Source organism: Gossypium hirsutum, chromosome D10 (assembly GCF_007990345.1).
Source record: "Gossypium hirsutum isolate 1008001.06 chromosome D10, Gossypium_hirsutum_v2.1, whole genome shotgun sequence".
NCBI lineage: Eukaryota > Viridiplantae > Streptophyta > Magnoliopsida > Malvales > Malvaceae > Gossypium > Gossypium hirsutum.
In genome coordinates this window covers 66,059,835-66,130,926 of record NC_053446.1, presented here as the reverse complement: position 1 = coordinate 66,130,926, position 71,092 = coordinate 66,059,835, and the positions used below count along the sequence as shown (strand labels likewise).

General features: G+C 32.9%; 7 protein-coding genes across 14 annotated transcripts; 3 read left to right on the top strand and 4 right to left on the bottom strand.

The window, feature by feature from the left end:
• The first annotated feature begins 2,444 nt into the window (after window positions 1-2,444).
• On the top strand, window positions 2,445-5,363 carry LOC107944280 (guanylyl cyclase 1). 5 transcript variants are annotated; one of them, XM_016878104.2, is made up of 11 exons: window positions 2,445-2,601; window positions 2,997-3,033; window positions 3,140-3,250; window positions 3,333-3,457; window positions 3,566-3,677; window positions 3,764-3,838; window positions 4,021-4,109; window positions 4,314-4,375; window positions 4,687-4,759; window positions 4,866-4,941; window positions 5,045-5,363. In XM_016878104.2, exons 2-11 carry the CDS (start codon window positions 3,025-3,027, stop codon window positions 5,087-5,089), a joined length of 777 nt encoding a protein of 258 aa, XP_016733593.1. In that variant the 5' UTR covers window positions 2,445-2,601; window positions 2,997-3,024; the 3' UTR covers window positions 5,090-5,363. The 5 variants fall into 5 exon arrangements, with proteins under 5 accessions (XP_016733593.1, XP_040959655.1, XP_040959654.1 ...); XM_041103721.1 differs by lacking the exon at window positions 4,314-4,375 and having other exon boundaries at window positions 3,153-3,250; XM_041103720.1 differs by lacking the exon at window positions 4,314-4,375.
• Window positions 5,364-23,540: 18,177 nt separating this feature from the next.
• On the top strand, window positions 23,541-26,206 carry LOC107951677 (uncharacterized). Of its 3 annotated transcripts, XR_005919957.1 has the most exons (6): window positions 23,603-24,206; window positions 24,291-24,614; window positions 24,700-25,012; window positions 25,099-25,212; window positions 25,292-25,483; window positions 25,828-26,206. XR_005919957.1 is itself a non-coding variant. In XM_016886804.2 (5 exons), exons 1-5 carry the CDS (start codon window positions 23,874-23,876, stop codon window positions 25,387-25,389), a joined length of 1,182 nt encoding a protein of 393 aa, XP_016742293.2. In that variant the 5' UTR covers window positions 23,541-23,873; the 3' UTR covers window positions 25,390-26,206. The 3 variants fall into 3 exon arrangements, 2 of the variants coding, with proteins under 2 accessions (XP_016742293.2, XP_040959652.1); XM_016886804.2 differs by having other exon boundaries at window positions 23,541-24,206; window positions 25,292-26,206; XM_041103718.1 differs by having other exon boundaries at window positions 23,671-24,206; window positions 24,742-25,012; window positions 25,292-26,206.
• A 4,469-nt stretch (window positions 26,207-30,675) lies between these two features.
• Window positions 30,676-32,478, top strand: LOC107942666 (UDP-glycosyltransferase 76F1). The gene is made up of 2 exons (XM_016876371.2): window positions 30,676-31,415; window positions 31,498-32,478. Exons 1-2 carry the CDS (start codon window positions 30,917-30,919, stop codon window positions 32,409-32,411), a joined length of 1,413 nt encoding a protein of 470 aa, XP_016731860.2. The 5' UTR covers window positions 30,676-30,916; the 3' UTR covers window positions 32,412-32,478.
• A 641-nt stretch (window positions 32,479-33,119) lies between these two features.
• Window positions 33,120-35,479, bottom strand: LOC107942667 (7-deoxyloganetic acid glucosyl transferase). Its single transcript, XM_016876372.2, has 2 exons — window positions 34,760-35,479; window positions 33,120-34,225 (listed from the first exon to the last, which is right to left on the bottom strand). Exons 1-2 carry the CDS (start codon window positions 35,265-35,267, stop codon window positions 33,273-33,275), a joined length of 1,461 nt encoding a protein of 486 aa, XP_016731861.1. The 5' UTR covers window positions 35,268-35,479; the 3' UTR covers window positions 33,120-33,272.
• Window positions 35,480-36,969: 1,490 nt separating this feature from the next.
• On the bottom strand, window positions 36,970-39,138 carry LOC107942665 (7-deoxyloganetic acid glucosyl transferase). The gene is made up of 2 exons (XM_016876370.2): window positions 38,348-39,138; window positions 36,970-38,066 (listed from the first exon to the last, which is right to left on the bottom strand). Exons 1-2 carry the CDS (start codon window positions 38,853-38,855, stop codon window positions 37,084-37,086), a joined length of 1,491 nt encoding a protein of 496 aa, XP_016731859.1. The 5' UTR covers window positions 38,856-39,138; the 3' UTR covers window positions 36,970-37,083.
• Window positions 39,139-53,615: 14,477 nt separating this feature from the next.
• Window positions 53,616-56,452, bottom strand: LOC121222610 (7-deoxyloganetic acid glucosyl transferase). Of its 2 annotated transcripts, XM_041103716.1 has the most exons (3): window positions 55,807-56,424; window positions 54,269-55,116; window positions 53,616-53,919 (listed from the first exon to the last, which is right to left on the bottom strand). In XM_041103716.1, exons 1-3 carry the CDS (start codon window positions 56,312-56,314, stop codon window positions 53,845-53,847), a joined length of 1,431 nt encoding a protein of 476 aa, XP_040959650.1. In that variant the 5' UTR covers window positions 56,315-56,424; the 3' UTR covers window positions 53,616-53,844. The 2 variants fall into 2 exon arrangements, with proteins under 2 accessions (XP_040959650.1, XP_040959649.1); XM_041103715.1 differs by having other exon boundaries at window positions 53,616-55,116; window positions 55,807-56,452.
• A 10,841-nt stretch (window positions 56,453-67,293) lies between these two features.
• LOC107942662 (7-deoxyloganetic acid glucosyl transferase) lies at window positions 67,294-69,506 on the bottom strand. The gene is made up of 2 exons (XM_016876367.2): window positions 68,914-69,506; window positions 67,294-68,352 (listed from the first exon to the last, which is right to left on the bottom strand). Exons 1-2 carry the CDS (start codon window positions 69,422-69,424, stop codon window positions 67,400-67,402), a joined length of 1,464 nt encoding a protein of 487 aa, XP_016731856.2. The 5' UTR covers window positions 69,425-69,506; the 3' UTR covers window positions 67,294-67,399.
• Between the last annotated feature and the right edge of the window lie 1,586 nt (window positions 69,507-71,092).

The window sequence follows — 71,092 nt, the reverse complement described above, 5'->3', positions numbered from 1 at the left end:
TTGTAATGAAATTAAATTTAGCAAAAAATATATATATTGTTAATAACAATTGGATTTGAACTTTTAAATCCGGAAAAAAAAAATTAAATTTCAAATTTTCTAAAAAATACAAGAATATGACATATTTTAAACTAAATTATCTATTATTGATTGAATTGTTTGAACTGACCAATCCAATCCACCTTAAATAAATTGACCCTTTGTCTGATGGGCATTGTAAAGTGGGCTAGTGCTAATTTTGGGACTCAAGTGTTTAGGTCATACACCTTTGACTTTGAGGTTTAGATATTTCATTTTGTTACATCCCAAAAATCGGGTTAGTAGAAATTGAGTTAATGAATCAAGAGGATTCACGCCCTATTTTTAATTAAAGGTTGTAGGAGTTGTGTTAAGAAAGTTAACTTAATTACATGGATAAGTGTTTTGGATGAGTGATTCAAGCCCTGTGTTCGATTTCTTTCCCTTAAATTTTGGTTATTTTTTATCCCTATATCTGGCTAGTAGCAGCTAGCTTATCTAAAAATTTTGTTTGATTGTAATAAGAATGAACTTATTGATTCAATGGTAAGGCCTTAGCTTACTCATAGATTTCAAGTTCAAATCTTGTATGTGCAAAGTAGAATTATTAACATCACCTAAAATTCTCCCACTTTTATCGTCCCATTTTTCCACTTCCTCACGTTCTGTTTGTCTTTTCTTTTCTTTTTTTAAATTTCCTTTGATTCTTTTCTCAGTCTTCAATTTCTGTTACTAAATTTTCTTTTTCATGTGGATTTCTTTTGTTTAGCTTTCTCCTTCTGTCAAATTTATTTAGCTTTCTACTTCTTCTATCTTTTCTTTTTCTTTCTTCTCGCTAGTTTCCATTAAATTGCAAAATAGCGCTCTGTTGTTCACTCTGTGCCGCCTATTTTCTGTTTCGCCACTATTCAAATGGTGATTCTTCCTATTATAATCTTCAAGTGAGATTTGTGCGGCGCTTACTCTCCTGGCGAATTGAGGATTTTGTCAATCTCCTCTTCTAGGATTTTGGTGTGCTGGTGTTATGCGGACATCCCGAAAGTAATTAGGTGTGTAATGCTAACTCAAAACTTCGTAAAACAGTGAAAAATTGAAACTATCAACGCCACATGATCGTGTGCTAGACAGTGTGAGCCACACAGCCATGTGTCAGACCATGTGAGCCACACGGTCTTGCGCCAGGCCATGTGGGCCACATAGGCTGTGCTAGATAAGGTGTGTGGGCCACATGGGGGTATAAATCTATTTTGGGTACGTTTAGTTAGGACCGAGTTTTGGATTGCATATTCAAGGTCAGTGATTTTGTAAACTCCGATGAATGATATGTATGATTATCCGATCAATGAAATCTGTTGTTTCTGTTGTGTATATGTTATCTTGTGTGATAAGTTATGTTTTGTTTCGATTCTCATGGCCTGTGATATTATGGCTATTCTAATTAAATTGATCTGTTATCGTTAAAATCTAGATGCATTGAATTTAGTGTCTGATTAGCTCATAGCATATCCTCAAAATCTAACAAGTAAAAATAATTGAAATTATAAAATAACCTTAATTTAAAATGGGTTGTGCTCAAAATAACTCAAATTAAAATAACAGAATTCGAAAATAACTTGAACATGTCAGAAAATCAATATTTTAAAAATCGAACTAATAATCAAACTTATTAGACTATCACTTTTTTATTCAATCAATTTAACTATTAGTACATCAATAACTAAATAAACAATAGAAAAAATTCATAAAAATTCATATTTTTTCATAATTTTTTAAAACAATAGCAGAAAAAAATTATAAGTTGATACAACAGTCAATTTTTTTTTTGTCTACATTTTTTGTTTTTTATCAATTCTAAACAATTCACTCATAGGTCAATTCGGTCTCTTTATCCAGATAGTATATATCCCGATCCAACAACATCGTCTAAAAGCAACCAAAACAACATAAAATAAAGATAATCAAACTCAAAAACCCCAATTAATAAATTTGAATATCTTAAACCCAAAACTATCCGAATTTAAAATAACACAAACCCATTTCGATAACATTCAATATCTTTATATATATATACACACACATAATTTTTATAATGAGAATGAATTATATGAAATAAGGATATTATTCATTTTCAATAATTTATTCTAAATTTCAAAATTTTCATTTGAATTTTATATTTTTTAAGGATGAAAATGCTAAAATTTAAAATGAAATTACTAATATGACATTCAACCAGATTCTTTCATATAATTATTTTCCTTTTTATAACGTCAAGGGTGTTCATTGTCTCGTCTCAGGTGTAATCTAAGTTTGAATTGCGCTAATTATTCGAGTTTTATTCTATTATTGTAATTCGCCAAAAAAAATAAAATTAATAATACATATTTTTAATATGTTTCTTTTTAACTTTAGAAAGGCCAATGCAATTCCTCCACATGTTACTTTTTTCCTTCAAAGTCGTCTTCAATACAGAGAAAAGGGATATTCCAAAAAAAGAAAATGGAAAATCACCAACCAGATTCATGCAATTGAAAGAAAAAAAGCTTCTGCATTTTCAATCGAAACCCAAAAAAATCAAATATAAAGGTATTTCGTTTTCCTCATTTTCTTTCAAAAGTTCGGGTTGTTATTTACATTTATTCTACAAGTTCTTCGATTTTCCCCTTTTTTATTGATTGAGTTTCAATCCCCTGTCTATAATTCTTCGTAATATTACGTGCTTTAGATCAGAAACCAAGAATTTAATTTTGTTTCTTTTTGAAAGCTATTGATTCTCCCTCCCCCCCCCCGAATTTCGTTGCTTTTTATTAGGTTGTTTTCTGTTAATTAATTAGATTGTAAATAGGTAATTTTAATGCAAAGAAAGCTAATTTTGACTTTAATCTATTCAACATTCTTAAAATTAACCATATTTTGGGAAATTTATGAGCTTTATATTAGCTATTAGAAATCAGTTTCAATTATTTTAATGTTTTCTGCAGGAAAAATTTGCAAGAGGAGGAGGATTTGATGGTTAAGGTTGTTATTAACTAATTAAAATAATTGCTCTCAGTGGCATAATTTTTATAATTTAATCCAAAACAGGTCTCTCCTGATGTGGCCTTTATATTTTCTTTTAAACAAGATTCTTAAAACAGATGAAGATGAAGATCAAATGAACACCACAACACGATGCTACGGTTTTGAGCATCGAATCAGCCACAAATCGATGTTGCCACGATCCCATTTCGTTCAAGTGAGTGAAATTATGGGATTTTTTTGAAGTTACCTTGTGTTACAAGCTGTAATTATGAATTTGTTTTAATGGTGTTTTATAGGTTCCACATGTAAACCAATTGTTCTCTTGGGATTGTGGACTTGCTTGTGTGTTAATGGCTTTAACTACTATTGGTGTTAATGATTGTAGTATTGAGTATTTAGCTGAACTTTGCTGTACAACTAGGTATGTTGTCCTTACGATGTATCAAAAACCCAGAAATTTCGGATATGATGTACATTCATTTCATTTCATTTCATCTTTTGATGATAAGCTGCATTTGTGTATATGCAGCATTTGGACAGTTGATCTAGCTTACTTACTGCAAAAGTTTTCGGTTAGATTTTCCTATTATACCGTAACATTCGGAGCTAACCCGAACTACTCCGGTGAGACATATTATAAGGTAATTTATCTTTGTACCATGACACGCATGATTAAATGCTTAAATAGACGGTGTGTGGTTTTCACATTTCTTTGACTATTCTGCAGGAGCAACTGCCTAACGATCTGGTTCGAGTAGATACGCTATTTAAAAAGGCGGTGGAAGCAGGAATCAATATAGGGGTATTCACTGGAACATTAAATCATGACTGCATTTTGATTGAATGTAGTGATACGGTCGTTTGTTTGTGATGAAAGTTTTAGCTCCCTTTTACTCTGTCTTTTCTCTGTGTGGCATAATTCCGATGATCTTTGTCGCGATTAAACCTTTTGCTTGGGGTTTTGAACTTTTCCCCATTCAACAGTGCAGGTCCATCAGTGGTGAAGAAATCTCTTGTTGGATCTTGTCGGGAAAGTATATTGCAATCGCTTTGGTTGACCAGTACAAATTGAGGTATACATTCTCCTTTTAAGACTTTTTCCCTGGTCGGTTGTAAATTGTTATTGTACAACTTTCCGCTGTGTTTTGTATTTCCAGTGTTCCGTATTTCCCCCTTTGTTTGCCTAGGGCATTTTAGCGGGTTTAAGTTCTTGCATGATAATGATGACTTCTTAACTAGTTTGTGCTGAATAGTTCTGCTGAAATCTTGCATTGCAGTCAGTCTTGGATGGAGGATGTCATCATCCCTGGATTTCAGGGAAACGATGTAGGATATACCGGTTAGTGTTGCACACTTTCGTATACAATTTGAAAATACTAAACAGAATGCTGATATGACGATACATATCATTGTAATAACTTATATATATCATGCTGTTGCTTTATATAAATACAAGACTGCTAGTGTTAGTCGGATAGTTCAACCATAGGAATAGTCATCCTGGCTCGTTATACTATTTCAAACTAGATTAATAACCTGACTGATAACATTTTCGTCATTATTGCTTCGAAGCTCAAATTCGATTCGGTCAATAACAGAACAATCACTCTACATTTGATCTAGTTTTTAAGGAGTTTGTTCTCTTTGTAGGTCACTATGTTGTGATATGCGGCTACGATTCCGGAACAGACGAGTTCGAGATCAGAGATCCCGCGAGTTCTCGGTACAATCTAAGCTTCCTTTTATAACTCTTTAACAGCTACCAATATATTGAATCCAAAAATCCGTTTATAAACTGGTGGATTATCCAACAAGTTCCTGATGTGCAGGGAACACGACAGGGTCTCATCAAAGTGTCTCGAAGAAGCACGCAAATCCTTCGGTACCGACGAAGATCTTCTTCTGGTAATTTATCTTTTACCTTATTGCATCATATTCAAATTGAACAACGAAATGGACTATAACATCATTTATCATGAATTCAAGCATCGGTATTTTCCCTATGCAGATATCACTCGAGGAGAGCCGGAAACCAAATTACTCCGTCTTATAATTTTCTACACTTCATGTATATGCCACGATCCATGCCATGTAACTGTTTGTCGAGCTCTCCTCACCATTTCTGCACTTGCTCGTATTTGAAGATTGTGTATAGTAAGCTCTTGGAAGAAATAACTAGTCTTTGTATGGTGTAGTTGGTCTAATGATTTGATTTTTAATCTGCAAATTACTGGCAATTTGTACAACAATGCACTCATTTTGTACATGAAATTGTATATTGCAATATATAATTGTTGTATAATAAATCATGTTTTTTTTTTCTTTTATACTCATATTTCTTTAACAATGTTGGGAACTTGTCCCTTTGATGAAACTCAAGTCTTGTCAAATCTCACATGAATGAAGATCAAGTGTTTTTCTTTTGATGGATGGTTACTGTCCTTTATGCATTGTTAGAAAAATCCGAATGAATCGATCAACTGATGGCAGTTAAATTGAAAATTGATGGTCTATAGTTGGCTAAAATCGGTTTTTGCCAGCCGATAATGAGATAAAATTATATGGTGTAGGATTATATTTAGAGGCATTCACGGGTTGAGTCGAGTCCAAGGGGATCTTAAATATGATATTATCACATTTTATGTTTATTTAAACCTATCTAATTTAAAATATAAACTTAAAATTGTCTTAGCCTGTTTATATTTGTAATTAGTTAACCTTAGCTCATTTAAGGCTCACTTATATTATTTTTTTAAATATTTATATTGTTTTTAATTTTTAATTTAATTTTATATATAGATAACTAAACATTTTTTTAATATTTATGTTTTAGTATTATATATTACCATAGATTTAATTTTTGTCTGTGTTTATAAATAACATAATGTAATATTTAACAAAATTAGAAAATGGGTCGGATCGAGGCAAATTCAAGCCTCGAATGTTCAAACCAGAACTTCGCTCATATTTTAAATGAATTTAATTTTTTATCCAAACCCTTTCAAATTTTGAATGAGCTTTCAAATTTTAACAAATAACCCGACTATTAAACATATCTAACTATATTCAAATTAAATAAACAATCTTGGTCTCATTTTTGTGCCTTTACAATTTTCACATCTGTCTCGACAACCAACTTGAACAACCCAATAAAATAAACATAATATATATATAGATGAATGTTTGGTAAATTAAAATCTTAAAACAAACCAATAAAATCTACAAAAAGAAAAAGAAATATTTCTTATCTCTCAACTACAAGCAAATAAAATAAACATAATATATATAAATATATATGTTAAATTAGCCGTGTATTTTTTTTTTCCACAAACAAGTTAAGAAATTAACATATAATTTTTTTAAATATACATATTTTTAATAATTTATTATATTTATGTAGAACACTCGTCAACTCCCACTTTTATTTGTAAAAATTAAAAACTCCGCTAACCTTGTATAATTAAATTCTAAAACAAGTTACAAAAAGCATTTGAATGAGAGGACTTAAAAAGCCATGAACCATGGGTGCATTTGTACCTAAAAAAAGTTTTAAAAAATTACAAATCATGTGACAAAAGCATCTGTGACTAAGCAAATGGTATTGTAATTTAAAATTATTAATTAATTAAACCAAAGCCCTCAATTTTTGGGGAGAAAGAAAAACAAAACCATGTTTCAAGGGCTCCTAATCCACACTTTTGAGACCAAACCCTAATACACTTAATTTATCAAATTAAAACAAGGAACTTAGACATGTTTTTAGATTCTAATTATATCTATATATATGGGTGAGTGTATGGTATATTGATAGTGTATTTCTTTATTCTACATGTAATTTTAAAATGTTGATGTCCCTTTTTTTTAATATTTATGTTTTATATTTTATTATACCTCTATAGAACACTTGTCAACCCTATATCTAAAAATTTTATTGACAATTTCTCATATATGTCAAAGTGGAAGGGGATGTTTGGTGATGGCGGTGGTGCTTGCGGACATAGGGATAAAATAAAAATTTATTGTAATATAATTGTATTTTTTATGGGCTAGTATCTGGTGCATTGTTAGTGTACGTTTTTTATTCCATAAGTAATTTTTTTTTAAAATTATCAAATATTTTTAAAATATTTTACTATATCTCTATAGAACATCTGTAAACCCTTTATTTAAAAATTTCATCGATAATTTACCAAAAAATTTCTCATACATATTCAAGTGGAAGAAAAGGATGTTTGATGATGGCGGTGGTGCTTGTGGACATATGGATAAAAGAAAACTATCTGGTACGTTGTTAGTATATTTTTTTTTTATTCTGCAAGCAGTTCTAAAAATTTGTCATTTATTTTTTTTCTAAATATTTTATTGTTTATTTATAGGACACTTGTCAATTTTATTTACGAAGTCTAAAAACTCTACTAACAGTATACCAAATATTTTTTTATTATATGAATAATTTTTTAATGCAATCCTAGTCAAAAAGGTTGAGATGCAAAGTTAAATAACCAATAAAATGAAACATGTATTTTCCAAGAATCTCCAAAAACAAGGAATTATTGGCATGGCTTCCGACACACCTTTCTTAATTTTTTCCCGCATAACAATGAGAACATGTCCTTTGTTTCCCTTACACTAACCCCATAACTTTCACTTATTTATTTCGGGTTTTGTCCGATAAGATTGTAAATGAATAGAATTGAATTTATAATTTTTTTGTTTGTTGATTTATGAGCTTGTTCGTATTTAATTTGTATTTATTTATTTAAAATTAAGATAAATTATATTTAAGGTCATTAAATTATTAGTATATTTATGTTTTTGTTATTTAATTTTAAAAAGTTACAAAATAGTCGTTAAATTATTCAAAAGTTTTCATTTAAATCGTTGGGCTATTAAAATCGATGTTGTGTGACCTCCGTACATCAGTTGAACCAATCGAAAACTCTCATTCACCTTCTCTTTTACAGTTAAATTTTTTTAATGAAATAGTTTTGAACATCACGAATCTACAGACCAAAATCAAAATAGTTACTAATCTCCGACATGATCGTAAAATCGACTTGGAGCTAAGATATGTTCTTCTACTCATCGATGGGTACTAATCCACCTTAGTGATTGTTGCATCATCAATTGGAGCTTGCTAGCCCGATTTAAAAAAAAAAACCTTAATTGCCCAATAACTTAAATGAAAGCTTTCAAATAGTTCAGTGACTATTTTGTAACTTTTTAAAGTTGAGTGACCAAAATATAAATTTACTTTTAATTTAATGACCTTAAGTGTAGTTTATCCAAATTATGTGAATTCATGTTTGTTCATTTAATTTAAATAAACATGTTCAAGAACAATGTTCATGAATTATTACAAACAAACAATAAATTAACATATATTTTAATTTTTTAAACAAAATAATCAAATATAAATATTAATGATTATATTATAAATAAAATAAACACACAAACAATAATAATTTTATTAATCTATAATTATCGAACAATAAATTAGCAATTTTTTTTCAAAACAAAGGACAATAAACAAACTTTAAATAAATATAAATGAGCCTAAAAATTTTTGTTCACGGTCATTCTAACTTGATAAATGAATAAAAACGAATCGAAACCGAATTGTGAATCGGACGGTCTATTAATCTAACGTTCTATGTTCAAGGTTTGAATTTGGGATTAAATGTTAATTAATGATTTGAATCAATACAATCTTTTTACCATTACACTAATAGCTTAATTGATGTAAAAAATTATTTATTTTGATTTTTAAATAAAATAATAATTTTGATTTTGTTAAGTTACAAGTAATTAATTGTATAAACCGTTTTTATTTTAATCAATCATTATAAACATTAAATTCAACCGAATAGTTCAATTAACTAATACTTTTCAAATTCTCAAAATTTCAATTAAGACTTTATATGAACAAATTGATTTAATTTTTTATTCATCAACAATTCAAAATTCGGTTTTAATTAAGCCCAATTAATATATGATTAATATCCCAATACTTAGAATATTTTATCTCAAATTACATAATTTGTGAACTATTACAAAATTAAAAAATTAATCCCTTTAATTTAATATTATCCAAAATTTAAACTCCCAATAACTCGAAGCAAGTGTAAAGTCGATTGAAAATGAAAAACGTTGATTTTCTTCTTTCCCCATGCCGACATCGACTTAATTACTAGCAAACATATTGCCACAAATACTTCATAGAGAATATGTTAATCCAATTGATTTATATTTATAATTTTAATATTTAATTAAAATAGTTAAATTTTACTATTAACTCATGTATTATATATAAATTTTAAATTTTAAAATTTCAATCTCCACCCAAAAAATAGTTAAATCAATTAGGTTATATTTTGTTATTAATCTCGTATCAATCTGTAAATAGACATTATTTTTTTTGTAAGCGTTATATCAGAATAATAAACTAACATTAAATTACACATATAATAATGTATTTACCCCTTACAATATAAAGGATTATAAGAAGTTCCAAATTTAACATTGAGATTATCAAAGAACTGTTAGAACAGCTGTTACTAATCAGATGTTTGATTTACAGACAGGAAATGAAAGATCTAAATGATTAATTATTGATACCAAAAAACAAAAGTTTTATTATCAAGAATGTTCTGAGATTTTTCATCTCAAGAACTTACAAGGAAACATTACATATAAAATAAAATTGACTTAGGTTACTCCAAATAGACACATGGATATCAGTTGTTCATGTTTTTTTCTTTCATCTTCCATTACCCATTTTTATTACCAAGATGTTTCCTAAAACCATGTGGATCCACTGCAAAAAGACATTTCACAAACATTATAAAAAACAATTTTCAGACCATTTTTCGCAAAATCGTTCTCTAGTTTTATTTATTGAAGGTCATGAAGTCCAAATTCAGTGTAAACAATCCCCAAAAAGAAGAAAAAAAATCTAAATCAGATCCAAAAATTTATTATTATTTTAAATGTTGATTGAGTAGATAATAGTACAAATCAACAAAATAGTAGTAAATGATTTTTATTTTATTTTATTTGTGATCTAAATTTTTCATATTGGTAAGCTGATGTGGTGACAAGTTTGGATGTATGCTTATCATGATGGAGTGAGATATATAAATACAATGGATCGGTTGTTTTCATTCGATTTTTATGTTTTTTCGTGGAAGTTGTGATGTCTTAAAAGTGATGTTTACCTATGTAGCATGTGAACGTGTTTTCATACATTTATTTTGTTTTTTAAAAGTATGTTGTGTGTTAGATAAGGATGAATGAAAATTGTGCAGATTGGATTGGTTTTTAAAATTTTAAATTTCCAGTTAAGGTTAGTTTTAGGTTCGAGTAATTTCAATTATAAGTCAATTAAGTTTGGATCATCTTGAGCTTAAGTTGTTTTGAATTTGTGTTGAAGCTCGAGTCATTTTAGTAAGTCGTTGTCTTTGAGTTTAAATTAATTTTAGACTCTATAGTCAGACAAGTTTAGGTTATTAACTTTTTCTTATCAAATTTAGCTCGGGTTGATTAGGCTAGGTGTTCATGTTTGAGTCAAAATTGATAGATCTAATATGAGTACTAACAATATCTGATAACTTTAGGTATGAGCCGCACATGCAAGGGCAAACCAAAGGGGGAAGCAATCGCCTTAGCCTTCCAAAAATTGGTAAAACTACTTTTAAGTTCATTGAATAATTATAAATTGTAAAAGTAAAGGATAAAATTGTCCAAATTTCATATTTTGTGCCGAATGTGGTACGTGGAGTTACTTGGAAAATGTGATATTGAGATTATCTCTTATATTCCAGAACCTTGACTTTGTTGGAAATGTTTGAAATCTAAACAGATAATTGTGTTCCAAAATCTTACATCACTGCCGAGAATGTAAGATTCCATGAACCAAACTACCCATTATAATTTTTGGCATTATTAATTAAGCATGAAGATAGTAACCAACATATTCACATTGCCTTTTTTTTTTTTGTTACCTTTCATTTTATCTGAGACTCTTCAGTATTCAATAATCATATTAAGCTTTAACTAAATTCAACGTTGGATTGAACCGAACTCCTAAATTTTAGGCATAGCTCTTGTAGCACTATTTGTTCTATCCACATATTCATATTCAAGAGTGACACTATGGGGCAAACAAGATCTTAGCCTTCTCAAAATAAAAAATCTTCCTTGAGTCCCTTTAAAAATTATAGAGTTTTAAGTTAACCTAATAGAACAAATACATTTTGCCCTGAAAATTTTAAATTCAAGTTTGATTCTTAAAAAAAGAAAAATATAATTTAATTCCTAGATAAATTGTAAACTTTTATATTAATCCACATCAAAAATATATATACATAATCATAAAACTATAAAAATATGATCTTAGTCAAAAGGTAAAACAAAGATGCATGCATTGATCCCATGTAAAAAGAAAGCCTTTGAATATAAGAGATTCTAAAATTTAGCACAACAAATTTTCACATTTTTTTAAATTATAATTGGAACACAAACACAAATAGTAAAATTATTATAAAAAACTAAACAAGGAATTATTCTATTATTTAAATAATTTTAAAATTTTTGTTGTATCCAGATAAACTTTGTTATATAACGATAATAAAAGCAACTCGACCCGGGGTTCGACCTAGAATCCGACCTGAAAAATCCCCCTAAAATACAATTTCAAAAACCCTATTGAGGGAGGACGACCCAGACCCCCTTTTTGGATCCTTTTCTTCTTTTCTTTTTGACTCTTTTCATCTCCACATCCGTTGATCAAGTATATCAACAAACTCATATCATTTAATTTGTACTCCCATAAATTTTATTTCAAATAAATAATAATTTATGTTAAAAGGTTTGGGTTTTTTAATGCAAATTAAATGTTAAAAGACTTTATTTAATTGTGATAAAGATATTGAAATTTATCTAAATAAAATGACAAAAATTACATTTTTTTTTGGTTATTTTACTCAAAAAATAAATAAATTAGTTCTTTAGATGTGCAATTTTCCTTAATGCATAGATTACCTCAATTTTAGGGTTGAATTATATTTTTATCAATATACATGTCCACCAATATTTATCATTTTTATTTTTTTATTCATTCAACATTTATTATTTAGGATGAAGACATATTGTCATGGAAACAAAGGTGTAGACATATTGGATAAGCATAAAGTTGAGTTATTGCTTCTTTGTAATTGTATATTGTTGGTATCGTTATTATTATAATAATGAGAATATAAATATTAATGTGTTTAAGCGTGTTTTTCTTTTAATATATAGGTTAGAGTGAGATTTCTAAACTTATAAAATTATATTATTAGTAAAAAATTAAATTTTGTTAATTGGGTTTAAAGGATAACAAACATTCTATTAGAATGTAACAAAACATTAAAATAAAATATTAAAAATATCGCATTAATATTTAAATCTCACTCGCAGAATATCAAATAAATCCATTCATATATTCTAGCGTTAACTGTATCAGACATTTTCAAGCCATGACTCTCATTCTAAATTGGTCCTCAAACTTTAAAACATTCTATTTACATCTTCAACCTATTTGTGTTATATCAATCAAACCCTTTTATTATTAAAACCATTAAATAATATGTCAAATCTTATGTAACTAAATTTAAAATGAAAATTTTGAAGAAAAATATAGCGTTGTTGCACAACTTTTAAAAGTAAAAATAAAAATAAAGTGAACGGTAAAGTTTCTGTAAAATCTTCGAACACCTCAAAATTAAGCTTTTTAAAACATCTATTGTCACAGTATTTATTTTTCTTAAAACTTTTATTTTAGATTATGTTGCATAAGATTTGACGTGTTATTTAACAGTTAAATTAATAGCAAAAGGACCTACTTGATATAATCTCGATAATTTAAGGATATAATTAGAATGATTTGGAATTTAAGGACTAATGTAAAATAAAAGTCATAGTTTGAGATGTTTATTGCAGTTAACTTTATTTTCTATAAATCTCCTGCATGAAAAAGCTTTTCTTTCTTAAAAAAAGAAAAAAGAAAAAAAAAAGAATACAAACACAACTTTCAAGAATTTGACCATTGACCACAGCATGCATTTTCCTTGAAGTTTCAGCATGTGACTCCCTATGTAACAAGCTAGTGTAGTGGCATTTTAAACTATATTATAAAATAAATATTTACGAATCTAATCCAATGGTATCCTATGCATGTGACAATGAGGGTCCACTAGGGTTTTTATTTTTTTCTTTTTCAAATTTTGAAATCAGCAAAAGTTTCGAAGGCAAAATCATGGCTTAGGTATAGATATTTCTTGCCATAAGCTTTCAATTTCATAACAAACGGATTCTATTTGATTAATTAATTTTTTTAATAATTTTATTGTAAGTTTTGGTTATATCTATTTTTTTTACATAATATTTAAAATTATTCATAATTCATCTTCAACTCATACATAAGATAATAATGCACTTCAGCACATTTAAACCCACACCCTCTTATATCGACAATCAATTTACACTAATCAAATTAAAATTTAATGAGCTAAACTCGATGTAATAATAAATATATATTTTAACCCTAAAATAAAAATCTAGGATACATTTAAAAGAATCTTTCTTCTCCTACCCCCCATCAAGTTAGTTATTTGCATGACATGTGGGAGCAAGTCAAAATTATTGATGATTATAATGGAAGAAAAGGCTTAAAACTCACTCAATGTATAGCATGGGTAGGTGCCCTTAATGATATGGTACACATTTCCTTTTATAATTAAACACAAAAATTTCTTTTAACACTAAGTACTGCTCTCACCTAATTATATTTAATTACGAAATTTTAATAAAATCCGACACTTTAGTATTTACATGATTAGCAACCGCAACAAATTTAATATCTACATTTTTTATCTGAATAGGTAATACAGATTCAAATAACGAACATTCAAATATCTATCTGCATCTACTTCAAATTCGTAATGAATAATACTTCTAAAACCCAAACTTAAATATTATTTAGATCCGTAAAAAATAAATTGAATATCTATAATTATCTGAATCCGCAATCTTCCCTCTCACCCTCTTTCAAAATAATGTGCCCCCACTCAACTAATGCAAAGGCCCCATTACTTTTGTTAAGGTTTGTAACTGTTGCACTGTGTTACAATGGTATACTGGTGGGGAATTAAACAAATCACAACATTAAAATGAAGGGTTTTATATGATTTAAATATCCAATTAAATTAATTTTGTAAAAGTTTGGAGGGACAAATAGCATCATCTATGGGTTATAGAATTATGTATCCCACACTAATATTTTAATGTAAATGTAAGATGAAGGGATATACTAGAAAATTTCTTTAGTAGGCAACAAAGCATGGAGCACTAGGGATGCACAATTCTTTTTTAAAGTAATGGAAAATTCTAAATAATATTCTACAAACTATCTAAGTTTAAGTTTATTATTTATTATTGTAGCTATATAGTTTTAATCTAATTACTTTATGTTTTGATTATATTCTGTTATTAGTCCACGTACCATGCGTAAGTTGTCATTTTCTTTTAAACGATAATTGTTAAATTTATTAAGTTCAATTATATCATTTTCAGAATTTTATGTGACAAGCATATCATCACATGGTAATATCATGTTAGCTTGCTACTTTCACAAAATACTCATAAAAAATCGGTTAACGAATTTAATAGTTACAATTTGGGTTGGGATTGAAATTTTAAAATTTAAAAAATATCATGATTGAAATTAATCAAATAAGAGAATGTGGACTAAACCTACAACTTATGAATATTACATGACTAATAATAGAATTTAATTGTTATCATTTTGGGTCAAAACTGAATAATTCGAAAAAAAAATATAAAAATTAAAAGAATAAACTTCGTTTATAGTCACTCAACTATTAACAAATTTCTTCTTTTAGTAACTCAATTATGACTATGAAAAGTTACGATCCAATTATTCAAAAATTTTTTTATCACAAACGGTTAAATGACTAATAATTAAGTAACTAACTATATAATTTACCCGAAATTTTTATTGTAATTTTCTCCTTTATTTTCTTTATTTGTAGTGGGCAATAGATGCAAAATAAATCTAACCGTTGAGTTCAAATTTCGAAATTGCAAACCCTCAAAAGAATCACATATCACCTCACCAAAAAGGACAAAGACAATATTTAAGAGAAAATCAAGTTATTCACAATTAATATTTTATTTATTTTTCCATTATTAAAATTATTTATCAATGAAACTTTTTAAAAATTAAAAATTTTATATTTAAATTTCACGTGTGTTTTCCAAATATATTTCAATTACTAGATTTTATATTTAAATTTTATTGAGAGATTTTTAAAATATAAATTTATTGATTTTAGATTTTTTGGAATTTGATAGAGACCGTTGAAACGATATATACCAAACCAATTTTTCGGCGGAAAATTCGAAATATGTTGCTGGAAGTTGAAGTAAAGTAAGCATGAGTGGAAAACCTAAATTAAAATAAAAGTAGTATTTTTTTAATTAAAAAAAAAGAGACCATTTATATAAAAATCATTGGACATATTTAAAATGATAAAAATGTTTATGACTATTTTTAGATTCCATAATAATAATATTCGGTCTATTACTTACTATGTCGTGTAAGAACGAGTTCGATGACATCTGTTGCCTCTTAACACTAGAAGAGTTTTGCCTTTTATCTAAAGATTTCATTCAACTCAACTTTGAAATCAATTAGGATTCAATGTGATTATTGAATTTAATTAGAAATTTCATTAGCAAAAACTGAGTTCATTTAAGCTCGAGACCAAGGTTTGGTCCGTAAGTTTGCTTGTGGCACTGTGTGTGGGTGTGTGACTATATCCAAAAACAAAACACTCTTGGGTTTTAATTCAACTCGACTTTAAATTTAGTCAAGACCAAATAAAATTATTAGATATCGAAAGATTTTTTTACTAAAAAAATTGACAACTTTTATCAACTTGATTCTTGAAATTTTTTTGTCTATATTAGTATTGGTACTTGACAACTTTACCGTGGTAACGCGACACTTTAAAATTATACCAAATCATTGCCATGGACCAAAAGTAAGAACAGACATGATACCAAAACTCAAATAAACAAAAAATGGCTTGACACTAAATATTGCTTTATCCTAAAAAATAACATAGCTTAGAAAGCTTTATCTCTCGTTTAAAGATTCAATCCAATTTAACTCTAAACTTAATTATCGGATATAGAAAAATCTAAACTCAAAAATAAAATCAAAATAAAGTGATGAATTTTAATAATTTCCAATTTTCCCGCCTTTTGACTAACGACGCTGTCATTTTCAGGCTTATTGGCTCCCACCACACTTTTTTTTTAGATTTTCTTTAAATAATTTATTTATTTATTTTTTAAAATTTTTACACTTTCTTTGGCGGGAAATTTGCTTAACCAAATTTAATATTCAACTTCAAGTCCGGAACATTAACGGCGCCGTCACAACTTGTCTTGAAAATTACGTAGGCGGTTCGGCCATAAACGACGGTGACGGTGGAAGAAAAGACAGCCGTTAAAAAAAAGGGCGGGGAAGATAAGGTAAAGGAAGTAAAGACATAATGACAGTTAAGCTGCCGGATCTTTACTGGTGCCACGTATCAAAGATTCAGATTCTATGATATTTGCACGATGAGAGATTTTGATTGTCTCACTAGCGAGTTCACGGGGATTTCGTGGTACCTAGGTTAGCTGGCAAAGTCTAGGGGCTCATTATTGCTTTATTTTAGGCAGGGGAAGATTAAAGAGTACCTCAAAATTATGTGATTTTAATTGTATAATAATTATATATTTTTTTCATATATTAATTATGTATAATTTTACACACAGTTGATAAATTGACAGTGTACTTTTTTATTCTACAAATATTTTAAAAAATTATTATGTCTGTAAGTAAATTTTTTTGACTTCACAAGTAGAATTAAGATATTAACAAGTATCCTATAAGGTATAATAAAATATTAAAAAATAAATAGACATATGTCAATTTTGTAAGACTACTTGTTAAATTAAAAAAATATCACCTTTTTTAAATATTTTTCTATAACTCTATAAGCAGTGACGAATCTAAGGGGCTGGCAGGGGTAGAGGTGTGCATGGGTTAGGTCGGGCCGGGCTCAACTAAAAATTTAGACCAGTTTGCTAGGCCTAGGCTCGACCCGAAAAATGGGCTTAAAAATTTTCCCAAGCTCGACCTGAATAAAAATGTTAAAACTCGGGCCAACCCATATTAAATTTTATAGTGTTTTTTATATAATTTTAAAATATATATAATATATCAAAAATACTAAAAACATCAAAATAAATATTTCCCAACAAATTAAAAATAAATTTTAAAAAATATGTATACTTAAATAACACTAAGATAGATGGAACTTAACAAGCAAATGCCTCTAAAATAATAACAAAATTAACAAATATCTTTAAAATAATAACAAAATTAACAACAAAATAAGTTTTATACAATATCCAAACAATAACAACATAATAGTAAAATGGTAGCAAAATAGGGAGAAAATAATAAGAAAATAATATTAAAAAAATATACTTTTTTTGTCCTTTAGTGAATTCGGGCCCGGGGCAAAAAATGCATTACCCAAGGCCCGGCCCGTTCTTTAAACATGCCTTATTTTTTTGTCCAAGTCCATTTTTCGAGCCTATGTTTTTTCCCAAACCCCCCCACATTTCAAGTGGCCCGACCCATGAACAGGTCTAAGCAGGAGCCCCGGTACTCCTAAAACAGAAAATTTTTTGACTTCACCCTTATCTATAAGACCCAAATAATGCATCAAATATTATTTTATAAAAAAGTAATGCATTTAAAAATTTATTTTTAAAATAATCTTGCAATTATTATTATTATTCCGAATTTCTTGACTTTTTTTTTCTTATAGTTAAATTGATTATGAATGAGTGGAGTGGGTCACTTGGCTACTATATATGACTTCTATTAATGAGTTATGTGTGTGATGGGATCTGTGGCACCAACAATATGATTATAAGATATATTTCCTCAGCATCTCATTGTTTCTTTATTATTATTATTATTATTATTAAATTTTGATAATTTTTGGCTATAAATTACTAATATAGTAATAAATAAATAACACACTTGAAAAAGAAGGAAAAAACCTAATGATAACAAATAATGCATCGAGGGATGGCCTAATGATTATGTTTTGTGCTTTAATTAGGGCCATAAAATGCGGCTGATTAATGCGCACCATTTGCCTATGTAATTGAAGACTCTCACAATGTCCTACTACATGCAAATCATGCAAAACCCTACAAAAGGTGGGACACTAATTATCCTTAGACATAAGAAAGTATAGTAGGGGTTCTATGCTGTGAATTAGATAAATTAATTCAAATACGTTTAAATTTTTTTGTTAAATTTTTTATCAATTTTTATTATTAAAAATTAGTCTCAGTGTATTAATATGTTGTAAATATGACATGCCATGTGTTGTTGTCTAATTATTTCGTTTGTCATGCCAGTTTTTAACAGTACAAATGGATGAAAGTTTTAATAGAAAAGACCAATATGCTTTTTGAACTAACATAGAGGAAGTAAAATGCAATCTGACTCCTAATATAGGGGACTCCCTAGAACTTTTACCTTCTTAGACCTGTTCTCCATACGAGCAGTTCGTCCGGCACAGTAAGCTTAGTTTGTTTTGATCGAGTTTTAGTAGAGACTTATTGACTTTTCACCTACTCGATTTGGTTTAAATTCAAAATTTTAAATAATAAAACAAACTATTTATACATGTCAAATTAAATCAGACTTAAACCTAAAATTTTTTTAATATTGAGGTTGCAGTCCGACTCAACCTCATAAACACCTCTAATTATCATATTTTCTTCATTTTTTAAGCATCATTGATCTATCTACATATTTCCCAATAAAAAACAATCTATATTGCAAAAGGGATCCAAGTTCATTTTGCAACTCTTCTAGATAACATTCCTAATCAAAAAAAGAGTTTGAATATTATAGATGTTGTCCAATTAATAGTAGTTCCGGAAAATATTGTTACAAATATTTTTTGAATATCTATATCTATATGTATATATAAAAGTGTGTGTAGAGGATTTACTTGACATGGAGGATATATCTAACATGCCCCACTTGGTGACCAATATGACTCAACTTTCTCAATGATTGCAAGTTTGTTTTTTCAAATGCTTTTTTTTTTTAATTATAGTGAATGAAAGTCAAAACCCTTAAATTTTACCAAATCAAAATTCTATTATTAACATATTAAGTCACTTATGCTAATTTTGTTAAGTATTTATAATAGAAAAATTGGCTATATATATATATATGCACACATTATAATAAGTTTAATGACGACTTCAATGTTACGAGTCAATTCAGCATCAACTCGAACAAGAAAAATCATTTAAAATTCATTTTTCTTTATATATATTATTATAACAATGTTTTTATTTTTTAATATTTTTATGATTAATAAAAATTTATATATACATATATGCATGTAATTTAAAATTCATTGCTTGAAGAGTTATTTTGGTGTTTTGCATTATTGCCCACTTCTCCACTAATTTCACCATTGATAGGGCTAGAAGGATGTTAAAAATGATGGTGAAAATACCCAAATTTAAGCAATTAACAATTGATAATAATAAGTGATTTACACGTTATTATAATGAGGTTCCAAATTTTGCAATTATACCAAAATTAAACTATAGATCACTTTTGACTTTTAATTATAGCCGTTTATTAGAACCCTTTTAAGGGGTAGAAGAAGACTTTGCAATTTTTGAGTGCAAGTGTGCCATCACTGTTTTTGTCAGCCAATTGTATGGTTTAAAACTTGAAATTGAAAACCCAATTAGTCACGAGGATTCTCACTTTCGTAATTTTGAGCTTTCAAGAGCTGCTTAGAATTATCATTTTGAATTTAAGTAATATTTGTAATGATAGATTTTGATATATATAGATAAAGATTGTAATTTCTAGTATAATTATAACTTGTAATCTAAAAAATTGAAACCCTTAAAACCCATATAATTTATACTATAGAAATCTTAATGTTCGACTTTCGTTTTGTATAAATCATGTTTGGGTTGTCTTTATATTTGTTTATCTTTAAAACTGGTTTAATTTGGCTGCGGATATTAGTTTAGTTGTGTTTTGTAGTACTTGATTTTGATTATAATTGATTCGAATATGTATGGTTTGTAATTTCAATTGTACTCGTAAATTTAAGAAGAACGAACAAAGGAGTGAGAAATATTAATTTTTTTTATAATAGAAACACTAAAACTCTCTCTATATAAGGAAGGAATCCATTTACACCGTAAAACTTAACTACTTAAGTAATTTTCACTATTTTGTAACTTTATATATGATTAATATTTTAATAATTCAAACGTTAAATTTATCAATATACATGTATTTGTCATGCATGTAAATTTTTTAATAAATATAATCTCTCTATCATATCGATTTGTATTAATATATATTTAACAGTTAAATTTTTTTAACATAAAAAGAATCGTTAAAAATATTTTATTTATATCAAATTTAACATGCATGATCTATAAAATATTAATCATATATAAAAGTATAAAATACCCGTATAAATGGATCTCTTCCCGTTATATATACAAACTATTTCCAACCTTTTTCTAGTTTTGTTTGTTGAGAAATATTGCAATTGATATGAATTGATTATCAGCAAAGAAGGAGAAGAAAGTGGGGTGGAAACTGAAATTCCTTTTGGATGGGATGGGTATATAGCTTAGATAAAGCTTTTTTTGCCTATTGATTTCATTTCATGTTCTCTCAACCTTACTTCATTTGCGAGTTACCTGATCTGTTCATGATTTTGACCCTGTACCCTTTGCTGCTATAAGCTGTCTACCATTGTACATAACATTGGTGACAGAAAAAACAAATTCAACTATGTATTTATCAAAAATTATTAAAATGTAATCATAGAGGTATAAAATTTATTGTCTTTGGAGGATCTCGATGAGTCAATCACTTCACTAACGGAGGTTCAACGACTAAAAATATTTTGCTTAGAATGAATGTTTCGTCTAGCATAATCAATAACACTTATCTCTTACAGGCTTTACATGTGAACCTCATCAGATCAGATCAAATAAAGACATGAAAAAAAGAATAACAAATGTCCGATGATTCAATAGCTTCTAAAAGCATCTGTCTTCGAGGAATAGATGGAAAACCTATAAATACTTCTCATCAAACATGAAACAAGGGATGACACTTACAATTACTCTTGTTAAACTTCCCTAAACTCTTTCTTCCTTCTCTAACACACCACAAAGTTACTTTCTATATCTCTTAGCATAACTATGTGAACCGTCATCTTTAATCATTCTATCACATTTTTATATAAATAGACTAAAAGTTATTTATTACAATCACAGATTGAATTAAAATTTATATTTATAATATACCAAAATATTTTTTTTCTTCAACATACTATATAAGTCAAATAACTTTAAAATATATAGTTGTCAAGTTTCATTTAGATGTTATTCCTTAACAAGGTTGATTTCCATTAATTTCATTTTCTTGCACTATGCTTATAGCATAATAAGAATGAGTGGATAATATAAAATACTTGTCCAAAGAGTAATATTGTCATTGATCCATTCCTATAATGGAAATGAATTCCCCCTAATGTTTTCTTTGTTTTTTACTCATAATTTTGGCTTACTTAATTCAAAATCATGAACGCTTTAGCCGTCCAAATAACCACATTATTATCTTCATAAAGAAGGTATAGATATAAGATTACTAATTTTGTGGAAAAACTTGAATTTCACACACATATTTATAAATATGATATAATAAAAATAATTACTTTTATTATTTATTATCATAAAAATTTTAATATATTATTTAATACAGTTAAAGGTAATTAGAGTTTATGGTATTACCGAAACCTATTCCTTTGGTGTGCGGATGATGTCCCAATCACTCATGCTGTGGCGTTTGCTACTCTTTTTATCCGAGACTGGGTTGCTTCTAAAGTTGCTCACTCCCAAGCGCAATTGCATGCGTTTGGCCTCCATCGGGCTTTTTAAAGTGCAACGTTGATACACCCCTACTTATGGATCATCAACGCCAGGGTTTTGTCTCCCATACTGCGAGGATAGCCCAGAGGGGTTTACGAAGTTTAGGGAACATTTTGGTTGGTGGAGACACGACCTAGAAGCTCATGGGAGAAGTGTCGGTATTGTGCGAAATATTAATTATGCATATTACACCTACAAGGGTTTAAACCACCAACTAAGGATTATATATTTTAACTTTGCATCCATAGTATAAATAAGTACGAGAGGCAAAACTCTGACAAAAAGACAATACCTTCTGCTGACAGTCTGAGACCAAGCTCCCCTTAACAAGTAAAAGTAAGTTTCCATTGATAGTTTGACATGGGACCTTGAGCAACCAAGGTTATAGAACCAACAAACTGACCACCAAGTAGATTAATGTGTTGACATGACCAGATGACTACTTAAAAAATAAGCTTATTTTCTCACTCCAACTTTGCTTATGTGAGCTTCGAGAGTGTATCACATAACACAAGTTGTAACACCTCAAAACTCATATTTATCTTGTATAAATGCTCAGCTTTTGATTTCAGTCTATCTTCTTTAAAGAATTGTCTCCAGGCCCGATCCATCACCAAGAAAACATCAACAAACACAAATTATTTAAGGCAAAATGCTCAAATTGGGTCAAACTTTTTACGAGTTATTCACATAATGACCAAACTTTTCAAAATGTTCAATAAGGATTAAATCTTTTCAAAAGTACTCAAATAAGTATCAAACATTTTCGAAGGTGTTTAAATAAAAGCTTTTCGGACTTCAATTTAAGTTTTTAATTTCAAATGATATCTCACTCCGCTGTCATATATTCCATTTTTAATGCTTCAACATTCACTTGATTTGGTACTAATGATTCTAAATTGACATTGGTAATAATGTTTCGGTTACAGTTGATTCAAAATTTATTGATTGAAGTTAGATTAGGATATATTTTGAAATCTTCCATACCAAAATCTCCCAATCTGTTAATCAATTTAATCATTCAAATTTTGAAATTTTTTTAAAAAAACCCATCAAATCATGTGATTTTTTAGGGTTAATACAAAGAGAATCTGATGTAAGCAAGTAAAAATTAACCACTAAATAACATCAAATCATCCCCAAACCAAAAAAAAAAAAACCAAATTATTGGTCACCAAAATTTAAAATTTAAAAAAAATTCAAAAAACAATTAAGAACTTTACTCTCTTAATTGTTAATTAAGTTAGTAAATTAAACCAAAAGAAGACAGATGTCAGGTGTGTTGGAAAACAGGACAAATGTCTCCAACCACTGGGCCATTCCCTTTCCAGTTATTTTTCACATCTTCCATTGGCAATTTGCCCACTAAAAGCTTCAATTTTTATTTCCAAGTTTGGGTTTTTTGTTTTTATTTTGTTGATTTTTTCCTTTAAAATTTTAAATCTTTTTTTAAATTTTATTTATTTTTTCTCTGTCTCAAAGTGACCCTGAAACCTTAATAAAAGCACAGCTTGTCTTCAACATTCTCTACTCATCTCCTCTCACTTTCCTTCCATTTCCTTTCTTCTCTTTTCAGTTGGGTCCCTCTCTCTTTCAAAACCCAAACTTGGGTCCTCGTTATTAAATCTTCTCTCCAAGCAAATCCTTTCCTCCTCAACTCCTTTCATTTCCCCAGTTTTCCTCTGTTTTTCTTGGTCATGGCTGAGTTGATGGACGATGCTGAGTTTTGGTTGCCGGCGAAGTTTTTAACCGACGATGATGTTCTTATGAAGAAAGGGAACCTCGAGAACGAAATCGGTGGAAAAATGGGTACTGAGTTGTTGGTATCTAGTCATGGTTTCCCTACTGAGTTCCCTTACGAGTTTGACTCCTTTTCTCCCCTGAGTTCACCCGTTGAATCTGTTGTTGGGTCTACGGAGACTGAAAGTAGTGATGAAGATGAGTTTCTTGCTGGATTGACTCGACGGCTCGCTTACTCAACGAGTCAGAAGCTTACAGTTCCTGCTACCTTTTCCATGGACAAAAACGAGGTATGATAAAGTTCTTTTCTTCTTTTTTTCGTTTATGTTGATTGTTGAACAGATTTTAAACTTGGGTTTCTTGTTTTGAATTAGAAAAACGGAGCTTTAGCGAGTTCACCAAGGTCGACACTGAGTGGACTCGGTGGATGTTGGTCATCTTCAAGCAACGGTAGTCCTAATGGTCCTTCTCAAGTACCATCTCCACCAACAACACCTTTTGGTCCTCAAAATGACACTTGGGATCTCATTTATGCTGCTGCTGGTCAAGTTGCTAGGCTAAAAATGAGCAATGAAGTGCCTAAATATACCAACTTTAACCATGGTAGAACCTTATCCAAACCCCAAAATCATTCCTTTATGAAGAACAACACAACCACCAACAGCTTGTATTCAGACCAAACCCTTCCTTTCAATCAGGTAAACCCTTCAGTAAAATTTTAAAATTTGTGTTTTGGGGCTTGTTGGGTTCAAGTTCTTATGGTCTTTTTTTTTGTGTTTTTAGTTTAATGGAAGGCAAGTTAAGGCAAGTAACTGGCATGCACAGGTTCAACAACAGCACCAGCACCAGCACCAGATTCAGACTAGATTAAGGAACAATGTTGTTGGTGGGAGACCATTGGGGCTTCCACAATCTTCATGGCCTCCACTTCAAGTTCAGCCCCAACAGCAGAAACAGGCACAAAATGGGATGAGAGCTATGTTCCTTGGTGGATCTAGTGGTGTCAAAAGGGAATCAACTGGCACTGGTGTGTTTATACCTCGCAGATATGGCAACACCACCAACACCACCACTCATGAACCTAGAAAGAAATCAGGTACCAAAAACATAAATTAGACCATTTCCATGTTCCATTTTGTAGGGATCTTTTTCCTAAGTTCTGTTCTTGGCTTTGTTCTTTAGGTTGTTCAACGGTGTTACTACCAGCAAAGGTTGTTCAAGCTTTAAATCTCAACTTCGATGATACCAATAACCATGTTCAACCTCAATTCAATCCCACTTTTGCATCAAACTATGGTATAAAACTATAACCCCAAAGATTCAAATTCTTTCTTTATGTTAAAACCAATGTTCTTATTGTTCAAACTTTGTGTAGATGCCTTGGTAGCAAGAAGAAATGCACTCTTGACACAAGCAAGAAGAAATTATAGACCAGATGGAAGCTTAAACTTGCCTCAAGAATGGACTTACTGAAAATTTAGTCCAAGTTTTCTCTCAAAATAGTGTTTGTTTTGATGGAAAAAGATGTAGGGTTAGTAGCTTTTATGATAGGGTATATGGTATTTTGGTTTATATATATATAAAGAAGAATTCAAGAATGCGTGTAGTTTAGAAATAAATAAAATAAAATAGTATTTTTAAGTTAACAAATTATGGGTTTTTTTTTTCTCTACCATTCAAGGAGATTTGAAGATTTGCAGCTTTTGGGGGGTGATTAACTCTATAGGAACAAGAATTAGGGGAAGGAATGGTTTTTTTTGGTTGTAATAAATGGTTTTTTTTAAATATTTTATATAATTTTATGAGGGTAATTTGGATTTCTTGCCTTTGAAATTTGGGAGAAAATTGTAGAAGGAAGAAAAAATCCAGACCCTTCTTTGTAATATCCCCTTTGGAAGTTAATATATTTTGGTTTATATATATATAAAGAAGAATTCAAGAATGCGTGTAGTTTAGAAATAAATAAAATAAAATAGTATTTTTAAGTTAACAAATTATGGGTTTTTTTTTTCTCTACCATTCAAGGAGATTTGAAGATTTGCAGCTTTTGGGGGGTGATTAACTCTATAGGAACAAGAATTAGGGGAAGGAATGGTTTTTTTTGGTTGTAATAAATGGTTTTTTTTTAAATATTTTATATAATTTTATGAGGGTAATTTGGATTTCTTGCCTTTGAAATTTGGGAGAAAATTGTAGAAGGAAGAAAAAATCCAGACCCTTCTTTGTAATATCCCCTTTGGAAGTTAATATATTTTTACTAATAATAAGAAATTCTTATTATTATTTATTATATTGCTTGGAATGCTTGTTCTAATTTGTATGTACTTTCCTTACCTTAACAATTAATTGCATACTTGTCCTTCATTGAAGGATATGATAATAAATGGAACATGACAATGAGATTTTTGCCTTCACAATTTTGTCTATCTACTCACAAGGTTCAATTATTCTTAAAAATACATATTTCTTGTAAATTTTTTTAGATAAGATAATTTTATTCAATTTGGTCTCTAAAATCTTTTTTATAATTTTTGTTATCATATTATTTAAAAGAATTAAAAGAATTAGGTGATATCGTGGTAAAATCCGAATAAAAAAAAAGGTTAGAGACTAAATATTATTTTATCTCATTTTAAGATACAATATATAATTAGATATATTATTCCCAAATCTTATCATAGCAAGCAATGAATTGACTTAATCTAATAAATCCAAAATTAAAAAAAGAAAATCCTTTTGCCAAAAACAATAAATAAAATAGGACTACTTTAAATAGATATAAAAAGTAAAAGCAAAAAAGAGAAAAGAAAAAATTGCATGCTTTGCTTCAACGTGAAGTAGCGGTGGTGGGGACAATGACATTACTGAAAGTGATAATTAAAAAATAAAATAAAATAAATTGGAAAAAAATAATTATGGGATAAAATTTGCCGTACGTTTTTAGCCTGAAATTTTAAATTTGGACCCATTTTTTTTCAAATTTTTTTGAAAAGAATAAACAATGGATAAATCTTTGTTTCTACAGCTGCTTCTTCTTCTTCTTGGTGTTGCTGCAGTATTGACCTAGTCAAACATCTCTACAGTCTTCATTTTAGGTATTTGCATTCAATGCTTCCACTACTATTTTTTACTTTTCTTTTAATAGAGTTAAAATGCTAAAACGTAATTTCGGTAGAATCAATTTTAGTTGGTGGAATGATTAGTAAGATTTGTTCACGTTTTGAGATTTTAAAATAAGGTTACCGATCATATGACTAAAATAATTTTAAGTGGATTGAATATTGTACAATTGTTTGAAGAGCTGAGCGTAATATTATTTCTTTGCGTTGTTAGTATTTTAAGAGCATAATCACTTTATGCATAAATAATTTTTTTTCGGTTTCATTATCCCAATTGTGATTTTTTGAAAAAAGGGTAGTGTAAGGATGATCTAGAATTAGTGTCAACCGAAGATTTAAACATAAATATTTTTTGGATTGAGTAATTCAAGAGTAATTTGTGTTATATGATGATAATCTTAATCTAATTTGTCGTGTTGAAAAGAAAACGTATAATGACTTTTGTGGCCTTTCAACTTTAAAAAAATTTATTTTAATTATTATTAATTTATTTTACTTTTTTTAGCTCTTGAATTTGCATTTTTTAACAAATCACCTTAAAATTGATGAAAAAAATTAACATTTGTTAACTTTGTTAACGTGGGATATACGTGGATGGCCACGTTAGCCTTTAATTAATTTTTTAAAATATAAATTTTTTTTTATATTTTAATGAATTTAATTATTTTTAATTTTAAAAATAGTTTCTATAAATTTTTTTAAATTTTTAAAAATTAAAAATTATTTAAATCTTGATATGTTATTCACATAACAATTCACTTGCATGTAACGTAAACAAAATTAGAAAACGTTAATTTTCTTCGTTCATTTTGGGGTGATTTGACCAAAACTTTTAAAAACTAAAAAGAAAAATTTAAATAAAGAGTTAAAATAATTTTTTTATAAAATTGAAAAGCCAAAAAAGTTATTACACTAAAAAGGAAAAAGGACTCCTAACATTTACAGGCAAATTTGGTGAAAAAGGCAAGAAAGTCATAAGAGTGTAGAATCCTATGTCACATTGTCTTGTAAGGTTAAACACTTGCAGTAAAAAAGAAGAAGTTGTTTTTGGTATCACTCACTAAATTGCTTTACAAGTAAATAGAAAATTTAAACATAAATCTTTTAATCAAAGGGTAAATTGTGTTTTATGATGATAATTTTAACCTAATTTGTAGTGTTAGAAAGTTAGAAAAAATTTCTCAATATTTGGTCCAAAAGAATAGATTTGCACAAAAAATAAGTTCATTTAAAATATGGATCAGACCCAAATTTGACTGTTTAAACTTTAGTCCAATTTGACCCACCCCATTTTCTAAATTTTAAATACATTATATTATGTTATTTTTATATGTTACATAATTTATAACACATGAAAATTAAATCTATAATACTATAATGTAAATATTAAAAAAACATTAAGATGTTTATGTAAATATTTTAATAAATGAATTTCAATTTATTATATTTAGCCCTAACTCGGTTTAGTCCATGAATATTTTTAGTATAGAATCTTAAGTCAAAGGTTAAACAGTTGTTGTGAATAACATAATGATTTATTTGATCCTTTAATTTCACAAAGAAACATTACTTTAGCTATTTGTTTAATTTCTCCTTTTTTAGTCTGTGAGTTTTTTTTGTCAAATTACTCCAAAATAATAGAAAATTTAAATTTTTTTAATGACGTGTTATTTACGTGATAATCCACATGTATGCCACATCAACAAAGTTAACAAACCTTAATTTTTTTCATTCATTTTGAGGTGATTTGATAAAAAATATAAGATGAAAAGTTAAAAGAGATGAAAAATTAAATAGAGAGCTAAATAAGAAATTTTCGTTTTCGGTACTAAATTGCCTTGTAAAAAGGTGATTTACCCTTTGTTTATGGTGGTGTTGACAAATCAGCTAACAATCAACTAAATTTTAGTTGTACTTCCTTTAGGAAGGCAAAAAATCATTCACTAGTGTATTTCCATTTCCAGCAGTTTGATTTATATCTAGTTTTACGTAATTGATTTAACAAGTTAGATCATCAAATTTCAATTCAATTTTGACATTATTTGATTTATTTTAAATTTTAAAGAATATTTTTTCCATAAGAAAGAGAGAGATTAAGTTATCCAGAATTAAACCTTAACTAAAATTTCAAACCAACATAAAAAAAAAAGATTTAACAACTAAACCAAGGACTTGGTTAATGAAATTTAAACACTAAATTAATAAAAAGAGAGATTTAATTATCTAATTTCCATCCATTAAAATAAATAGTGAGAGTGGTTGAAGAGTAGCGCCATAAATTGAGATCTCCATTTGAAAATTTCAGGTTCATTGGTCCTACTGATTCTTAGAAGATTTGGAAAAACCCCCCTTTGTTTACTTTGTAATTTCGTCCATTTTTGAAAGCAATGGCTATCAAAGATTCAAAGCATGAGGAAGAAAAATTAAGAGAGTCGAAACAATTTCCAATAAATCTAGATGTGACCCTCATGAATTTTTTTCTAATGTAAACTTTCTCTATACGTAGTAATGGTACCATATTTGACTGACCCTTTTCTTTCGCCTGTTGCTGCTATCGTCGTTGGATAAGAAATATATCGTGGCAAAGTAAGATGATAGATAGAAACCAAAGTTAAATTGATGATTGTTGGAAAGTTTAGATTTAAATTTTAAAGTTCGAAAAACTATTTTTAGATGGAATCAAGATGAATATTCAAGTTTAGGTTAGAGAATTGTAAGTGAGTAGATTTATAAAGACTTATTAGAGAATGTTTGGGGAAACGACGAGCAGATCTTGTTTGAAAGATGAGAAAGCTTAGAAAATGTGTCAATTCTAGTTGGAACCATTGAGTAATTTTTTTTATATGTTTATGTAAGGATTTTAGAATCAGATTGGTGGTTGAACCGGTCAGATCATTTGTTATTATTTCAATTAGTTTCTTCGGTTTAATTGAATAAATTATTAATAATTTAAAAAATAAAAGAAAATAGTTTGATGCTTGTTCAATCGATCCAACCAGTCGATTCAATTGGTTTAACCGATTTGTGGTTTTATCGATTCCACCCTTTCTTTGGACCAGTACTCAGACTGGTTCTCAATACAACCAATCCGACTAATTGGTTTGATCTGGCTTGCAGTTGAAAAGTACTTTTTAGAAATATTTTTGAAAAGTGCAGTGGAGAAGTGTTATAAAAGAATGTGGTTTAAGATTAAAATATTCTTTTTAGACATGATAATAGAAAGTTAAAAATTAATTAAGTTTTATGATATTTAAATAATTTAATATAAGGGTAAACAAAGTATAAATTTTAAATACTTTAAAGTATTTAATATAAATTATTTATAAAATTAATGGTATATTAAATATTTTAAAATCTTAAATATAATAATAATTTATATTTAAATAATTTAATTTAATGACAAATTATATTTAAATAATCTAATATAATGGTACATAAAATATTTAAATAATATAATATAATATATATAAATTATAAATTAATCTAATTGTTGACCCAAAAATCAAGTATTCTTCGTTATTTTTGTGGTGGAAAAGTAATTTTGGCTTCTCAAATGCAATTAGAAATGGTCCCCAAAACCCAAGTTTAACCTCACAAAACCCTAGTAAGCTCACTACCTTAGCCGTCAACAACATCAAAATAAGGAAGAAAACCAACAATGCAACAAAAGGCCGGCGGCCTCCAACGACAGCACCACATCTATACACCGCTAAGCATGTGCTAGGGATAAAATAAAAACACAGAATGTGAAAAATCAAGTAAAAAGGACAACTCAGGTTCAACTTTTATTGCCATTTTGTCTTTTAACATTGATGAGTTGATAATTAGATACAAGAGATCTAAATACAATTTTTTAAGGCCAAGTGAAAAAAATTAGAGCAATGGATAGGCAAATCAACAGTGTTGAAATGGAGCAAAGGAAAGGCAGAAGATTAGTGTTGTTTCCATTACCATTACAAGGCCACATTAATCCCATGTTTGACCTTGCAAACATTCTTCATTCAAGAGGGTTCTCAATCACCATTATCCACACCACTTTCAACTCTCCCAACCCTTCAAACTACCCTCACTTCACTTTCCGTATCATCTCCGAAGACTTGCCTGAAAACAATCGATGCACGAAAGATCTCATCGTTTTCGTCTCGATGCTCAATGCGATATGTGGATCGCCTTTTCGTGATTGCTTGGCTGATTTGTTGTCCGATACTTCAGAGGAGCCGATTGCTTGCTTGATTTCCGATGCTATACTTTACTTCACTCAAGATGTTGCAAATGAACTTAAGGTTCCTAGGATGGTATTGAGGACTGGTGCTGCCTCTTCCTTTTGTGTTTTCTCTTCTTTTCCTCTCCTAAGGGAAAAAGGGTACCTTCCTATACAAGGTACGTATATGACTCTATATATATTTGCGTATAAAAATGATTATAGCATCGTATATGTGATGGTCATATTATCCGACGGTAGATTCTCAGCTAGAGGAGCCAATAGTTGACCTTCCTCCATTAAGAGTAAAAGACCTCCCAGTGATCCACACAAATGACCCTGAAGATCTTTACAATGTGGTGGTTGGCATGGTGGAACAAAGCAAAGCATCAAATGGTATGATATGGAACACTTTTGAAGAACTAGAATGGACTTCCCTTGCAACGCTTCACCAAAAACTTGGGGTTCCACTTTTTCCAATTGGTCCATTCCATAAATGCTTTGCAGTCACTTCAAGTACTACTTCAAGCAGTTTGTTAACACATGACCAAAGTTGTATTTCATGGTTAGATAAACAAGACCCTAAATCAGTCATCTATGTGAGCTTTGGTAGTTTAGCATCAATAAGTGAAACCCAATTCTTGGAGATAGCTTGGGGTTTAGCTAATAGCAACCAACCATTCTTATGGGTGGTTAGGCCAGGTCTAGTCCATGGTTCAAATTGGGTTGAACCATTGCCAAATGGGTTCTTGGAAACATTGGGTGGGAAGGGACATATTGTTAAATGGGCTCCTCAACAACAAGTGTTGGCTCATCCATCTGTGGGAGCCTTTTGGACCCACAATGGGTGGAATTCAACTTTGGAGAGTATTTGTGAAGGGGTCCCTATGGTTTGCATGCCTTGTTTCACTGACCAAAAGGTTAATGCAAGGTATGTGAGTGAGGTTTGGGGGATTGGTTTGCAATTAGAGAAAGGGCTTGAGAGAGGGGAAATACAGAGGACAATCAAAAGGTTAATGGTGGACAAAGATGGGGAAAATATAAGGGAGAGAATGTTGAATTTAAAGGAGAAATCAAATCTTTGCTTGAGTGAAAGTGGGTCTTCAAAACAAGCACTAGATAGCTTGGTTCATCACATTTTATCATTGGAATCACTTACTTTTCGTACTCATTAAAAGATTGTGAATAAGCCTCTCAATCCCTAGTTAATAAAATCTTTGGGGGGAGCTTTAGTTAATTTTATCCAATTTCTAATGTTATGCTACTTGTTTGTTTTAGTGATTTGGTTACTCAAATAATAATAGGAATAATTTAAATTTAAATCTCAAGTTTTATATATTTTGCTAATTTGACCTTTATTATTTTTCTTTTGAGCTAAATTTGACCCTTAACCTTTTGAAAAGAATCGAATTTAACCATCAATCTTTCACAAAAAGTTGAATTATTGTTTTAAAACAAAAATGCTGAGTAAAATGTTAAATTTTTAAACATGAAAATCTGCATGATAATCCACATGTACTTAATACTAATTTTTTTTCTTGAATTTTATGAACTTTTTATAATTTCTTTTGAATTTTGAGTATTTTTATAAATTTTAAGTTATTTTGTTGATGTGACATATAAAACAAACAATGCCATGTTCGTATGAATTACATGTGAATTGCCATGCATGTCGCTACACCAGCATTGTTAAAAAATTAATGTCTAAGTCTTTCGTTAAAAAAAAATGATTCAACTCTTTTTAAAAGGTTAAGAGTTAAATTTAATTTAAAAATAAGAATAAAGATAAAGTCAAATTGAAAATAAAAGCTATTAACATTGAAAACTAAATTAATCATTATACCAAGTAAAAAAACCCACGTGCGTGGTATAGCATAAACCGATAAAGTGAAGTTTATTATATATATATATACATATTCAAATTTTACAAAAATTATAGATATCTGATTCGTTGCCTTTAAATTTTGATAGAAGAACATAAATCACATTAAAACACCCCTCAAACATGTTTTTAAGTAAATTATTTCCTTATGAAACTATAATCTTTTGGTGGTTTTCAATCTCTTCATTCTAATATCTTCAATTAGACGGTCCAAATTATTAGAAGAAGACCCACCAATACTAACACATTGGTTGATTACCTTAGCCATGTCTGTTGCCGAATTCACGAACTCCTTTCGATCCACCATCACATCGTTCACCATGTTCTCCACTATCTTCCTATCGCATACATCCTTCATATCCAACCCTATTTTCCACACCCTACTCACAACCCTACTAGTCACTTGTTGATCGGCAAAGTACGGCCAACAAACCATAGGCACCCCGGCAACGATGCTCTCTAAAGTTGAGTTCCACCCGCTATGCGTCAAGAACCCACCGACCGCCTGGTGGTTCAAGACCACCTCTTGCGGTGCCCAATCAACAATGTAGCCTCGATCCTTACTCTTCTCCATAAGCTCTTTTACAACATCCTCCCCTTCACCATCTTTTCCAATCACGGAATCTGGCCTTACAACAAACAAGAACTTCGTTTTACTGTTAAGAAGTCCATACCAAAGCTCTACGAGTTGATCCCTTGACGTGCTTGTAATGCTACCAAAACTTACGTAGATAACAGATCGATATGGTTGCTTATCGAGCCAAGGAATGCAGCTTTTATCCTCTTCCCGAAGGGCATTCGAAAATTGATCAAATGATTCTCCATGTTTTGCCTTGAGTTTTGTGTTTAATTGAGCATGTAAGGGTCCAATGGGGTAGATGTTAGCGCATTTAGTGCGTATTTGAGATAGTATAGGTCCGTCGAGCTCGTCAGTGGTGTTGAATATCAAGGCGTCGGCTTCAGTGCTTTTTCGTGTTTGTTTAACAATAAGTTGAACAGTTGAATCTTCAATGTCCGATTTTCGACAAAAACTAGGAAGATCTCGACATCGAAGATAAGTTTCCATGCCTGGCACTGTTGTTATCAACCTGTCCATGTCTTCACTTCCTTCCATATTTTAACAAAAACCCATCAACCTAAGCAAGTTTATGTATAGAAATTTACATTTAAAACTTGTTTTAGGAGATCAATCATTCCAGCGTAGACAAGAACTAGACCCAACCTAAAAAATCTTACTGTAAACCTGAATAAATCAAACCTTATATTTCTCAAATTAAAAATAATTGAAATCAAAAATTAAATCTATATGAAGAAAAACCAAAACAGACCCAACTCGAAAAACCTTACTGAAAATCCAGAATGATTTGGATTTGAAATCAACAATGAACATGAGCTTAAGAGTTAAACCCGAATGACTCAAAATCTAAATCACAACTCAAAATAACCCAAATTAAAATATCCAAATTCGAAACGAATCAACAATCTTAAAATACAAATTAATCCAACCAAGAGTGACCCAAATTATCCAATTGATTACCATGCCATTCTTACTAATTAGAGTTCCTACAATTCTAGATTAGAAACAGTAGTAAACATCATTGAAATGAAAACAAATTTGATAAAAAAGAAGGTTGATTTTACCTCTGATAGGAAGCTCCCCAGCTTTGATTATATCAGTAATAGAATAATAAACCCAGAAACTACGAGGACTGCTGGTACGAAAACCAATGATGGGGATCCCAAGCTCATTCGCAACATCAATGGCAAACCCAGAAAACCCATCTGCAATTACACAATCCACCGGTGGATTGCTATTCATCAACATCTCTCTAAACCTCTGCTTGATTTTCATTTTAATGGCTTCTTCATACGTCTCAAGGAACCAATTCCCTGATCTGGGATGATCAAGAGGAAGACCATCGGTTATGGTCTTGAGTTCGAACCCTGGGTATCTTTTAAAATAGGCAACAATGTTGGTGAACTTGATCAGGCGTTCATGGTTATGGTGGGAATTGAGGAAAGTGAGCTTGAAACCGGCGAGGGCTAATAGTTCAGCTAGCTTAATCATGGAGTTTATATGGCCTTGTAATGGGAGAGGGAAGATGACAACATGTGGAGGACGAGATTGTGAAGGAGAATCCATTTCCATGTAAATTACAGGATTGGTTTTTTGACGGGGATTTTGAGTTTTTAAGTGCTTTAAAGATCAATGTTTTGGGGGGCTGCTGTTGAATGGTCAACAATGTCTGTTAGGACACGGGTTGGAGAAATTTAGGTCAAAAAGTAGGAATTTATGGATAAAAACAATACTATTACTAATTTGACCCTTCAATGTTGACATCATCACAATTAACCTTTTGATTTATTAGCAAATATTTATTCGTAAATATATATTTATTGGAGTGAATTCAGTAATTAATTCTATGCATTTTTTAGGCCCATTAAATGATAGATGCTGACAAACAAGTTTTAAAATAGTTTTCTACCCAGGGCGAGGATCGAACTCTCGACCACTAATTAATGTAAGAAAAACTCTTACCATCTCACTTAATTCTCATGATTTATTAGTCATTATATTTAGTCAATGATAATTTTAAAGAGTTATTAGTATGATTCACTTAATTGTTTAAAGAGATACTCTAATTAAAGAAATTGAAGCCAAATTACACAAGTTTATTGAGGGGAGTGTATTGGTGCTACTATTGAAGAGGAGTTCTCTTTATGTAAGGACCCAAAATTCGTGGGTACCGAAAAAGTACATTATCGGGCCTCCGTCCTAGTAAACCGAGTCATAAATAATTATTAGAAGTAATTATGAGTTTAGTTGAGTGCTTAGTTAGGTATTAATTAGGTGAATTTAGTCTAATTAAGAATAATTAGGAAAAAGGATCAAATTGATTAAAGAGTGAAAGTCTAATTATAGATTAAAAGAAAGTAAAAAGGGCTAAAAGGGCAATTAAGCCATTTAGCATAGTCGAGGCAGCATAAAGGGAATATAATTATAATTAAATTATAATGATATTATATTATTAAATAAATCAAAATATGCCAAATGTATGGATATGATAAAATAATACATGTGTAATTAAAGTATGTATATATTTGTAGTTTATAGATTTAATTTGCTTATTAATTAAGTATAAGATATTATTATTTATTATTAGTTATTTTTAAATTAAAAGATATTTAATAATTAAATAATTAGTATAAGATTTTTGATTAATAATAAATTAAGATTTTTTCAAGTGCATGGTAAAAATAAAATACAAGTGCATTATATTTATTTACTTGGAAATTAAGTAAAAGATAATTATTAATTAAACAATTATATTATGAGATTTTTATTTGATAAATTAGTTAGATTAAGACAAATGTATGGTTATGAATATGACATGTGTAGTAAAAGATATTTATATTAATTATTATATATTATATTATTATAGCATAAAGTAAATAAAATAAAATGAAATAAAAGAAAGAAAGAAACAGAATAGGAAGAGCTCCACAAGTGAGCTCCAAGCAACAATTTAAAAATATTTTAGACCCAATTCAATCTGACGATCAGTGTCGGAGATCGAAGAAAAATGTTGCAATTTTGATTCTCAGATTCGTGACGTCTAAAGTTATTTTACATAAAAAAAATTAAACTGTAAAAGAGAAGGTAAAAGAGAACTTCCGAAATTTTAATTATCTAGTAATTTAAATAAAAAACTTTTAAATGGTTCAGTCTAAATTGTAACCTTTTTATTGGAATATAAGCAACTATTTTTGCACATCTTTTTAAGGGTAAACAATAGATTTCTTTATTATAATTGGTGACTATATTCAATCAAGCATGGATATTTTAAAGATTTTTAATAAATTTCAGTTATTTTATTTAAAGAAATACTACAATCAAAGAAACTAAACTGACGATCTCTCATTTTTTTCGTACCAGCAAAATTTTAGCAGTTAATGTAACTTCTTCATATTGAGATAGATTCATTCCTTAAAAACTTAGTTTTTGGGGTTTTCAAGCTCATTATTCTAATATCTTCAATTAAATGATCCAAATTACTATAAGAAGACCCACCAACATTAACACTTTGATTCGTTACCTTAGCCATTTCGGCTGCCGATTGTACGAACTCCTCCTTTTGATCCACCATCACATCATTCACCATTTTCTCCACTATCTTTCTATCACATACATCCTTCATATCCAACCCTATTTTCCATACCTCACTCACAACCCTACTATTCAATTGTTGGTCAGCAAAGTAAGGCCAGCAAATCATAGGCACCCCCGCCACGATGCTCTCCAAAGTCGAGTTCCATCCATTATGCGTAAAGAACCCGCCAACGGCTGGGTGGTTCAAGACCGCCTCTTGTGGTGCCCAATTTACTATGTAACCTTGATCCTTACTCTTCTCCATAAGCTCCACTACAACATCCTCCCCTTCACCATCTTTACCAATCACAGAATTCGGCCTTACGACAAGCAAGAACTTCGTTTTACTGTTAAGAAGTCCATACCAAAGCTCTACAAGTTGCTCCCTTGACGTGCTCGTAATGCTACCAAAACTTACATAGATAACAGATCGATTTGGTTGCTTATCTAGCCAAAAGATGCAGCTTTTATCCACTTCCCAAAGGGTGTTCGAGAAGTGATCATATGATTCTCCATGTTTTGCCTTGAGTCTAGTGTTTAATTGAGCATGTAAGGGTCCAATGGCATAGACGCGAGGGCATTTGGTGCGTATTTGAGATAGTATAGGCCCATCGAGCTCTTCGGCGGTGTTGAGTATCAAGGCATCAGCTTGAGGGCTCTTTCGTGTTTGTTTTACATAAAGTTTGATAATTGAATCTTCAATATCAGTTTCTCGACAAAAACTAGGAAGATCTCGACAACGGAGATAAGTTTCCATGCCTGGCACTGTTGTTAACAACCGGTTCATGTCTTCACTTCCTTCAATAGTTTAACAAAAACCTAGTTACTAGTGTCATGATATATAATAAATAAAATTAAAAGTTTAATTTAGGAAGTGTCCTCTTTTATGAGCCGTACATGGCTATCCACGGATGACGAGAACAGTACTATCAATTGTTGGGGGTCTGGTTGATTCTCAGTGAATGACATTTCAATAACTTCTCACTTCTCATGATGGAGCGAATGGCCTCCACAGAACTAAAAACTGTTCTAAACATGGTTGAAACGAAAACAAAGTTATAAAAAAGAAGTTAATTTACCTTTGATAGGAAGCTCCCCAGCTTGGATTATATCAGGGATGGAATAATAAACCCAGAAACTAAAAGGACTGCTGGTACGAAAATAAATAATGGGGATTTCAAGCTCCTTTGCAACATCAAGAGCAAAGCCTGAAAACCCATCTGCAATTATGCAATCCACTGGTGGGCTGATATTTTCAAGCATCTCTCTCAAACCTGGCTTCATTTTCAATTCCAGGGCCTCTTCGTACATATCAAGGAACCAATTCCCAGACCGGGGATGATCAAGAGGGAGACCATCGGTTATGGTCTTGAATTCGAACCCTTGGTATCTTTCAAAGTGGGCAGCAATGTTGTTGAACTTGACCAAGCGTTCATGGTTGTAGTGGGAGTTGAGGAAAGTGAGCTTGAAGCCGGCGAGGGCCAGCAGTTCAGCTAGCTTAATCATAGAGTTTATATGGCCTTGTAATGGGAAAGGGAAGATGAGAACATGTGGAGGAGGAGCTTGTGAGGACCGATCCTTTTCCATCTAATTTCAGGATCTGTTTGAGGGGCTTTTTGAGATTTATGAGCTCAAGAACAAAGGTTTTGAGAGCTAGATAATGGCCAAACGATGTCTTCTAGGCCATGGATAAGGTAGATGTGAGTATTCCATCGAGTAGATTGAGTGAAAATTATTCAAATCAACTACATTATTTAATTAAATAAATTATTCAATTATTGATGGTATGAAATACAAAATTATACATGGGAAATTGGGATGAAAATCCTCTGCCCCCAACCAATGCCCCATCTGTGTCCCATAACAAAACAATGCCACGACTTTTTTTTTTCTTTTAAATTGTAAAGCATGCTCCTTTTACTAGTAAGTGTTCTTTCCTAATTTATTTATTAGGTTATATATTACTCGTAAAAGAACTAAAATTAAAAAAAAATTGTTGAAGAGTGTCTTATACTAGCTTAGTACATTGAGTTTTGACAATATGATTTTTGAGTGAAATCTAAAATATTAAATCAAACTATTAAGTTTTTTTCTTTTTATCAATTAAGGCTTTATATTTATCTTTGTATATATAAATCATATAATAAGTATCAAATATACATGTTCAAGAGCCAAATTATTTGTCCTAGCTCGAAGATCCTCCAGAATTTAGGAATGTTCAACAATAATATTAAGACTGATAGTGAGCTTGGACAAAAAAAATTAGGCCTATTTGAAATATGAGTAGACCCTTTTCCATTAATGTGACGTAGTAGATTGTTATGAGGAAAGTTATCTTCATACAATGTGTGAATGATGTATATCGTGGGATCCATTCCATTATTACTTTAATTAGTTCGAGGTTGTTAAACTCAAGTGGTTCCCACATGACCATATTCACTATTGAGGACCATATTCACTATTGAGGACTTAAAAAGCGGGTGGCTGGTCCTTTTTGAAGGGGCTGGATGGCCTTAGCCAAGAGTGTTGAGAACGGGTGGTCAAGGGCACAAGATTTTAGTACTACCTTAATCCAAGCGGGTAGTCCGTCAAGGCACAGTTTCAGACGGGGTCATTAGTGATGTCAACGCTACTTCTAATGCTGACACGCGTTTGAATGGCGAAGAAGTATAACAATTGCCCTCCTAAGTCGAATGGAAGGTTACAAAGTAGCTATTCGTGAGACATTATTTTAATTGAGCAATAGATGGTGGGAAATAACTTACTCTATCGGAGAAGACAAAGAAGCACTAAAGTTATTCTAGAGTAACTGTCGTAAATGCATAGTTTTTGAAGAAAAGTGGCCATGATATGGAGCATTTGACACTACATAAGTGGCTAGATGCCATGGTTATGGCTACTTTTCTCAAAGCGGTGCGTTTAAGTATGCTAAAGAGTTCTATAAATCTGGTTTGCTGTCTTCCTTGAAATTACTTTTGTCATTTTGGCGTTTCAAAGTTTTCTTGCTAGTATGCTATTTGGAGTTCCTTTTAGGTGGTTGCAATTTGAAAATGTTAACTTTTCATCGTCATTTTCGCCTTTTCGACAAGTTAAACATGGCTAGACTTACAAGGAGAGGAGGAAGAGTGGGTAGAGTTTCATCGCAAAAGGGTAGGGGTAGGTTTTCCACCGTCGAAAATAAGGCAACGACAACGGTTCCTAGGGGAATTGCAACGACTTTGAGTAATAAAGGGCAAATCCTTGAAGAGTAGAACTTTGTAGATGAGATGGTTGCACGTGGAGAGTATAGGTGTATTACTATAGAGCGGAAAATGCAAAGGGTGTTAAGTAGCAGAGGGCTTATTCAAAGGCATCATAAATATGGATTTAGCATTTTGGATAAGAAGCATTATTTGAGCTTTATACTTAGGCCAAACTACGAAGGGGGAATTCCAAGATTCTATTTGTCGTTGTATTTGTTAGAGGCATAGTTTCTCTTGCCTCTTCACCAGTTTGTCATGAACTTGCTGAATTCTTACTGTTGGCACCCAGATATCTAGTTGGGAGCTCTTGGTGGTTGATAATTAGATTCATAATCAAATGTGGGTAAAGGGATATGGCCTGATGTTTCATTATTATAGTATATGTACAACCTAAAGGAAAAAAAAGGTCAGAGAGGGCTTTATTTGGTGGTTCGTAGGGAAGGGACGAAGCAACTTATCTATGGAGGAGTGGGCAAGATGCAAATGGTTAAAGACGCGTCGTTTAAAGAAGGAGAGCTGCTGGATAATTCTGTAACCATTCGTTAGTAAGGTAAATTAATTTTCCCTTTTTAAAATTTTTTTTATTATGACTTTTTCTATTCTATCATGGAATGTGTAGGGGTGTGCGAATGATAAATTCCTACGAATCTTTTGTGAATATAATAGTCATTATAAGCCGAATATTGTTAGCCTTCTTGAGCCTAGAGATAGTGGGGCTAAAGCCGATGCTATCATTGCTAAATTGGGTTTTGAAAAATCCAATTGAGTGGAAGCGATTGGCTTTTCTGATGGTATTTGGTTAGGTTGGAAAAATTCAATTGATCTATAGGTGATTGGTAATCACCCTCAATTTATTTTGGCCCGTATTTGTTCTTTTCTCCAATCCCAATCGATATTTGTTGTTTTTGTTTATGACAGTCTTGATAGACAGAAAAAGAAAGTATTGTGGAGAGATTTAAGTCTTTCTATTCCGTGTGGGCACTATCCTTGGCTGGCCATTGGTTATTTTAATGCCATTCTCTCTTTGGAAGAAAAAAAAGGCGTTCATTTAAATGGATGCAGATACTCATTTTTTGGTGATTTTATAGATAAGGATCAACTTCTTGATCTGGGCTTTTAGGGCCCTCCTTAAACTTGGCATTGGGGTAATCTTTTTGAGAGACTGGATAAGGCTTTGGGTAATGAAGCTTGGACGGAGTCCTTTCCAAACTGCTTGGTTACTCACCTCCACAGAATTTAATTTGATCACCAAAAAATTTAGTTAACCCATAAGCTCTAATTTACAACGAGTGATGAACCTGTCTGGTACTAATTTTCTGGCCTAGTGTAAATTGGAGGTCCGGTAGAAGACTGAAAAAATTCTTTATCATGAGGAGATACTTTGGAAACAAAAATTGAGATGCGAGTGGTTAAAACTGGAGGATCATAACACCAAGTATTTTCACAAACGTACAATTTAGAGAAGAAATTTCAATAGAATTACTGCTTTATGTAATTCAGATGGGGAGTGGATCTTTGAACCTGTTGTCCTTAAAACATAAGTAGTTAAATTCTTTCAGAATCTTTATGGAGAGGCTCTTGGCCTGGTAGGGAATTTACCTTTAAGTGGCTTTCCGAATATTAACTAAGAGGATATTGATTTCCTTATGAGGGCTATTTCTAATGAAGAAATCAAGATGACCCTTTTTAATATGGCTTAACTAAAGGCTTCAGGAAGTGATGGTTTTCACGTGTTGTTATTTTAAACTCAGTGGGATAATTGTTCTTTCAGACTCAGCGGGATAATATAGGAGGAGCTATCTGTGAGTGGGTGAGGAAGATTTTTGAAGGTGGAATTATAGACTCAAAATACAATAACACTCGTATTGTCTTAATCCCCAAAGTTCTAAATCCTAAAAATTTCTCACAGTTCAGACCCATTAATCTTTACTATAAGTTGGTTATGAAGGTTATTGCAAACAGGTTTAAAAGCATATTTCTGAAGATCATTGGTTAAGAGTAAGCGAGATTTATAGCGGGGAGAAATATCATTGATAATGTAATCACTGCACAGGAAGTCTTACACTCTATGAAAACTAAGAAGAATCTCCAATGGATTGTTGTCAAGATTGATTTGGAGAAAGCTTATGATCGTATACGTTGGACTTCGTGAAAGCTTCACTCCATGCAGCATGTATTCCTTCTTATTTTATTTAGGTTATTATGAATGTTATTTCGACGTCTACCATGCAGGTTTTGTGGAACGAAGCTCTAACTTTCAAATTCAAGCCTGTAAGGGGAATTCCTCAAGGTTGCCCCTTTTTCATCAAAGAGTTACAAAAAACACTTTGGAGCACAGTGGTTTTCTTAAAAATTTTCTGGATAACTTTTGTGAGCTTTCTGGTCATAAGGTCAATGCTAGGAAGACTAATGTCTCTTACTCTGCTGGTGTTAAGGAATATTTAAAGAGGGGATTTAATAGTATCCTTAGTTTCCAAGAAGTTAATGATATGGGGCATTATTTGGGAGTCCCTCTTTTTCATCAAAGAGTTACAAAAAACACTTTGGATTTCTTGGTGGAAAGAGTTCGTAATCGCTTATCTAGCTGGGGCACTAAAAAGCTTTCCTTTACAGGGAAGGTCATTTTAGCACAAACGGTTCTGTTGACTATTCTAAGCTATCTCATGCAATCTATTTTGTTTCTGAAGGGTATTTGTGATTTAATAGAAGAAATGGCAAGGCAATTCAGCTGTGGTGCTTTTAATGGAAAAAGAAAATTGACTTTAGTTGGGTGGGATTCCATTTGCCAACCTAGATCTCATGAAGGTCTTGGGTTTCATTGTCTGTGCACTCAAAATAAAACCTTCATGATGAAAATTGATTATAGTCTTATCACCAAGACTAAAGCTTTATAGGTTAGGGTTCACAGAGAAAAGTATGGAATTAATGAGACTATGCCGGATTGTATCATGAGACATAGATGCTCCTTTATGTGGAAATCCGTGGCCAAGTTTTGGCCTCTACTGTGTAATAATATGATTTAGTTAGTGGGTAATGGACGAACCATTCGTTGCTGGGAGGATGTTTGGGTACATAACGTGAGACCTTTAATTAATCATGTCCCAAGTCACGTGAATATCTATTATGATTGTAAAGTGTGTGAGATGGTAATGGAAAATGGTACATGGAACCTTGACTTATTTCGGGTATTGTTGCCAGAAAAAGTCATCCAACGTATCATTAGCATTCCACCTCCCATAGAGTCAGCAGGGGCAGATACTCTTTCTTGGTCTGAAACTACTACTGATGTCTTCTCAGTTAAAAGCGCATATTAGATACTAAAGGAGGAGTCTCGGAATCTAAAGGATGACACTTGGAAAACAGTTTGGAGAATTTCGGACCCTCTAAGAGTTAGATAGCTCATTTGGATAATCCTAAAGCAAAGACTTTTAACTAACTTTGAAAAGGTCTGAAGGGGAATTAGTCATGATGAGTCGTGTCATCTTTGTGGTCACTATACAAAGGATGTTTTACATGTTCTTAGGAACTGTCCATGTGCGAAGGATATTCGGACTCAAATAATTTCCCCTAATCAAAATAAACAGTTCTTTGAAGGTAATATTTCGGAATGATTGCTCTCGAATCTATAGGGCCAATCAGATAAAAACATGAGAGATTCAGTCTGGGCTTGCTTCTTCAGGATAATACTTTGGCGCATCTGGAAAAATCGTAACCTGTTTATTTCCAAGGAAATCAATGAATCCGAAGGAAATTATTAAGGTTTCCTACAGTTGGGCAAAGCAATATTACTCAGTCAATAATGAAGAGTCTTGGTGATGGATCTGCAACAATCTTTTGAACGTTTGGAATCAGGTATGGGTTTTCTTCTTAATATTAAAGGTGTTGTTAATTCTGTTTTTAGTTTTTCCGCTGCAGGTGGAGTAATATATGATGGGAAGAGAAATTGGATTTTGGGTTATAATCACTTTTTGAAAAAGTGTTCGGTTGTAGCTGCTGAGCTTTGGGACATATTAAATGTCTTATGTCACGGACTTAGAGTTTTCCCACGCGATCCGTGCGGCCTTAGGCAGTTTCTCTGCTTAAAACGCCTAAGTCAGCCTAACTTGCAACAAAAAAAAAGATTCAGCAGCAAAAACGCCCAAGTCAACTTCACTCGCAACAATAAAGGATTTAATAGAATTCCCTTAAGATTTTCACGAAGAACAGCAGAAGAACGAAGTAAGAACGAGCCTTGAAAGATGAACAAAAGCAAGAACACTTGAGAGAAAAGTTTGAGTGAATACTCTCAAAATTCTTATTAATAACTCAATGAATATACAATGAGCAAAGAGGTCTCTATTTATAGTTGAGCCTCACAGTATATCAATAGCTATAATTAAAAGCTGAATACAATTAGAACTCTAAGCTTACATAACCAGCTATATACAAATAGAACTCTAAGATTCCATAATTATATCTTCTAGAACACTTCCCATTTCTATCGGCTCTTGAGATGGGCTTTTAATCTCTCCAATCACCGAGCCAGTTTGGTTGGGCCAGTTTGGTTGGGCTAAATGACCTCCCTCGAACACGATGGATCGCACCAGTTTGTCATGGTTGCGAGCACCGACGCGTAACCCATGACATTCTCCCCCACTTGTTCTAGCGACGCCCTCGTCGCATCCTCCTTATGGAACTGGTCAATCTTCCCTTGGAACTGCCACAATGCCTCGGTAGGTTCCCAACTTGCTTCGCTATCAGGAAGTCCCTTCCATCAAACTAAGTATTCATGCTGTGGTCGGTGGTACTTTCGTCTAATTACCCGATCTGCCTCAATGTTTTCTACTTCACGATCATACGAGACTTTTACCCCCATCGGTGCTCGTTCGGACTTGCTTCGATTTGGATCTTCTTGATCCTCATGAAACGGCTTAAGCATGCTTACATGGAAGACTGGGTGTACTTTAAGTTTTGGTGGCAACTCCAGCTTGTAGGCCACCTTGCCCACTCTCTTCACAACTTTAAACGGCCCTTCATACCTTCGCACAAGACCCTTGTGCAAACCAGTATATCGTAAAATCAAGTGTAGTTTAGCAAGGACTGAGTCACCCACTTGAAATTGTACATCCCTTCGGTTCTGATCGGCCCACTTTTTGCTACGCTTACTTGCCTTGTGTAAACAAGCTCTGGCCAAGTCATTCTTCTCTTGCCAATCTTTTACGAATCTATAGGCTGCCGGATTTGGTCCTGTGTAATGGGTCACAACAGCGTTGGGTGTGAGTGGCTGTTGACCCGTCACTATTTCAAATGGACTTTGATTCGTGGCCCCACTTCGCTGCAAGTTATATGAAAATTGGGCCACATCCAGCAACTTTGGCCAATCCCTTTGTGTGGCACTCACATAGTGCCGAAGATACGTCTCCAACAGTGCATTTACTCGTTCAGTTTGCCCATCGGTTTGTGGATGCATGCTCGTGGAGAAGTTCAAATCTGAGCCCATTGACTTGAACAACTCCGTCCGGAACTGACCAGTAAATCGACCATCTCGATCGCTGATAATAGATAGTGGCACTCCCTAATATTTCGCCACGTGTCTAAGGAATAATCGAGCTGCTTCCTTAGCAGGGCACTCTTTGGTCGCCGGAATAAAAGTCGCATACTTTGAAAACCTATCCACCACAACAAGAATACTAGCAAACCCGTCAGACTTAGGCAAACCAATAATAAAATCCATGGATAAACTCTCCCATGGCCTTTCTGGGACTGGCAAGGGTTGAAGCAAACCGGCTGGAGTCTTTAACTCAACCTTGTCTTGTTGGCACACTAGACAAGTTTTCACATAGGTTTCCACATCAGCACCCATGTGAGGCCAATAATAGCGATCCTCCAAAAGGGCCAAAGTGCGATGCATCCCTGGATGGCTTGCCCATTTCGAGTCATGACATTCCTTCATGACTTCATTACGGAGTTTCCCATAATGGGGCACATAGAGGCGGTGTCCATGAGTGTATACTAGCTCCCCATCAAGCCAAAATCTTCTTGTTTTTCCCTCCTTGGCAAGCTCAATCAAATTTTTGGCCGTAGGATCATGGGACAATCCCTCTCGAATGCGTTCCAACAAAGAGCCATCAGGTTGACTGATTGCTGCGAATTCCATCTTTCGACTAAGTGCATCAGCAACATTGTTGGCACTTCCTGGTTTATATTCCATTGTGAAATCAAACTCTGCTAGTAAAACCTGCCAACGAGCCTGCTTGGGAGACAACTTTTTCTGGGTTAGAAAGTAACTATTGGCAACATTGTCAGTAAGGACCACGAACCTGGAACCCAATAAATAATGTCTCCATGTGCGCAAGCAGTGTACTACCGCAGTCATCTCTTTCTCTTGGACCGTATATCTACGTTCCGTCTCGTTAAGCTTTCGACTCTCGAAAGCAATTGGGTGTCCATCTTGCATCAGTACTCCCCCAATAGCATAATCTGATGCATCCGTACGTACCTCGTAAGGCTTCGTAAAATCTGGCAAGACAAGTACGGGCTCCCTCATCATTTTTTGCTTCAATTGGTTGAAGGCCTTCTCACATTCTGGATTCCAATCTCATACCTTCCCATTCTTCAACATGTCCGTCAAGGGAGTGGTAATTTTGGAGTAGCCTTCGACAAAGCGGCGATAGTAATTTGCCAATCCAAGGAAAGATCTCAACTCTGTTACCTTGGTTGGAGGCTCCCACTCTGAAATGGTTCGAATCTTATTTTTATCCATTCGGATCTTACCGCCTCCTACAATGTGGCCTAAGAATGACACCTCTTGTTGGGCAAATGAGCATTTCTCCTCCTTGACGAACAGCTCATTTTCCCTCAAAGTCTGGAACACCTCCCTCAAGTGTCTTACGTGCTCTTCAAGCGACTTGCTATAGACCACAATATCGTCAAGGTAAACAACCACAAAACGATCAAGAAAGGGTTGAAGTACCTTATTCATTAGGGTGCAGAATGTAGTTGGAGCATTCGTGAGTCCGAAAGACATCACAAGGAACTCATACGAACCATACCGTGTCACACAAGCTGTCTTTGGTTCGTCCCCCTGGACTATCCGAACTTGATGATACCCCGATCTCAAATCTAACTTGGTAAACCATCTTGCACTACCAAGCTGATCGAACAAATCTGCGATAAGAGGAATAGGATACCTATTCTTCACGGTGATCTTGTTTAGAGCTCGATAATCGATGCACATTCTCAAGGACCCATCGTGTTTCTTTTGGAACAACACTGGCGCACCATATGGGGATTTAGATGGTCTAATGAATCCCGCATCCAAAAGTTCCTTCAATTGTTTCCGCAACTCTTCTAATTCTGGCGGAGACATACGATAGGGGGCCCTTGCTGGCGGCACCACATTGGATACTAACTCGATTTTGTGGTCCACCTCCCTCTTGGGTGGCAAACTTTTTGGCAACTGAGCAGGCATTACATCTTGAAATGATTGTAGCAATTGTCCCACTTCTTTTGGGGTCTCACTAACAGGCTCAGCGGTCTCTTCAATCTTCAAGGTGGCTAAATATGATACTTCATTTCTCCGTACACCTTTAGCAAACTGAATTGCTGATAGTGTTTTTCCCTCAAAGCTTCTCTTCCTTGTCACTTTCACCATGCATTGATGTTTCGCATCTCAAATCACCATGTAATTGCTCGAAGGGGCAATAAGAGCTTTAACCTGATCAATGAAGCTTAGTCCCACCACAAAATCATAGTCATCAAGGGGTATTACCTTAATGGATACCTTTCCTGACCAATTGCCGAGTTGAAGATCCACTCCCTTTGCAACCCCCTTGATTGGAACACTTTTCGAGTTCACTGTTTTGATCCGACCCCCTTCATTATCTATCTTGAGGCCCAGTTTACAAGCAGCCTCCTCAGACATGAATAAATCAGAAGCGCCTGTGTCAACGAGCGCATTCAATTTTCTGCCGGCCACAATGATGTCTACAAACATCAAACCATGGCTCATTCTATCTTCGACACCCCCTAGTATCGATCCAAGGTTGTTATCCTCCACATCGGACTCCCCCTTTGCTTCCATAGCCTTGAGAGCGGCCTTCTTTGGACAGTCCTTGATCATATGTGGACCCTCACAGTGGAAGCACCTTATAGGCCCACTCTTTCTCTTGTCCCAAGGTTTCTTACCATCGCCGTTCCTAGTGGGCCTTTCTTTATCTCCCCCACTATTACCCTTTAATCTGGGTTTAGAAGAATTGGAATTGTCTTTCCTCCCACCAAATTCAGCAAGTGATTCTGCTACTGACATAGCCTTGGTGAGTTCTTGAACTCCTCGGCGCTGCAACTCTTACTTCGCCCACGGTTTTAATCCGTCCATAAAGGAAAAGAATGCCTCTTTCTCCCCCATATCTGAGATTTGGAGCATAAGCTCGCTAAACTCCTGTACATACTCCCTCACAGTGCCTTATTGCGCAAGCCGACGTAACCTTGCCCGAGCCTCATCCTCGGCATACTCTGGGTAAAACTGTGCTTTGAACTCACATCGAAACTCCTCCCATGTTTCGATTTCAGACCCACCACGTCTCACATCAGTGGACCTACGACGCCACCACAAAAAAACAACGTTAGATAAATACATCGCAGCAGTAGTTACCTTAGTGACATCCTCCGTGATGCCATTGGCACAGAAGTATTGCTCGATTCCCCACAAAAAGTTATCCACATCTCTTGCGGACCTTGTTCCCTTAAACTCTTTGGGCTTGGGAACATCAATATTGGGCTTGGGTGCGGCAGCCGCTAACCCACCATTGCCCAAGGCAACCTTGTAGATTGTGAGTTCACCCTTGAGCTCCGCAATCTCTCCCTTCAAGGCCACCACCATAGCCTCAATGGGATCATCTCTACCAGTCAACTGTTTCATATTATCCGTCACATACTCTTTAAGCTGCTCCTGCATGGACTGCAGTCCATCATGGAGCCTATCATCAACATCTTCAACCCTCTCCTTGATATCCCCCATTGAACTCTCGAGAGTGATGACGCGATCCTCTAAAGCTGACAATATGTTCCTTGAGCGACTGGCTTTCCTAGCCCTCCCACGGGTCTCCATTCCCTCAACTTCTTTTGACATCTTTCAACGGTGGCTTCGAACCTTAGCTCGGATACCAACTGTCATGGACTTAGAGTTTTCCCACGCGATCCGTGCGGCCTTAGGCAGTTTCTCTGCTTAAAACGCCTAAGTTAGCCTAACTTGCAACAAAAAAAAGATTCAGCAGCAAAAACGCCCAAGTCAACTTCACTCGCAACAATAAAGGATTCAATAGAATTCCCTTAAGATTTTCACGAAGAACAGCAGAAGAACGAAGTAAGAACGAGCCTTGAAAGATGAACAAAAGCAAGAACACTTGAGAGAAAACTTTTAGTGAATACTCTCAAAATTCTTATTAATAACTCAATGAATATACAATGAGCAAAGAGGTCTCTATTTATAGTTGAGCCTCACAGTATATCAATAGCTATAATTAAAAGCTGAATACAATTAGAACTCTAAGCTTACATAACCAGCTATATACAAATAGAACTCTAAGATTCCATAATTATATCTTCTAGAACACTTCCCATTTCTATCGGCTCTTGAGATGGGCTTTTAATCTCTCCAATCACCGGGCCAGTTTGGTTGGGCCAGTTTGGTTGGGCTAAATGACCTCCCTCGAACACGATGGATTGCACCAGTTTGTCACAGTTGCGAGCACCGACGCGCAACCCATAACACTTACACATGCTTAAAAAACAAGGATATGATGAGGTCACCATTCATTCTAATAGTCTCGAAATTGTAGCAGCTATTAGCGATAATAATCCTGAAAAAACTAACCTTACTTTAATTAGGATGATTCGACATATCCTTGCCAACGAAAGATATGATCATTAAGATATGTTCCTAAAACGAATAATAAAATTGCAGACGTATTAACAAAAATAACCCTCTCAGATGATTAAATTTTATATATGTTTGATAGCCGTCATGGAGATTAAGATATTCTAATTATTCATAAATACTTTACTATAATCTTATTGTTTTGATTATTATAAATAAAAAAATTGCATTTGCATCAAATCAGCCTGCAATTAATGACAACATTTAAAACTTGCAAAAAGAAATCAGAAAGATTCCATCTTATTGCATGTCACGTGACTGCAATTATTTATTACAACATGATTTTATCAGAATTGCAATAATAAGGACCACCGACACTGTTACATGATTCAGCCAATTTACGGGTTTTTTATAAAAATATTATAAAAAAATAAAAAATTACCAAAATATTATTTTTTATTATTTACCAAAATATATAAAAAACAAAAAATAAAAAAAACAAAAAACTTGCAAAAAGCTAAAAAAAAGCTGAAAAATCTGGGTTAGGCCAATGGCATTGGCAGCACCAATGGTGCCAAAGGACTGAAATGTGATTATCTGTAGTTTCAAGGACCTAATATGCAAATTTATTATTTTTAATTTTGAAAGTGAATTGCTGCTGTGTGGTGCGCACTAAAATTAAAATATGGCTAATTGCCTTCTAAGCCCTCCTTATTTATTATTTTCTTTTTATTCCCCTTCAACTCACTTTTTTATTTAATAAACTAGCCCTCAACCTATTTTTGTAATTAAATAAGCTCTTAATCTATGATTTTTACTCATAAAAGCCCTTTATTTTATTATTAAAGGAAATATATTTTACTTAAAGTAAATCTATTTAAAAAAGTATAAACTAATTCGCATTTTATGTATTATTTTGGTAATTTGATAAGAATAGTTTATTTAAAAAATTTACTAAATTTTATGAGAATAGTTTATAATTATAATTTATTTTTTCTATTTGGGTTACATTTATGGGTAATCAGTTTTATTATTACTTTTGGTTTTTCAATAAGGCATGCATGTATTTCTATTAATTTTTTTAATTAAATCTAATATTAGTTAAGTGATAATTAATATACTTAGAATTCTAATTAAGTAATAACTCTATTTTAATTTAATAAACTATTCTCATTTAATAACTCTATTTTAATTTAATAAACTATTCTCATTTAATAACTCTATTTTAATTTAATAAACTATTAAATTAAAATAGTTTACTTAATTTTTTAAATTAAAATAGAGTTATTAAATGAGAATAGTTTATTAAATTAAAATAGAGTTATTAAATGAAAATATTTTATTAAATTAAAATAGATTTATTAAATGAGAATAGTTTATTAAATTAAAATAGAGTTGTTAAATGAGAATAGTTTATTAAATTAAAATAGAGTTATTAAATGAGAATATTTTATTAAATTAAAATAGAATTATTAAATGAGAATAGTTTATTAAATTAAAATAGAGTTATTAAATGAGAATATTTTATTAAATTAAAATAGAGTTATTAAATAAAAAAGTGAGTTGAAGGGGAATAAAAAGAAAACAATAAATAAGGAGGGCTTAGAAGGCAATTAGCCACATTTCAATTTTAGTGCGCACCACGCACAGCAGCAGTAATTCACTTTCAAAATTAAAAATGGTAAATTTCATATGAGGTCCTTAAAACTGCAGATGGTCACATTTCAGTCCTTTGGCACCATTGGTGCCGCCAGCCTAACCCAGATTTTTTCTGCTTTTTTCAGCTTTTTGCAGGCTTTTGTAGGTTTTTTTTTGGATATATTTTAGTAAATAATAAAAAAAGTAATATTTTGGTAAATAAAAAAAGTTATAATATTTTGATAAATTTTTATTTTTTTATAATATTTTTATAAAAAACCCGCCAATTTACCCATTTTCACTGACACTTTCATGTACCACTTCTGAAAAAAAAAACTTCTCAATTGCTGGTCCAAAAAGTAAAGCCAACATAACATTGCTCTTCATTGGGATGAAAATGTAACAACACTTAGCAAATATTGTTAAATCTTAATTATTTTATTATCTATTTCGTTCCATCATAAATATTTAATTTTATAATTTATTAAATGTATCCATTCTCATTTTACCATACGATTGTTTCATTTTGATTTTTCTTAATTATTTTTAATATTTTAAACATATTTCTTTAAAATAAATTGAAACATAATTTTGATTACTTGGGACAACCTTCCCAAGTAAAAAGGAAAAAATCTCTAACAATTAATTTATCTTAATTTTCTTATATTAGCAACTAGAAATCAAAAATTAATGTTATCGAAATCGAATTGTATTGATTAGTTAAATTGATTGTATTGAAAATTAATAGATTTGATGATCCAACACTCCTTATTAAAATGGATAACAAGCGAGCTGTTATGGACCAATTAAAACCCAATTAAACGGGACTTAGAAACCTAAAAAAATCGATTAAACCAATATTTTATTCAGTATTATATTTTTATGTTTTTAATTAATTTTTTTATCAAATTTTATTTTATTTTTGAGTCCCATCTTGTGAACCATGTTACAACCAGATTTGCCTCTAAGATTTGGTGGAAAAGAAGAACAATCCGAGATTTGAAATGATACCAAAGAGATTTGAGTATTTGAGAAGAAGAAATGAACAGAAAAAAACCGATCTTTTAAGAAATAGTTAGAATAAATGAGAAGAGGGAATGAAAGGAAGTGGAAGAGAAGTTTACAAGTCTAAAGAGTAAAAGAGATGAGTGGCATATTTGCAGGGAACTTCTAAATTCTTTAAAAGTGGATTTACAAATTTTCAATCAATGGGCTATATATAGTCTTAAAGTGGAATTACAAAACTTTGAGATTTCAAAATTTATAAAAAATTAGATTTTATATTGATAATTTATTTTTTATTGAACCAATTAGTCCAATTAATTAGACCAATTGAATTAGGAATCGGTTGTCTGATCGATTTGATCACTGGTTCAATTATGAAAACATTGTCAGAAATCACTATGTCTGAACTAAGTAATTCAAGGTTTAAACATATTTTTATATTTTTACTCTTTTAATGTTACTATACCTCTCCGTTACTCTAACACATGTCAATACCAGATGCATCGTAGACCTCCTATTGACTTCATTTGAAGTAACGTTTCGACAAACCACCTGTTCCTCTCGGAGGGAGCCATCCACCTGTTTTAAGTATTAACATTCTCCTAGTATGAACACACTTTTTATATGATAAGGAGTCCATTTAAGCACAGTAATATCATACTGATAAGATCTCATCACATAAGCCTATAAATACCCTTCACACATTTAGCGAGATTGAATGTTTATCTGGCCATGTCATACCAGTGGACAAGAGGAAATATTCTAAGGAATGATGCAAAAAGATCATTCTTTTAGCACCCTAGAGTTACTCTGAGCAATTATCTTCTTGGTCAGCCTATCTTCTTGCTCTTGTTTCGGCTCTTGACCTCTTTAGGTGAATCGGCCTCCATTGTACCATCTTGATCTCCTCCTTATTTTGTTGTACATTGTATCAACAAATATATAGGGTAAAATGGTAACTTTATATAATGAGTAGGGCAGAACAAGAAAAATAATTATTATAACCGCTTCATACTCATAGTGTAAAAAAAAATCCATCTTATAATGCATCCACTTTTTAAGAAAAAAATAAAAATTAAAGTCAGCTCCCATTCTATTCTGTTTACCGGGGGATGTATTGATGCTACTATCGAAGGGGAGTTGTCCTTAAGAAACTATCATTTTTTGTGAGTTTTCAAGCTCATTATTCTAATATCTTCAATTAAACGGTCCAAATTACTATAAGAAGACCCACCAACATTAACACATTGATTGGTTACCTTAGCAATTTCAGATGCGGATTTTGCAAACTCCTTTCGATCCACCATCACATCATTTACCATTTTCTCCACTATCTTGCTATCACATACATCCTTCATATCCAACCCTATTTTCCACACCTCACTCACAACCCTACAATTCACGTGTTGGTCAGCAAACTGAGGCCAGCAAATCATAGGCACCCCTGCGACAACGCTCTCTAAAGTCGAGTTCCATCCATTATGCGTAAAGAACCCGCCAATGGCCGGGTGGTTCAAGACTGCCTCTTGTGGTGCCCAATTTACAATGTAACCTCGATCCTTACTCCTCTCCATAAGCTCCATTACAACATCCTCCCCTTCACCATCTTTTCCAATCACGGAATTTGGCCTTACAAGAAGCAAGAACTTCGTTTTACTGTTAAGAAGTCCATACCAAAGCTCTAAAAGTTGCTCCCTTGACGTGCTCGTAATGCTACCAAAACTTACATAGATAACAGATCGATTCGGTTGCTTATTGAGCCAAAAGATGCAGCTTTTATCCACTTCCCAAAGTGTATTCGAGATGTGATCATATGACTCTCCATGTTTTGCATTGAGTCTAGTGTTTAATTGAGCATGTAAGGGTCCAACGGCATAGACACGAGGGCATTTGGTGCGTATTTGAGATAGTATAGGCCCATCGAGCTCTTCGGCGGTGTTGAGTATCAAGGCATCGGCTTGAAGGCTCTTTCGTGTCTGTTTTACGACTAGCTTGATAATTGAATCTTCAATGTCCAGTTTTCGACAAAAAGTAGGAAGATCTCGACATCGAAGATAAGTTTCCATGCCTGGCACTGTCGTTATTAGCCGGTCCATGTCTTCACTTCCTTCAATTGTTTAACAAAAACCCATTTACTAGTGTCAATGACCACAAACCCAATTAATTCAAACTCATATCAGATTCAAATTTATTTAATTATAGAAATTTAACAACTCAAACTTGAAATGATCTAAACCCAAATATGATCGCAACTTCGAACGACTCGAACTTAAAAACAACAGGAACAAGTTACCAAAGTGGTCCAAACTTAAGTATTAAACCTAAATGAAAAAAAAATCTTGAAATGACTCAACTTAAAAAACCCATCACTCTGGAATGATTTGTAATCAGAATGACTCAAACCTAAAATAAATGGACACAAAAACCCAACTAATTATCCTAAAGTGACCTGTAAATAGAATGATTCAAAATAACTTGAATTTAAAAGTCAAATTGGTAAATCTAAATGACAAGAACCCAAAGTGATTTGAATCCGAAACAATCCAAACCTCTTTCAAAAATTAAAATTCAAAATCAATCGAACATCAAATGATTTAAAATTTTTAAATTCCGAATTAATCCAACTTAAACCAAATCAACTCGCCTAATTAACAGTAATATTCCAAATGTCTTTCTCGTTAATTTCTGCAACATGCTTGTCAAATCATTTCGACTTAAGGGTTTGTGTTATTCTAAATTAAAAACAGTGCTAAACATGGTACAATAAACAAAGTTGATGAAAAAGAAGTGGATTTACCATTGATAGGAAGCTCCCCAGCTTGGATTATATCAGGTATAGAATAATACACCCAGAAACAACAAGGACTGCTGGTACGAAAAAAAATAATGGGGATTCCAAGCTCCTTTGCAACTTCAAGAGCAAAGCCTAAAAACCCATCTCCAATTATGCAATCCACTGGCGGGCTACTATTCACAAGTACCTCTCTCAAACTTTCCTTCATCTTAGGTTCCATGGTATCTTCAAACATATCAAGGAACCAGTTCCCTGACCTAGGATGATCAAGAGGGAGACCATCGGTTATGGTCTTGAATTGGAACCCTGAGTATCTTTCAAAATGGGCAGCAATATTGTTGAACTTGACCAAGCGTTCATGGTTGTGGTGGGAGTTGAGGAAAGTGAGCTTGAAGCCAGCGATAGCTAGCAGTTCAGCCAGCTTAATCATGGAGTTTATATGGCCTTGTATTGGGAGGGGGAAGACGAGGACATGTGGAGGACGGGATTGAGAGGATCGATCCTGCTCCATCTAATTGGAGGATCTGTTTTGAGGGGCTTTTTGAGTTTTATGTGCTTAAGAGTCGACAATTTGGAAGCTATTTAGTGGCCAAAAGATGTCTTTGGATAGGGCGGAGAATGTTGTCTAATTTCACCATTATATTAATTTATAAGTTAAGAAATAAATGATATATTTATCGTTCTTTGGAAACCAGTTAGGCTCTTATCTATCAAGGGTAAAGCATGCCTGAAATTAAATTATAATTTTTATAATAATAAAAATATAATTTATTATTTTTAATAGTTTATATTTTTATAATTTTTAAAAATTAAATTAAAATTTTATCATTTTTATGGGGTTAAAATGTAATATTATCTCTTATAGTTTAAAATTTTAAAAGACCTACACGAAAAAAAGTTCAATTTAGGGGAATTAAGGCTCTTTTCAGCTCCTCTAGCTACGCCCATGTACTTATCCTCGATGACCTTATTTTCCACATCCATTCCAATGTGGAATTATTGCATCTTGCCTACTTTAATTTAAAGTGTTTGGTGTGACATTTTCTCCCATTTAATCTCGTGACGTCTTAGTTATAAGCTACTGTGTCACAATTGATCCACTATGTCATCCCACTTTTTGAGATGCTTATTGTGAAATTGGACAGTCAAGGATTGCTTTGATACCACTTGTTATGGTTTCATTACTCTTTTCGTAAAAAACATGTGATTGGATGTGTGGCGCACTTGCTTATATTCTTAATAACTTTCCCTTTCTTTTTTAGATTATTACATTCTATCTTTTTTTTTTAAAGTGCTTGATGTGATATTTATTTTCTGAATATGACAAATTGTTAAAAAAAAAATCTAAAGAATTTATTTAAAAGTTGTATTATAATTTATTGGGGCTAAAATTTATATATAGGCAAATTAATTTTGTTTTAATTTTTTTTTAAGTTTTAAGAGAAAATATGGTTGTAATATTATTTTTGTTTTCTAATACATATTTTCAACTCACCTAAATTAATGAACGATTTTATTTATTTATTTTTCATTAAAAGTAATTTTTTATTTCATGCAATTAATGTAAATTAATATTATTGAAATTGTTGAGCATAATTAAAATATTACACCAAATAAAACTTTCAAAACAATGAACAAAAGCTTGAATGAAAATAATGTAGGCTTCAAAACCATAAATAAAAACTACTAGTTAAATTATATATTGGTCACTCGAATTTATAAAGTTATAAAATAGTAATAAAATTATTCGAAGTTTTTATTTAAGTTACTTAACAGTTAAAATCGTTATTGTATAGTTTTTTCCGTTCGCATCGCTTGTACAAATTGAAAACTTTTCTTCCCCTTTTCTTTTACGGTTCAATTTCTTTTCATATTTACAAACCAAAATCCAAATAACTTTCTTCTTCGATTTCCAACACTGATTGTCAGATCGACTTGGTTCTAAGTTATATTCTTCTATTTCTTAATGGATACTGATCTACCATACTATTCGTCGAATTGTTGTTTGAAGCTTGTAAACCAAACTTAAAGCTAATGACTTAAATAAAATCTTTTAAATAATTTAGTAATTATTTTATATCTAGTTAATTAATCAAAATATAAATTTATTAATATTTAATAACCTTGGATCTAATTTATATAAAAAAAATCCATCTTTATTGCATGCCATGTGACTGCAAGTTAATTAATTACAACATGTTCTTTTATGTTTTTAATAAAAAATCGAAATTGCAGCAAGGCCCGCCGACTGATTTCTCAATCTCTTCTTTGTTTTCAACCATCAATTTCATTCACCATTTTCGTTAAAGCAATTTTCCTATACGAAACATCTTTATTCCCCTTCACTAGCTACTTCGGGCAAGGACAGAATCAAGATAAAACATTAAGGATAATAGTCCCCACCATTTTGATACCAAATAATTTAAGTTCAATTTTAATAAAAAATTTAATATGTTTTAATTAATTTCAATCAATATCGATTTATATTAATAATTATCATCACTCGTATCAATTAATACGAGATATTAGTAATTTAAATTAATTTTTAATATTTTTGTCTTATCAATTGAAAATCATATATTACTATAAAAGCAAACAAATACGATTATTAATTTAAAAGTTGACAAAGATGTAAGAGGTAATTAAAGAAATTAGGGTCAAATTGTTTAATTCGAAATTAGCAGGAACCTAGGAAATAATTTAATAAAAAAAGTGGGGATGGGAAAGGCCCCTCATTTTGTTGTCCCGATCTCAAAATTTCACTTTTTTAACAATTTTTATTCATCATTCTTATGTCCTCAATTAGACAGTCCAAATTATAATACGAAGACCTACCAACAGTCACAGATCCTTTAGCCAATTTAGCAAATTCATCAGCTGATTTCAAAATCTCCTCCCCTTTTTCCACCATTAAATCATTCACCATTTGCTCCACTTCTATCACACACATCCTTCATATCTAATCCTAATTTCCATACTTCCTCCACAAACCTACTGTTCAATTGTTGGTCAGCAAAGCAAGGCACCCCCGCTGTCACGTTCTCCAAAGTCGAATTCCATCCGCTAAGAGTCAAAAACCCACCGATTGCCCCATGGGCCAAGACATCTTCCTGTGGAGCCCAATCCACTATGTACCCTCTTTCTTTTGTCTCTTCCACGAGCTCCGTTGGTACACCGTCGCATGTTCATCTGGATAATCCTATATCAAAGACTTTTAACCAAATCTGAAAGGGTCCGAACGGGAATTGGTCATGATGAGTCATGTCATTTTTGTGGTCACCAGAGGATGTTTTACTAGTTTTTAGGGGCTGTTCACGTTCGAAGGATATTTGGACTAAAACCATTTCCTCCAATCAAAATAAATGGATCTTTGAAAGTAATATTTTAGAATCAGATAATAATACGAGAGATTCGGTCTGAGCTTGCTTCTTTGGGATAATACTTTTGCGTATCTGGAAAAATCGTAACTTGTTCATCTTTCAAGGAAAATCAATGAATCTAGAGGAAATTATTAAGGTTTCTTACAGTTGAGCAAAGCAATATTCTTTAGTCAATAATAAAGTCTTGGTGAAGGATCCGCAATAATCTTTTGAACGTTCGAAATCAGGTATGGGTTTTCTTCATAATACTGAAGGTGTCGTTAATTTCATTTCTAATTTTTCCGCTGCAGGTGGGGTAATATGTGATGGGAAGGGAAATTGGATTCTAGAAATAATCACTTTTTGAGGAAGTGTTTGGTTGTAACTGCTGAGCTTTGAGACATATTGGACGGCTTACACATATTTAGAAAACAAGGATACGATGATGTTACCATTCATTTTGATAATATTAAAGTCATAGCAGCTATTAGAGGTAATAAGCCTGAAAAAACTACCTCTACTTTAATTAAGAGAATTTAACAACGAAAAGAAATGGTCATTAAGATATATTCCTAAAAAGAATAATAAAATTATAGACGCATTAGGAACAATGACTCTTAAATGACGAAGTTTTACATACGTTCCATAGCCCTTACGGAGATTCAAGATATTCTAAAAGATTGAGCACCAAAGACAATTTATTTATAAATACTTTACTGTAATCGTATGTCAAACTCGTACTTTTAAAACTTGCAATAAAAAAAAAAAAAAAACAGAAAGATTACACCTTATTGCATGTCACGTGACTGCAATTGTTTATTACAACATGATTTTATCATAATTGCAAAAATAAGGGCCACCGACACTGTCACATGATTTAGCCAATTTTCCCATTTTCACAGACCCTTTCATGCACCATTTCTGGAAAAAAAAATCCCAAACAAAAGCGACTTCTCAATTGTTGGTCCAAAAAGTAAAGGCAACATAACATTGCTCTCCACTGGGAAGAAAATGTAACAACACCTAGCAAATATTGTTAAATCTTAATTATTTTATTATCTATTTCGTTCCATCATGAATATTTAATTTTATAATTTATTATTTCCATTATAGATATTAAATATATCCATTCTCATTTTACCATACGTTGTTTCATTTTGATTTTTCTTAATTATTTTTAATATTTTACACATAATTTTGATTACTTGGGATAACCTCCCAAGTAAATAGGAATTGAATTTACCTTAAAAATTTCCTAGCAATTAATTTATCTTAATTTTCTTATATTAGCAACTAGAAATTATAAATTAACATTGTTGAAATTGAATTGTATTGATTAATTAAATTGATTGGATTGAAAATTGGTAGATCTGACTATCCAACACTCTTTATTAAAATAGATAACAAACGAACTGTTATGTGTTAGAGTATAACTGAGTTAAGCATTAACTTCAGTCTGTTAAAGTCGCATTAACTTCAGTCTGTTAAAGTCTGTTGCTTTCAGTTGTAACTGTTAGAAGATTGTTGCTGCTGTTAGTAGCTAATAACTGTTAGCAGTTATATACAGTTATCAGCTTCATAAGTCTCTTTATATAGTTCATCATTATGCACCTAGAAAGATAGGTTTTTGAGTAGTATTGTTTTCTTCTTTGTATTCAAGATTTTATCTTTGATATAGGATCTAACAGTATTCAAGATTTTATCTTTGATATAGAATCTAACATGGTATCAGAAGTAGGTTCGTTCCGGAGTTAGTCTTTCATGACTTCCACTTCCAGCCCTTCTGCAGTTCAGTCTCTTACACCAACAATGGCATCTGTTCTACCAGATGAAATGATTGACAGTCGGTTTTTCTCTACCAAGAAGATCAGTGTACTTCTTGATGATCATAATTACTTGTTGTGGCGTCAGCAGGTTCTGTTATCGGTAAAAACGTATAAACTTCAGAGGTTTCTTGATCCTCAGTTTGTTCCTCCTCCTCAGTTCCTTCTTGATAATGATAATGGCTCGCAAGATAATCCGGAGTTTGCTCGTTTTGAACAGCAAGATTGTGCTCTTGCGTCATGGTTGTTATCATCGGTGAGTCCTACGATTCTTCCTCATCTTATTGGCCTTGATACGAGTCTTCAGATTTGGAATGCGCTTGTTCGATTGTTTGGCAACAAAACTACATCTCAGTTAATGTTCTATAGGAGGGCATTGCATTCACAGCGTAAGGCTGATTTGTCCATGAAGGAATTTTTAATGAAAATTAAAAGCTACTGTGATAGCCTTGCTAGCTGTGGAGAAACGATCAGTGACAGAGAGCATGTTACAGCCATTCTCAATGGCTTATCCTCTGAATATGAATCAGTGCTCACAATCATCACTGCCAGTCCAATCCCTTATGATGTTCAGAGTGTTACTATAATGTTACTCGATGCTGAAGCACGTCAGCAGTTAGTTGCTCATGATGTTCCAAGTTCTGCCAACATGGTTACACATCAACCTAATGGTTCTACTGACGATAATCCCTCATTACCAGCATATCGACCCTCATCAGGATCTCGTGGTCGTGGACGAGGGCGTTCTTCAGGCTCCCGGTTTCAGTGTCAGCTATGTGGGAAGGCTGGTCATCTTGTTGACCGGTGTTATTACCGTTGCGATGCCACCTACAAAAGTACAAACTATAGACCACCTCCCACCCCTCAGGCAAATGTGTGCATGGTAGGCAATGGTGTTTCGCCTCAGCCCTGGATGTCTGCCTATCCACAACAGCAATGGTATGTCTCTCCCACGCCTACTCCATTGTGGTCTAATCCTGTTTCTACTAGTCCCATGCAGCATATCAGCACAACTGCTCCAGGGCCATCGTCCATGCCATCACAGGCTCTTATTGCTACACCTGACACGGTGGCAGATAATGCGTGGTATCCAGACTCAGGCGCATCGCATCATCTCACCAATTCCCCTAATACTTTGAGTGACAGTTCACCGTACAATGGCTCAGGTAAGGTGTATATGGGTAATGGGCATGCGCTATCTATCAGGTCAACTGGTCAGTCTTCTCTTCGTACTCGATCACGTTCACTGTTTCTGAAGTCTCTGCTATGTGTGCCTGGGATAACCAAAAATTTGTTATCGGTGTCTAAGTTTACTAAAGATAATAGAGTGATGTTTGAGTTTTTGCCTACACAGTGCCGTGTTCGAGATCTGCAAACCAATGAGGTTCTTCTCCGAGGGTCTGTGCATGGTGGGCTGTACAAGCTAGACTCAGCTGGCTCGTCTCATCCAGTTGATGTATCTACTAAGTTTCACTGTTGTGCTGGTGTTAAACTCCTTCCCCTCAGCCTATGGCATTCTAGGCTTGGTCATCCATGTACTGCTACGCTTAAGAAGGCATTACGACGATGTAATATTGGCTTTAGCTCAGCTACTGATTCTGTTTCGTGTATTGCTTGTCACTTAGGCAAAGAATGCAAGCTGCCATTTTCTAAGGCTACTTCTGTGTATTCTAAACCATTACAGTTGATAATCGCAGATGTTTGGGGTCCTGCCCCGATTCTTTCTAATGGTTTTCGTTATTATGTAGCGTTTACTGATGCGTGTACTAGGTACACATGGGTTTATTTTTTAAAGAAAAAATCTGAAGTGCTGACTGTGTTCCCGCTTTTTCATAAACAAGCAGAACGATCTCTTGGTTGCAAGTTACTTGCTTTACAAACCGATGGAGGTGGCGAATTTCAGGCCTTAAGGAATTATCTGGCTCAACAAGGCATTCAGCAGAGAGTATCATGTCCTTATAGCTCGAAACAAAACGGGTTAGTTGAAAGAAAACATAGACAGATTGTTGAAGTTGGTTTGTCCATGTTAGCCCATGCTGCTATGCCATTATCCTACTGGAATGATGCTTTTACCAGTTCTGTATACTTGATAAACAGACTACCTTCCTCACCTCTAGGTAATGTGTCACCTTATGAAAAACTGTTTCAGGTTATGCCAGACTATTCCTTCCTTCGAGTTTTTGGGTGCTTATGCTTTCCAAATCTTCGGCCATACAACAGTCATAAACTACAATTTCGTTCCAGTCCCTGCACATTCTTAGGTTATTCTCCTCTCCATAAAGGGTTTAGGTGTCAAGATGCTAATGGCAAAGTGTATGTGTCTCGACATGTGTCTTTTTGTGAGACTACATTTCCTTTTAAAAACACACCTCACAAGCCTGACCCCACCACCATAGACTCATTAAAACCTAGCTCCAAGTTGCTTGTCATACTCCCACGTTCTTCATCACGTGTCTCATCAACCACAACTCATACCACTCATATTGTTTCTAACTCTACAGCTCCTACTCTACCTAACCCATCATATCATTCTCTAGAGTCTACACCCATCCCATCTGTCCCTTGTACACCTGGAGCTTCCTTACAAGGTTCATCGTCTAGATGTAATTCACCTGTTGCTGTTCAAGCCATTACTCAACCCAATACTCATACCATGGTCACACGTAGTAAAGCAGGTATATTTAAACCTAAAGCTTACCTAACCACAATAGTCTGTTCATCAAGTGATACACCTGTGGACATCCATGAAGCAATGAAGAGTGAACATTGGCAGGTCGCAGTTCACAACGAGCTCCAGGCACTTCATAACAACAAAACCTGGACTTTGTGCCCTATTCCTGATAATCGTCGTGCTGTGGGTTGCAAATGGTTGTTCAAGGTAAAGAAAAAAGCTGATGGAACTGTAGACAGGTATAAAGCTCGGTTAGTGGCAAAAGGTTTCTCTCAGAATACTGAAGTTGATTTTTGTGACACGTTTAGCCCAGTGGTCCGAGCCACAACCATCCGAGTCATTCTTGCTGTTGCGGTTATGAGAGGATGGACGTTAAGGCAGGTAGATGTCAATAATGCTTTTCTGAACGGTGACTTGACAGAAGAGATCTATATGGAGCAGCCACCTGGCTTTGAGATGTCTGGTGAAAATGGACAGCAGCTTGTATGCAGGCTAAACAAGGCTCTTTATGGCTTGCGTTAAGCTCCCAGAGCATGGTTTCATACACTTAAACAGTATTTAGTTACTCATCTTGGCTTTAAAACTTCCAAGGCTGATACTTCTTTGTTTATTCGCTCATCATCAGGAAGTGTGATACTGCTTATCGTGTATGTAGATGATATTGTGATTACGGGTAGTTTGGATATAGAAGTGGACAGTATAGTTCGACAGCTTCATAGTCGTTTTGCTCTAAAGGACATGGGACAGTTGAATTTTTTCTTAGGTATTGAAGTCAAGCGTGTGCCGAATGGGATGCTACTTAATCAGAAAAAATACGTGTTAGAAATCCTCACCAAAACTGGTATGATAGGAGCTGCATCTGTTCCTACACCTATGGTAGGTACTCCAAAGCTAACTATATCAGATGGCAGTCCTGTGTTTTTTGAGGCTCCCTTATATCGAAGTGTAGTAGGGATGCTCCAATATCTGTGCATCACTCGACCAGAACTGTCCTTTTGTGTTAACAAGTTGAGCCAGTATATGAATTGCCCAACTGAGACTCATTGGAGGGCAGTCAAACGTGTGTTACGATATCTTATTGGAACCAGTGATCATGGGTTGTTTTTCACAAAAGGAAATATTGCGGTCGTTGGGTACTCAGATGCAGACTGGGCTTCATCTGTTGAAGATCGACGGTCCACCACTGGCTATGTCGTATATCTTGGGTCAAACCCTGTTGCATGGTGTTCTAAGAAACAAAGTGTGGTGTCCAGATCATCCTCGGAAGCAGAATACAGAAGTCTCGCCAACTGTGTGTCCGAGCTCTTGTGGGTTAAACAATTAGTTGATGAGATTGGTGTGTCACAGACGATACCTGTAGTCTGGTGCGATAATACGTCAACAGTTGCAATAGCCGCAAACCCCACCCACCATGCACGAATGAAACATGTAGAAATTGACCACCATTTTATTCGGGAGAAGATCCTCACCGGAGATTTGCAAGTAAATTTTGTTCCATCATCGGGATAAATTGCAGATGTTCTTACAAAACCAATTACACCCAAGCAGTTTGAGGTTTTTCGCAAAGCACTTCGAGTTGTCACGCTCAATGAGGCTCTCGAATTTTCAAGAAAAAAAGAAAATGAGGAGAATGTTAGAGTATAACTGAGTTAAGCATTAACTTCAGTCTGTTAAAGTCTGTTGCTTTCAGTTGTAACTGTTAGAAGATTGTTGCTGCTGTTAGTAGCTAATAACTGTTAGCAGTTATATACAGTTATCGGCTTCATAAGTCTCTTTATATAGTTCATCATTATGCACCTAGAAAGATATAGGGAATGACAAAAAGAAAGTGGAAGAGAAATTTATAAGTCTAAAGAGTAAAAGAGATGAGTTGCATATTCGCAAGGAACTTTTAAATTTTTTAAAGGTGGATATTATAAATTTTTAATCAATAGGCTATATACAATCTTAAAGTGGAATTACAAAACTTTAATAATTAGATTTCAAAATTTATAAATAATTGGATTTTATATTTATAATTTATTTTTTATTGAATCAATTGATTTAATCGATTGAATTAATTAAATTAAAAATTGGTGGTCTGATCGGTTTGATCACAGGTTCGATTATGAAAACATTGCCAGAAACCACTAAGTCTTAACTATGTAATTCAAGGCTCAAACATATATTTATATTTTCACTCTTTTAATCTTGCTATACCCCTCCGTCACTCGGACACGTGTCAATATCAGATGCATCATAGACCTCTTGTTGACTTCATTTGAAGTAACGCTTCAATAGACCACTTGTTCCTCTTAGATGGAACCATTCACCCGTTTTAAGAATTAACATTCTCTTAGTATGAATGCACTCTTTATATGATAAGGAGTCCATTTAGGCACAATAATCTCATACTGATAAGGCCCCAGGTCCCATGATATACGCCTATAAATATCCTTTACATATTTTGTGGGATTGAATGTTTATCTAGCCATGTCATATCAGTGGGCAAGAGAAAAATATTCTAAGGAATGATGCAAAAAGATCCTTTTTATTAGCACTCTAGAGTTACTGAGCAATTGTCTTCTTGGTTAGTCTGTCATTTTGTTCTTGTTTCGACTCTCAACCTCTTTAGGTGAATTGGCCTCCATTACACCATCTTGACCTCCTCCTTATCTTCCTCCCTTGTTGTATGTTGTATCAACAAATATGTAGGGTAAAATAATAACTTTATATAATGAGTAGGGTGGAGCAAAAAAAATAATTATTAAAACCACTTCATACCTATAATGCAAAAAAAAAAAAAACCATGCATTCACATTTTAAGAAAAGAAATAAAAGCCCGCTCCCGTTCTATTGTGTTTATTGGGGGGATGTATTGATGCTACCATCGAAGGGGACTTCTCCTTTTGCATGCTTATTACTGTTAAGTATTTATTCATAATGTTTGATACTTGTTACTTCTTTATGTTAGCTCATTTTATGAAGATAATACTCTAGTTGTTAGTGTCAATGGGTGAGAATGTTAGTGTCATTGATAAAGGTTGAGGCGGATGAATATGGAAGTGTATCGTAAAGTTTGTTTAAGTCGCGAATTAGACTTAAGGTTCTAGACGTTAGGAAAGAAACTTAGATTTTGACATAATCTGAAACGCAATCAAATCCAAAATAGATAAATTTCGAACGCCATAAAGAATCTCAACCCAGATATGCCTGGATCCCATCCAAAAAGGCGTTGCAAGTATGTTGATTTCCTAAACTTGAAAGTTGACAGCTTTGGTGAATGAAATTTAATAAATTTCATCCCATCCGTACATATATCATCCCCCTTTCCTCGAAAAAAATTCTTACTCGAATATTGTCTTTAATTGAATCTTGATTTGATTTGTTTGGCCGTTGACACTATTGTTGAGCTTTGAGATAATGTGATCTCATCACATCCATTAGTCTGAAACTGGTTCTTGGGTCTTGGGGCTTACATCATTTGTCAATTACTCAGTTAGTCACAACTCAATTTGCAATTGAGTTGTTTGTAATTTACCTATTTTATTGGCATATTTTGATAGGATTTAAGTAACTATTGTTGTACATCTTTTTAAGGTTAATAATAAAAAAATTTGGTGATTGTAATTGATCAAGATATTCAATCATGTAAGGATATTTTGAAAAGTTTTACTGCTATTCAATTACTTTGTTTAAAGAGATATTGCAATAAAAAAAATTTAAAATGAAGAGAACCCGCCAACGGCTGGGTGGTTCAAAGCTCATTTTGTGAGTTTTTTCCAGCTCATTATTCTAATATCTTCAACTAAACAGTCCAAATTACTATAAGAAGACCCACCAACATTAACACTTTGATTGGTTACCTTAGCCATTTCAGATGCGGATTTTGCAAACTCCTCCTTTCGATCCACCATCACATCATTTACCATTTTCTCCACTATCTTGCTATCACATACATCCTTCATATCCAACCCTATTTTCCACACCACACTCACAACCCTACTATTGACGTGTTGGTCAGCAAACTGAGGCCAGCAAATCATAGGCACCCCTGCGACAACGCTCTCTAAAGTCGAGTTCCATCCATTATGCGTAAAGAACCCGCCAATGGCCGGGTGGTTCAAGACTGCCTCTTGTGGTGCCCAATTTACAATGTAACCTCGATCCTTACTCTTCTCCATAAGCTCCATTACAACATCCTCCCCTTCACCATCTTTTCCAATCACGGAATTTGGCCTTACAACAAGCAAGAACTTCGTTTTACTATTAAGAAGTCCATACCAAAGCTCAACAAGTTGCTCCCTTGACATGCTCGCAATGCTACCAAAACTTACATAGATAACAGATCGATTCGGTTGCTTATTGAGCCAAAAGATGCAGCTTTTATCCACTTCCCAAAGTGTATTCGATATGTGATCATATGACTCTCCATGTTTTGCATTGAGTCTAGTGTTTAATTGAGCATGTAAGGGTCCAACGGCATAGACACGAGAGCATTTGGTGCGTATTTGAGACAGTATAGGCCCATCGAGCTCTTCGGCGGTGTTGAGTATCAAGGCATCGGCTTGAAGGCTCTTTCTTGTCTGTTTTACGATTAGCTTCATAATTGAATCTTCAATGTCAAGTTTTCGACAAAAGGTAGGAAGATCTCGACATCGAAGATAAGTTTCCATGCCTGGCACTGTCGTTATTAGCCGGTCCATGTCTTCACTTCCTTCAATTGTTTAACAAAAACCCATTTACTAGTGTCAATTATCACAAACCCAATTAATTGAAACTCATATCAAATTCAAATTTATTTAATCATAGAAATGTAACAACTTAAATTCAAAATGATGTAAGCTCAAATATGATCACAACTTCGAACTACTGAACTTAAAAACAACGGGTACAAGTCACCCAAAGTGGTCCAAACTTAAGTAATAAACCAGAATGAAAACAATCCTAAAATGATTCAACTTGAAAATCGACACAAAAATACCCAGCTAGCTAACCTAAAGTGACCCGGAAACAAAATAACCAAAATAATTCGAATTTAAAAGTTAAATTAGTAAATCTAAGTGACAAGAACCCATTGAAACTCAAAATCATTCAAACATGAAATGATTTAAAAATTTTAAATTCCAAATTAATCCAACTTAAACCAAATCAACTCCCCTAATTAACAGGAATATTCCAAATGTCTTTCTCGTTAATTTCTTCAACATGCTTGTCAAATGATTTCGACTTAAACATGGTACAATAAACAAAGTTGATGAGAAAGAAGTGGATTTACCATTGATAGGAAGCTCCCCAGCTTGGATTATATCAGGGATAGAGTAATAAACCCAGAAACAACAAGGACTGCTGGTACAAAAAAAAATAATGGGGATTCCAACCTCCTTTGCAACATCAAGAGCAAAGCCTAAAAACCAATCTGCAATTATGCAATCTACTGGTGGGCTACTATTCACAAGTACCTCTCTCAAACTTTGCTTCATCTTAGGTTCCATGGTATCTTCAAACATATCAAGGAACCAGTTCCCTGACCTAGGATGATCAAGAGGGAGACCATCGGTTATGGTCTTGAATTCGAACCCTGGGTATCTTTCAAAATGGGCAGCAATATTGTTGAACTTGACCAAGCGTTTATGGTTGTGGTGGGAGTTGAGGAAAGTGAGCTTGAAGCCGGCGATAGCTAGCAGTTCAGCTAGATTAATCGTGGTGTTTATATGGCCTTGTAATGGGAGGGGGAAGATGAGGACATGTGGAGGACGGGATTGAGAGGATCGATCCTGCTCCTCCATCTAATTGGATGATCTGTTTTGAGGGGCTTTTTGAGTTTTATGTGCTTAAGAATCGACAATTTGGAAGCTATTTATTGGCCAAAAGATGTCTTTGGTTAAGGTGGAGAATGTATTAATTTATAAGTTAAGAAATAAATGATATATTTATCATATTTTTAGGAAACCAATTAGGCTCTTATCTATCCAAGAGTAGAAAACTTTTTTATGTCTAAAATTAACTTGTAATTCTTATAATGATAAAAATATAGTTTCATTATTTTTAATAGTTTATATTTTTATAATTTTTAAAAGATTAAATCAAAATTTTATCATTTTAGGGGGTTAAAGTGTAATTTTATCTCTTATAATTTAAAATTTTAAAAATTTTAAAAGACCTACATGAAATAAATTTCATTTAGGGGGATTAAGGCGCTGTCAGCCCCTTTAACTACATCCATGTACCTATCCTCGATGACCTTACTGTTATTCAGCTTAGAAGAATTTGCTGATATTAAGCTCGGATGAGCTTATTGTTTATCGCTCGTATGAGCACACGTGTATTAGAATTGACGGTTTACCATTCAGTACACTTCGTGTGCACCACCCGCGTATCCTACGATATTTTAGATGGTTCAATGGGCATAGTATTATTATGGGATTATACAAGTTCGATATGACAAGTACAAGTATTTACATGGAAATGGTTGATATTTGACATATGACTAGATGTTACATGTAGAGGGAATTTGATAAATTGATGAATTCATATATGATTTTCAGATTTATGTGAATACATGATTAACTTGATTATGGGTTGTATGATAGGCTTAGGCCAAACTGAATCAAATTACGTTTGGAGTTATTTACCTAAAATTTTAGTTATATGGTAAGTTTTATTCTTTGAATTACGAACTTACTAAGCTTAATTGCTTACTCTGTTTATTTGATCATGTTTTATAGTATTTTGGAAGCTCGCTCGATTTAGAAATCGTCGGAGATCACGTTGCACTATCAAACTTTATTTTGGTACTTAGACTTTACATTTTGGGTTAAATGACATGTATAAGTGTCTTGGTTAATGTGGCCTATATCTCTTATGTTGTTTTGGTTGTACGTATAGCTATGTGATTTGGCTTATTTTGGTAAACTTGGTTTGTAAATATGTATAAATGATCTTTTGGGTATGTTTTAAGGTGGATGAATGAATTTGTTTGTTATATCATGTTGTGGTGTAAATGTTCATATTATAAACTTGATATTGGTTGGCCTTGAGTACCTATTTATGCCATGGTTGTGTGTCAATTGATGTGTATAGGTTGGTACTAATGTGGGTGAGGAATATGGCTTGGAAAATAGCCTATTTTTGTCCACACGGGCGGAGACACGAGTGTGTGTCTCAGCCGTGTGTGACACACGGCCAGGTGACATGGCCGTGTGTCCCCTAATGTTTCTTTTGAAATCAAGTCAGTAGCCTCACACGGCTTAGCATATGGGCGCGTGGTTTGGCTGTGTGTCATAAGTCAGTATACCCTCTAGTTTTCACACGACTTAACATACGGCCTGGCACACGGGCGTGTGAGGCCATTTCGAAGGTACATAGCCTAGCACACGGACGTGTGGTTTGGCCGCATAACCTAAGTTAGAGAGTTACATGGGATCAGACACGGCCTGAAGCACGGGAGTGTACTA

What these genes read in the sequence shown, in the direction of transcription:
- LOC107944280 (XM_041103719.1), top strand. Translation starts at nt 3,110, where the DNA reads ATGTGGCCTTTATATTTTCTTTTAAACAAGATTCTTAAAACAGATGAA. An exon ending in AAGCAGGAATCAATATAGGG is followed by an intron (nt 3,839 to 4,020) that starts GTATTCACTGGA and finishes CCCATTCAACAG; the next exon opens with TGCAGGTCCATCAGTGGTGA. An exon ending in GTTGACCAGTACAAATTGAG is followed by an intron (nt 4,110 to 4,686) that starts GTATACATTCTC and finishes TTCTCTTTGTAG; the next exon opens with GTCACTATGTTGTGATATGC.
- LOC107951677 (XM_016886804.2), top strand. Translation starts at nt 23,874, where the DNA reads ATGGCTGAGTTGATGGACGATGCTGAGTTTTGGTTGCCGGCGAAGTTT. An exon ending in TTTCCATGGACAAAAACGAG is followed by an intron (nt 24,207 to 24,290) that starts GTATGATAAAGT and finishes GTTTTGAATTAG; the next exon opens with AAAAACGGAGCTTTAGCGAG. An exon ending in TGAACCTAGAAAGAAATCAG is followed by an intron (nt 25,013 to 25,098) that starts GTACCAAAAACA and finishes TTTGTTCTTTAG; the next exon opens with GTTGTTCAACGGTGTTACTA.
- LOC107942665 (XM_016876370.2), bottom strand. Translation starts at nt 38,855, where the DNA reads ATGGAAAAGGATCGGTCCTCACAAGCTCCTCCTCCACATGTTCTCATC. An exon ending in TGGGGAGCTTCCTATCAAAG is followed by an intron (nt 38,067 to 38,347) that starts GTAAATTAACTT and finishes AAACTATTGAAG; the next exon opens with GAAGTGAAGACATGAACCGG.
- LOC121222610 (XM_041103715.1), bottom strand. Translation starts at nt 56,314, where the DNA reads ATGGAGCAGGATCGATCCTCTCAATCCCGTCCTCCACATGTCCTCGTC. An exon ending in TGGGGAGCTTCCTATCAATG is followed by an intron (nt 55,117 to 55,806) that starts GTAAATCCACTT and finishes AAACAATTGAAG; the next exon opens with GAAGTGAAGACATGGACCGG.
- LOC107942662 (XM_016876367.2), bottom strand. Translation starts at nt 69,424, where the DNA reads ATGGAGGAGCAGGATCGATCCTCTCAATCCCGTCCTCCACATGTCCTC. An exon ending in TGGGGAGCTTCCTATCAATG is followed by an intron (nt 68,353 to 68,913) that starts GTAAATCCACTT and finishes AAACAATTGAAG; the next exon opens with GAAGTGAAGACATGGACCGG.
- LOC107942666 (XM_016876371.2), top strand. Translation starts at nt 30,917, where the DNA reads ATGGATAGGCAAATCAACAGTGTTGAAATGGAGCAAAGGAAAGGCAGA. An exon ending in AGGGTACCTTCCTATACAAG is followed by an intron (nt 31,416 to 31,497) that starts GTACGTATATGA and finishes ATCCGACGGTAG; the next exon opens with ATTCTCAGCTAGAGGAGCCA.
- LOC107942667 (XM_016876372.2), bottom strand. Translation starts at nt 35,267, where the DNA reads ATGGAAATGGATTCTCCTTCACAATCTCGTCCTCCACATGTTGTCATC. An exon ending in TGGGGAGCTTCCTATCAGAG is followed by an intron (nt 34,226 to 34,759) that starts GTAAAATCAACC and finishes AAAATATGGAAG; the next exon opens with GAAGTGAAGACATGGACAGG.